Here is a 72,089-nt window from a genome sequence, read left to right as displayed (position 1 = left end):
ACATCCTCATCCTTGAAGAGTCTTCCCGTTCGGTGAGGTCGCCATTTTTTAAGTGCATGTAGTATTGCCAACATTTCCTTCTCATAAATAGCTTGCTTGAGATGTAGCAGTAAAAATACCCAAACACCTACATCAAAACATTTTTCACTACAATGTTGATCTACCTGTTGTTTTGTTTGATTTTTCATCGAATTGGCGTTATCATTTAAAAGTTGAAGAACTTGTTGTTGATGCTCGATGTGATCTTTCACTGCTTGAACCTTTTTCTTCTTGATATGTCCTTCTATCTCTAGAGTTTGAGGAGTGGTAATTTCTTCCAATCCTTTAAAAGATATGGTCGGATTCATTTCTTGATGCTCGATGTGATCTTTCACTTCTGGAAATTTTTTCTTCTTGATATGTCCTTCTATCTTGATAGTTTGAGGAGTGGTAATTTCGACCAATGAATTACAAGATATGGTTGGATTCATTTCTTCTTTCTTTGGGGTGGGGTCCTGGCGTATATCTTCTTCTTTTGATGTTTCTCGATCCTTTTCTTCCTCCTCTTCATATTCTATGTAAAATAATTTCTTCTCAGCACACTTATGACCTTTAGTGCATTTGCTATCACAATTGTAACAAAGCCCTTTTTTTCCTTTTTCTTCCAATTGTTGTGGTGTAACCCTTGTAGGTTGTGGAAGGCTAGGAGAAACAACACTTCCATCTTTATAGTTGTGAGGGGTATACTTCCTGGTTTCCATAATTTTTCTTTCCACTATGTCACAAAGCCCTTTTACTCTTTCCAATTGTTGTGGTGTTGCTCTAAAGAAGGTGTTGCTCTTTGTATCCTCATAATGTGCTATCATTTCCTCTGTGAAAATTGACCACGTAACAAGTTTTTTACAAGAACAAAGCCCTTCATACCATAAAAATTGATCTAGTTCTAAATATGAAGATGCAATACATACCTTTTGTAACAGTGGTACACCATGTAGATCAAAATATTGCTCCATCTGAAGTATCCAATTTACCGGATCCTTGCCATCAAACTTCCTCATCTTGCTTTTTCTTGATTTTAGGAGCTTGATCTTGAAACAACTATAACTCTGTACTTTCGGATCTTTAAGTTCTGAAATTATGACCTGTAGTAGCCCTCTGTGTCCTCTTTCCAATGCCACCAATCTGATCCAAATTGGATTCTTCAAGAAAGGGTATGCACAATCTCCCAAGATGACCTGATTATAGACATTTCCAGAAGAGTGAACTTGTATGAAGTGCCACGTGTCACTGTTTCGACCTTTGGCTCTAAAAACTATATACAAGAAACTATAGCCTATCCTCTTTCTGTACCTTCTTACGAAATTTCAATCTGATGCTCAGAGAGAAAGTTATGATGATTTTCCCCAGGTCACCTGTTTGGAATGCAATTTAGGAGTTTGAAAAAATACCAAGTTCCTCAGATCATATCTCCGCAAATATAGCACAAAAAACTATGAAATTCAGAACCGAGATTCAGCATGAATTCTTCTCAAACGGGTTTCTTTTTCTTTAGCTTCTGAAACATCACAAAAAAAAATTCATAGCAAAAATGCCATGATGACCTGTTTGGAGCAGCGAAACCCTAGAATCCAAAGCTCTGATACCAAATGTTATGGAACCAGCTCAAAAAAAGATAGAAAAGATAGATCAATGCCTTAGAATTCAGCCCCTTCGAGGGGGCAACCTCCTTTACATTACATAAATGAACAATTCTTCGATGATACAAATGAAAAGACCTCCTTTTTGTATATAGGAGTCTAAGGGGTCATAACATAATCAAAGCCGACATAACAATAATAATGTAAGGGCACAATAATAACAATAGCGGGCTTCTATGGGGCACAATAGTAACAATATGGGAACTACATGGGTACATCAATATAATAAGTGGGTTGTACTAATAACAATAAGGGGTTACACTAGTAGTATAGGGGCCTAACAGTCAAAGCTTGAAGTGTAGTATCAGTTAACCCAGTTGACATAGTTAAAGGTTGATTTGAGGGAGAAACGCCTGAATATGTCCCAAAAAGAGATTGATATCTAGGGGGCAATGATGTGCCACCATATAAAGCTAATTTTGGAGGAGTAGAAAACATAGAAGTATCTAACGACATGGATCTAGAAATCATTATAGTCAAAGAATCAAAACCTAGTACAGTAGAATAAGGAGTAGTGTATCATGGAATGCCTTGACCTAAAAAGTTAAAAGACATAAAATACCAAGGGTCAAGTCAAAAAGAGGAAAAGTGAAGTTCCTAAAAATCAGTTTGGTCACTGGTAAAAACTAGCGTATTAGATTATTATTCCTCTTCGTTAGAAGCAAGTTCTTTGATATTAATAAGACCAAGAGGTAGACTATCGGTAATAAGGATTTTTACTCGTGGTGATCGTGTAGGAATAGGGGCTAAAGAAATTGAAGGTGATTTAGTTCCAGAAGCGTCAAAGTTAGGTTCTTCAATATCTGGTTCATTCAATTGAGATTCTGTAGTTTCGCTAGTATCTGATTCTGATTGAATAATTTCAGTAACTATTGGATCAGTTACTTTTGAGTGTGATTTTATTGTTTGAGTTTGATCAAACTCAGATTCTATTACTTTAGGTCCTAGAATAGTAGATGTTTTTGGTTGATTTACTTCAGTTCTTGCTACTTTAGGTCCAAGAATAGTAGATATTTCTGGTTAGTTTACTTCAGTTCCTATTACATCATACTCTATAATAGTATAAGTTTCAGGTTCATCTGTAGTCCCAAATCCCTTTGATTTTGATTTTTCAGTTTTAATCTTTTCTAGCTGACTCGATGTATATTCAGGGGGTTGACCCAAAATTATACATGATTGTCTTGGTAATTCAACCATGATGAATTTTTTGAATTAATAATTGACACAATATCAAAATTACACCTAAAGTCTCTAGAAAGTGAAAAACAAACAAAGTAACACGCGCTAATAAATCTAGGAATTCAAACCATACAAACTCACCTTTCACAGAGATCAATATTTAATAGTTAGTGATGAAATCCAATGTCGTAGAGATCAATGTGAAAAGCTTTATAAATATGAGTGTTTGGAACCAATTACCTTAACAACCTGCTTAATGAAATAGTTTGGTGCAAGTAACTTCACTTATGCCATCTCAAGCAAAGATTACCCTTCAAAAAGTCCAAGTGATTCTAGTCAATGTCTATTCCAGGTACAACAAAACCTTCCCTCTGTCATCACCTTAGGTAGAGCCCTAGGATTATTGTCACTAATTTTACCAACTACAAAAATTTCATCTGGGGGGATAGTCACAAATTGGACATACACGGAAGGGAATAGTAACGAAGCTCAATCCTCTTGAAATATCCTCAATGTGGTTAATGGGAGGTTTGCTTTCAAGTGACCCCAAGTACCTTTCAGCACTGTTGTAATACGTGAAAATTGCTATATCATATCCAATGAAGTGGGTACAATCACTTCACTAGATCCGACATGATCTTGTGCTTAACTCATGTATAAGAAGATCTTCCTAGAGAAAAATGGAAATAATTGGATTTCTCTCCCTAACTCAAGATTCTACTATTTGTTTGTAGCTTTGGAAAGTTTACTTCCTTCCCTATTCCAAATCCCTACACTTAAGATACTGTAGGTGGTAAGATACCTAAAAAAATGTAAAATACTAATTTATTTTATTTAACGTTGTGTTATTATGTTGTTATTTACTCAATAGAAAATGAGAGTGAAACTGATGATATTATGACTCGACTCAAAATTTTAATGAAATCGAACGCAATTTGTAATCTATTGTTCAATGAAATCCTATATATGAAAAAGTGAGAGTTTCTTTGATTTCCGTTTCAAAATAAAAAATACAAAACTCAAAACCTAACTTAAAATTCTTTTTACTAGCAAGCCAACTCCACCTTGAATCCAGACGCAGAAATAAACTAAGATTTCAAATTCACCTAAAGAACAAACAAACTCAAAACGTCCTTTATCACTGATGACTTGAAATTTTCAAAAAACAAAGGAATCAAAAAAGAGTTAGAAAAAATGCAGTTTTCCTAATGAATTCTTTTTAACTAATGGTGCCAAAAGTGCAATTATGGAGTTCAAAACTGAAAAGAAACAAATTCTTTTTATCATTCAGAAATGACAGCCTTTCTTCACAAAACACACTAATTTATGAGAAATCCTAATTTGCAATTAAACAAATAATTTATTCATAAATAAGCAAGATTGATAGTGAATTTGGTATATTTGATAGAAAAATATAGCAATACAGTAATCTTGAATACAACCTACTTCTTTTTGATCAATCAGCAAACAAGCTAGACAAAACCTTAACCAGTTTTGAAAAAGGGACCCATTTCTCAGAAAGACTTAATAAAGCACTCAAACAAGTTCAAAAAAATATTGGACAACTGAAACAAATATGATGACACTTTCAGAAACCAAAATTCAGATTCTAGGTACAATAAAGCTTAATTTTTTAAAAAAATTCTAAGAACTGCGCAGGTAAGTAGTGTAAACCAGTGTGCATGTGCAAGTTGCTTAACACACAAATTGTGCATATCTATCTCTGTGTATGAACATAAATCATGCATGTATGGGAAATCTAAGAAAAATAAAAATAAATCAATAAAACCAAAAGGATATGAAATATCATAAATTTTCTAAGACTTAGGTCCAGCTAGACAAAGAAGACCGGAAAGCAAAACCAAGAAAAGAGAAGAGAAAAATAACATTCCCCAGTATGGTCACCAATTTGTTAGGTAGATAAATCCCTCTTGCTGACAAGAGCGATCTCCCTAGATCCTAAAGGAAACTAGAAACAAATAGACAATTGAATAGCTATTTCCCTAAGCTTACTTCATTTGAATTATGAGTATAAAAGATGGTGAATAAGCCTCTCACTTATTTATGAAATGTTTGATGAAGTGTGGTGCAGGTAAATTCTCAGTGCAAACACAAAAAATTCCTCTAGCCCGAGACAGCGGGTATAGCCACAAAAAAACAACCTATGGAAAATCTTTTTAAGCTAGAATCAAATAAGAGGGCCTACCTCTTAGAACACTATTTTTCTTGGTGATGATCCTGCATCCTCAATCCAGCTACCTTTCGTTTCCTTCGAATACCTGAAACAAGCAAACAACAACAACAACAAACATGATAGCATACAATATTGTATTCATCCTACTTAATAGGTCAATGAACATCAAGTCATAAAGGTGTAAGATAACACTTCATGTAGGAAATAAATCAATAGTTGTATTCATATAAATTCAAAAAGAGATTACAACCAATGCCTTGATGTTGCTGGTCTCCTCTGACGTATCTGGGTTCCCACACTTCTACTAGCATCTCATGGATAGCCCCAAAAATGGAAGTTTTAAGGCATCTTCCCTTTATTCTCAAACCAAACCAAACACATTATTCTCCCTCAAACATACACAAGAAAGCTTCAAGCTATAGATGTCTTGTTGATCATTCAAAATCACTCCAAAAACTAGTTTAGCTTGGGAAAAGAGAGGTTTATATAGCTTGGATGGAGGGGAGATGGTTCCTCTCATCATGGGAGAAGGTCGTATCTCTTGGGTTTGTTCCATCGTGATAGGGGAAAGGAGCCCAAACCAACTTCCTTGGCTCCATCCAGCCCAACAATCTACTAGACTTCCATTACGAAGCTTCTAGACCAGGAAGCTTCGATTCCATATTTAAAAACCTTGCCAAAAGAGGATCGATGCGACTGGTAAAAGGGCTCAGTCGCTCTGTACGACACTAGTGCTAGTTTTAATCTCTGTAAATCGGTGTGAGGAGGAAACTGGTTAGTAGCGTCGGTCTTGTAAACTGGGGTAAAAGGAAGATTCTTGGGAAATGATGCAAAGGGGAATTATTCTACTCATGAAGAGGGACATACTGGGAGTTTCTTCATGATGGGAAAGCATGTAGGGTTCATTGTAGAGGTCCTCTAGGATCGTGGATGGGGAGTACAGGGACAGTGACAAAATGTTGTGTAACAGATGCCCCCTAAAGCATGAAGGTCGAACTAGAGTGAGGGGTGAAATGCTTTACAAGTGAATGTGGGGAACTTGAGTCTGTCGTCGGAAAACCTACAAGAAAGCATAGATACATATACATCTCGGATTTAAAGTTTCTGCGATCCTCATCTTTGTGTAAATCATTTTCAAGATTCATATCGCATTAGGTTTGTTGTTGTGATCGATGTTTCGAGCTAGCAATGGTGGTTCATCATTAGGATGAGAAAGATTTATGAAAGACTGGTCTACTATTTAGTTCAATAAATAGATGTTCAAGATGAAGAGCTGACAGTAATATAAAGGAGTAATTATTTAATTATTAAATTAAAGTTTACTTTTTGCAACAAAATTCATTAAATTAATTATAAATTTAATTATTGAGTTTATTAAATTGAAATTTTTATTAAAATAAAGTTTAAATTATTAAAAGAAAAAATCCTTAAAGTTAATTAATCACAAATTAAATTAATATTTTTTAGAGGGGTAGTTTAAAGTTTAACATTATATCGGTATAATTATTAAATTAATTTTTTTAATAAATTAAAGTTTGATTTAAAATTCACTAAAATTAATTATAAATCTAATTATTCAATTAAAACTTTTATTATTAAATTAAGGTTCATTAAAATAATTTTAATTTTAATTAATTCTTATTATTAATTAGAAATATAATTATTAAATTAGAACTTTTATTATTAAATTACAATTCATTAAAATTATAATTAATTTTTATTATTATTTTAAAATTGATTAAAATTAATTATAAATATAATTATTAAATTAAATTAAATTAAAATTCATTAAAATTAATTATGAAATTAGTTCTTAAAGTTTAACATTATATAAATTTGATTATTAAATTAAAATTTTATTATTAAATTAATGTTTGATTATTACATTGAGATTCATTCAAATTAATTAGAAATATAGTTATTAAGTTCAAATTCATTAAAACTAATTATAAATATACTTATTAAATTAAGAAATTTGGGGGGAATTATAAAAAATTTATATAAAATTTACATCACTAAAAAAACTCTAACAAATGATACATGAATCATGGTATGGATGCATCCATCTAGAGAATGATCATGTAAATGGATACAAGGCATGGGTGCAGCTATCAAATAGAGAGGATCATAATGAAACCAAGGTATGGTCACAACCATCCAGTAATAAGAAGGATCACATATAACAACTCATGGTATGGTCACAACCATCCATCTAAAAGAGACATGTATATTAACATGATCATGTCACATCGCCTTGCAACCTGGACTAGTGTAATCTGAGCCCAGGGTGTTGCGCTCCAAATGACCAGATCAAAGTACAAATCCTAACATGTGAATGAATGTGTTGAAGTCGAACATGCTATAAAGTCACTTGATTACCAATCAATGACATGAACCATTAACAAGCATGAGAGAAACCACCAATAATTACAATGGCTCTCAAGGTACTAGCAGCATAGTTCACATAATTTGAATAAAGGAACTGATTTCGAACACCTGTGAAATCACTCAATCGGAAGCCAACGTTGTAAACTTGTCGTCAAGTGTGAATAACTTGCCATTAGGGCATGCAAGCTCTAAGGTACTGGAAGGGAGTCTCTCGGCCACCTTCATAGATAATGAGCTGAAGTCGACAGGAAGCGACCATGACAAAGGAGGGCCATGATGTATCCCACATCATCGACACGAGACAAAGGGATGAAAATAATTTCAAATGATAAAGAGAATCAGAAGTAAATGTAACTGCAGAGGGACTAACTCTTGAACAAATCGACGACACAACTTTGGAGTTTGGCAGCTTTTGGATCCATAGGATTAGTGGTCATGATGATGTGGCAGAGATCAAATGGAAGGAAAAAATGAACGGCCCAACCTAGGAAGGTCAATGATGAAAAGGAGGATATCCCAACCCGACACGAAGTAAAAAGTGTCATGTTCAAGAGCGAGCTGCCGACACAACTGATAAAATTTCCAATTTTCCCCTACATTTCTGGCAGGCACCCCGATTTTTTTTTATCGTAAGCTTGAAGGGGATAGCATGCACTTTCACTGTAAGTTCATCCTTCAGATGAATCCGACCTAGTAAGTTTAATGAGCCCCAGGAAGGAGAAGCTCATGTCCACCATGGTGACGAATCCAATGTCTTTTAATGTTTTAACGAGTCTGGAAAAGGTGTAACTCAATATCATTTTCATGTTTAGAGAGTTTGAAAAAGACATGGAAAAGAAAACTTCACATGGTCCTTTTTCATACATTTGTGTCTCTCCAGCCCGAAAAGGTAGAAAATGATAATTGAGAGAACCGCTTGACCATTTCATTCGAGTACCTTTTTCATAAATAGTTTATCCCAACCCGAAAAAGGGGTAAACATATACTGGGTAAACAATGTTTCGTAGCCTTTAACGAGTTCAAAATGAAAAGAGCTCGACAATTTTTTCATGTTTAAAGAGTTGGAAAAGAGCTTGAAAGAAGATCCCCCATTTTTATTCTCTTTTATGAGTCAAAAAGGGACAAATACTTCACGATCTTTTCATTTGAGTTTTACGGGTCGAGAAAAGAGCTTAGCTATGACTCCAGTACCATCATCAGTAATTTTTCACCTGTCACTACACAAAAGGTAAATTCTTTATCCAGTTTTTGAGGCAAAAATAGGTCAAAAAATACTTTAAAAACCCTAATATTTCATGAAAAATGAATAAAAGGTGGAAAAAGTAATTATTTTTTACCATATTACGATTTTACCTTGTGTGGAGAACTTTTCACCCATTTGTGCCCTAGTTTTTTAGGAGAAGATTGTGGGAGATCTAGGAGGCCATTCGATGATTTGTTAGTTACAAGTAAGAGCCAAGACCTTTAGCTCCATTTTCATGCTTGTTTTACCTGTTTTTAACCATTTTTTGGATTTCTTGAGGGGGTTTTAGCAAAAAACATTCGCCCTCGGTCGGTGCGATTTCCAAGCACTGAATCACGTGGATTGGGGGTTATGAACACTGTCAAACACGTCCTCACTGCAAACATAAAATTTCCAAGTTTTTGCTTAATTTCTCCAATTGGATCCAAATTTTTCTAGCCAAGGATGTTTATTGACTTGATTGTATGGTTTTTTCAAGGAAAACATCGCGAAAAATGGTGGATTGGAAGGAATGTGAGCATGAGGACATTGACACACAAGCAATGGCAGACCCAAATTGCTTGAATGCTCTGAGGAACTGTGGGCTCCTCAAATTCTTCCTCACACTAGGTCTACAGGCTCAACTCGAATTGCTATGGTACCTTATCAGTCTCTAGGATGTAAATCAAGAAGTTTTTATGAACCGTGACCAAGAACTGGAGTTGGAAACATCCAACATTTATTTCATCACAGGACTATCCTGAAGAGGGGAGTCGGTCAATCTATATGGGTCTAGGCCTATTGGGGCAAGTGTGATAATGTTACTTGCAGAACATTGTCCCAAAGCACTAAAATCAAAGAGTGGCAAGATAGAGATCATGACTATTCAGGATCTTATGCTGAGAGTGCTGTTGTTGACCATAAATAGAGCGGTTAGGGCTCAAGCACAGCATGAAACCAACAAGTCGAATTTTCGGTATGCTATCGATTGTACAGTGCTGACTATATTCGACTGGGCAGAAGCCATGAAGGTAAACATGTAGTGCCAACTATCTAAAGCCAAGGCGGGAAACCTGAAGCAGTTCCGCTATGGGTCCATTCTAGTGACCTTCTTTTTGGAGCGGGTCCTGGTATTTCACTACCAGCTTGCCGAGGTGGAACTGCCATTGCCATGAGACCCACGGATGGTCTGTTGGAGTGCATTGGTGCCTAGAATTACTGGGGGCCAACATATTTCCTATAAGCCCGCCTTCTTCTCGTGGCTATGACAACAGCTGATCCTAGTAGAGGATTGGCCCTATAGCAATACCGACTTTCGCGGTGATCCGGATATGCCACTCCCAGAGGGAGAGGATTATGACAATGGAGGTAAAAACAAACAATTTTAATTTTTGATTTTTTATTGTTTTTTAGATATATGCATTCATGACATTTTGATTTTATAAATGTAGATGTTGAACCAGAGTGTCTTGTCGGGATGTCCCCAATTGTCAGGCGCATTGCTCGGTAGTTCAGTGTCACTCCTTATCCGGAAGGAAGTGATAATGAGGAGGAGATTGCGTGAAACCTCGAGGGATTGACCCACAGTATCCCAGAGTATGCCCGAGTGGGTGACATCCCATGCCAATATCAGAGGCACACAGTGGGGGTATCAGATCGGATCCGCCAACTGCTGACTCGTGTAGTACGAGCAGTTACATGCTACCATGAGCATCATGTTGATTAGTTCATAGGTTTAACATTACACATTTTTTAGGCCTACGAGCCACGGATGTATTTGAACACACATATTATTTTTTGGGGTTTTGATGTACGACAAATATTATTGCCATATATATATATATATATATATATATATTTCTTTGCTTACTATGGTACATATGTTTTATTTTTTATTTTTTACATGTTTCGCAAATGTCTATCCAAAAAATAATTAGCTAATGCATCTGTCAATGTATTCATGTGCCTAGGAATATGATGATATGTCATGTAATCAAAATTTCTCTCCAATAGGGGAATACGTAGATACATTCTCAATATTTGAGGGTTTTTGACAGAATATTTCCCGTTGTGTTGAATAACAATAAGTTATGAATTGAGGCTGACAACCAATTCTAGATGTCAAGAGTGATAGCTTCTAACAACAATTTGATAACTGTACTATACTCAACGATGTTATTAGTTGTTCGACCTAAATGGCCCACGCCGTGGATGATAGATTCTGAGTACTACGGCAAGCACCATCAGCAAAACCGCAGATGATAGATTCCAGGTACTACGGCAAGCACCATCAGCAAAACCAATGTGAGGGGACACCGACATCTGCAAAACAGGTAGAAACATAATAAGTAGGAAAGCTACTTGCAAAACAACACACCAAACCACACTGCACAAAAATGAATAACACTATTATACAAAAGTAACCATCCAAGGTGACCCAAGCATAATACTTTTTGAGATAAAGCCCATTATGGGGCTTGTCTAATGGATTTCCCTCATAATCAATTAACTCATAGGCCCCCTTCTATAACACACGTTTAACAATGTAGGGCCCATGCCACATAGGTTTGAACTTGCCTGCCCCTAGCTTATCATTAGCATGATCATATATAAGAACCAAATCGCCTTCGGAAAAAGCTTAAGACAGACCTATCAAAATGGGACTTGACCCAATTTTTTGTGCTTAGATGACCAAAGAAGCAAGATGATGAGTCTCATCTAGTCATTTTAAATACAAGAGGCATTCTTCTGAAGGTGAGGTCTCAGGGAGAAGTTCAATAGCCAACTTGAGGGATGGAATTTCACAACAGGATCGAACAAAGGATTAGGGGGATAAACAACCAGTCCAAGCTAACCTTTAGAAGTTGGTGGACTCTCAGGAGTCTGGATAGGATTATTCGGAGATTCACGGTCAATGTCAGAAAGTGACCCAATATCTGAGGGAGGAGGAGGATGAGATGGCAAAGGTTGAATGCTCAGAAAAATTCCAAGTTCAACACCTTGGTCCTCAAGTGACTGTGGCAACTCAAGAAAAGGCTCCTAAGACAAACTTTCAGATGGAGGAGAGGAAGAGGAACTAGGCGAACCTAATGGTTCAGCCATAATGATTTTGTCTCAATTAACCAAAAGAGAGAGATTTATTCTAAGGCTTTAAAATGTATTTACAGGTATACTTACTATGTGGTCTAGAAAAAGACTAACAGGAATGTTATATGACCGTGGGCAACAATTTTTTAAGACGCAAAAACAAACTGGTGCTCTTTCATGTTTTAAGAGTTGAGAAAGAAGAAAAGGTGACTATCACTTTTAGTTTAAAATGAGCTCAAAAGGACAAGTGCTTGAGTGATATTTTATATTTAGGGAGTCAAAAAGATCAAAATGACTACTCTGGATGATCTACACAAAAAGGATTACCATGTAACAGTGAACTGCAGAAGACCTCCAGGTGAACTGAGAAGTACAGGCAAGCAAAATCCCCTAATGCTATCTTCGGTGTATCACGTTTACAAGGCGGCGGACTCGACTTCCTATGGATAAAGGATTGTAACCTAGTGGGGTCTCCCTTTACATACACGATGGTACGGGGAGCACAAGTTCATACTAGCACTGTCTAGTGTCGAAGAAAATGACAACTGCTAGGTTTAAAGACACCAGAACACGTCTCTATCATAGACCTTCTAAATGTGATCGTTAGGTTTCAAATGTGCCTTAGGTTAATTGAATACATTTTAGAGTTTATCTTGAAATTATGTCTTGGTTTTCAGGTCTTACCGATGTGAATTGAAAAACTCCTATATGCAGCTAAATGAGACAAGACCCTTTCAATTCGATGAATTGTTTACACTAATGAGAGTAGAAAACAAACTCAATGCAACAAACAAGCAATTGAAAGAAAAATGACCTTTTCACTATTTCGCCTTTTGAAAACAAAATGATGAAAAACATTTTCCAATTCCTATCTTTCCTATCAAACGCAGTTCAAGTAGTCCTTTCACTAGTAAAGAGAATTCATTTATTTTCCAATGCAAATGACGATGCAACTCTAATCTTAAATGATGCTAAGTAATGTAAAATATTAATTCAACAAAATAGAATCATGTATTTTTCAATGAAATGATGGAATGAATCTTTCACAAACACTTCAATGAAACATTTCCAATATAATCAACCTCAAGCAAATGCAAAGCACAAAAGAGAATTCCTTTCAAATTAATGATGCAAACATTCAACCAAAAACAAGATGAGAAATGTGATCTATGCCTAAAAGGAGACGCTCAATCAAAAAACGAAACTTTTTAAACTTGTTAAATGGAAATCAAAGAAACAAAAGGACTAACAAATGAAATGCAAGGAGCAACTTGACTATCAACTTGACTTGATGAGTACACAAACAGGTGAATGGATGATGACCTAGATGCCCTAGGGTTACAAACCATCCAAGAATTCAAGAAACTAAGTGAAGAAAATGCAAACCAAGCAAGCATACAAACCAAGCTAATAGAGCTTTCCAGTCAGGGAGAACACAGTCAAAACAAGCTAAGAGATAGAAATCAGAAGGGAAAGAGACACTGGTTATGATCTAGGGGAAACCCTCATCTTCACCTATAGGAATCGACACAACCGCCTAACTGAAAACAAGTGCTAAAAGAGGGTTTGCATGATTGTTTTTGAGAAACTCACTTTGATCGGCAAGACTATCAGAAAAATAAACGCACTGACCGAGGATTCAAGGAAAAAAATAAAAAATTTCAACAGCTAAAACCAGACTTTCCATTGTGAATTTCAGGCTCAGAGTAGTAAACTAGGCAAAGTAGAGAACACTAAAGGGAAATGGTGATACTAGAAAAGTTCACAGAAAACCATAAAATGACAATCAATCAAACAGAAGGATTGGCTCCCCAGTGGAGTCACCAATTTGTGGTGCAGGTAAATTCTTAGTGCAAACACAAACAATTCCTCTATCCTGAGAGAGTGGTTCTAGCCACAAACAAACAACTTATGGGAAATCTCCTTAACCTAGAATCAAATAAGAGGGCCTACCTCTTAGAACACTATTATGCTTGGTGATGATCTTGCTTCCTCACTCCAGCTACCTTTCGTTTCCTTCGAATACCTGAAACAAGAAAATAACAACAAAAACCAACGTGATAGCATACAATATTGTATTCATCCTACTTAATAGGTCAATGAACATTAAGCCATAAATATTTAATATAACACTTCATGTAGGAAATCAATCAATAGTTGTATTCATATAAATTCAAAAAGAGATTACAACTAATGCCTTGATGTTGATGGTCTCCTCCGATGTATCCAGGTTCCCACACTTCTCCTAGCATCTCATGGATAGCCCCAAAAATGGAAGTTTTAAGGATTCTTCCCTTTAGTCTCGAACCAAACCAATCACACTATTCTCCCTCAACACATACACTAGAAAGCTTCAATCTATAGATTTCTTGTTGATCATTCAAATTCACTCCAAAAACTAGTTTACCTTGGGAAAAGAGAGGTTTATATAGCTTGGGTGGAGAGGAAATGGTTCCTCTCGTCATGGAGAAGTTCTTATATCTAGGGTTTGTTCCATCCTAATAGGGGAAAGGAGCCCAAACTGACTTCCTCAGCTCCATCTAGCCAACCATCTACCAGACTTTCGTTATAAAGCTTCTAGTCCTAGAAGCATCGACTTCATATTTAAAAAAAATTCCAAAAGAGGATCGGTGCAACTAAAAAGGTGCTCAATCACTCCGTACGGTGCTATTGCTAGTTTTAATCTCTGCAAATCGATGCGAGGAGGAAACTGGTTAGTAGAGTCGGTTTTGCAAACTGGGGTAAAACGAAGATTCTTGGGAAATGATCCAAAGGGGAATTATTCTGCTCATGAAGAGGGACATACTAGGAGTTTCTTCATGATGGGAAAGCATGTAGGGTTCACTGTAGAGGTCCTCCAAGATCGTGGACGAGGAGTACAGGGTCAATGACAAAATGTTGTGTAACATGAAGATCCCCGCTTGTCTTGATGTAGCTTCTCAATGCTTGAAAATCCTACAACCACAAACATAATAAAGATCAAAGGCATATGCAACATAACAATTCAAACAAGCTTAATCTAATGACCAAGAATATTAGAAATTGAAATTGCCTTAATGAATATCTAAAGAACTATAAACGATTCATCATTTTAGTAAGAGAATACAATGGAAAAAATGATTCATTTTTATTAATTCAAGGATAAATAAGAGCCTTGCAACCTTTTCCTTGATGTCATGAGGTTCCTCCCAAATGTCTCCAACCCTTTCCTTAGATGATAAGCCTTCAAATCTCAATTAAACAACATAAGTCTATCTGTTTTCTTACCTCCTCAATCCCCCTACCCTCTAGTCAATTTATAGGCCAAAAGGAAGAAGTTTCAGATCCAAAAGAGGAGGATGAGATTCCTTAATTGGGGGATTAGGGCTCCTTGAAGAAAGGGAATAAGGTCCATCACCTGAGGGGTTTAGCTCCAATATATATGACCTGGGAGATTTTAGTTGGGATATATTCACCCAATAATGCTTTTAGATCTCACTTTTTATTTTTTATTTTCTTTGATTCACCTACGCGGTCTACAGTTGTAGAGAGAGCATTGTTTTGCATTTTTCTTATGGATAACTATAGTGAATGTGCATAAAATTCTAGGAAAAGTGCACAGGTCATACTCAACAAGGTATACAAGGCATTTTTCCCAAAATTCTCATCTTCTTCAAGGTATTTTTGATTTTTGACCTCTAACAAAGTTCAATGGAACATGTTCACGGATGGTGAGAAATCCATTTATATCGATCAAGTTTCATGGTGACAAAATGATGTGTAACAAAATATCAGTACAAAAATACCTTCACGACCCCATGGGGTACTTTCACCACATTCCAATGGGACATGAACTATATATTTCATGATCTAACTCATCTCATCTTAGCCTATTTGGATGACCTCATGGTCCAATCCAAAAAATGCTATGATCATCTAGAGGATCTTTGCTTGGTCTTTCAGAGATGTCAAAAATACAACCTACGCTTGAACCCTCTCAAGAGCGTATTTTACATCAACGCTAGGAAACCGTTGGGATTCATAGTCTCCTAGAAAAGTATCCATGTAGACCCCCCTAAGGGTCGAAGCCATATGGGAGATCCTGCCACCAAAATTTTTAAAGGAATTACAAATGTTGCAAGGAAAGGCCAATTTCTTGTGTCGCTTTATCTTCGATCACGCTGGTGAGCTACAGTATTGTAGCAATAATGCTACAACTCCTGGGGCTTCCTTCTCTAATTTTATCAACCCGGTAGTTCGTAACAAACTTGGAAGCGACGGTGCTATATGCACAAGTACTAGCTCTTGTCGCAGCTGTCACTTGGTCAGCTGGCACAAGTCCGCTAGGGCTCAAGCCAACTTCTATATGTTCTCAGAAGAAGCTTTCTAAATGATGAACGAAGGCTATCTCAAAGGAAATTAACCTACTTTGCAAGAATGAACTGAAAGCCAACCAAACATGGAAACCCTAGTAAACCCTAATCTGACTAGCTTAATCTTTATGATGCAATGGTGGGAATGCAACTTCTAGAAATGATGCCATTACTTCTAGTGAGATGAAATGCATGAATTTAAACTACTTCCATTGAAGAGAAAACGTTTTTGTATTTTTTCTCAGGTGGGTGGAGTTATTGTGATTGTGCTTCTTACTGGGTCTTGACTGTGCAGGGGTAGTTCAAGGGGAGGAAGGCTTGGGAACGGTCAGGAGGACTCTGAGAGGTTCCAGGGGATCCCTCACATCATTCCATAGAAGTCCACAACGTTCAGATTCTTGGCAACCGTGTTTGCAGGCTTCTACAGGATGTCTGCAGGGGATCCTATAGGAAACTCGGGATTTCTACAAGAAGTCTGCTAACTTCTACAGGATGTCCTATAGTCGGAGTTTTGGGTGATGGAGGAGTGAAGGAGCTGTGTGGGTGTGTAGGTAAGATGAAAGAGGAGCTTGTGATGACCTATGGACAGAAAGATGAGATGGGAAGGCGTGTGGATAGAGCTGGTTGGTCGAGAGAAGGGTAGAGTAGTGGAAGGTCAAAAAGATTGAGCAACGTGGACAGTAGAAGGGTTGGAAGGCAAATGAGCTGAACAGAGGATGAGTAGATGGCTTAGGCACGGTTTGGAAGGATAAGAACACGATGAAGTGGCGCTGCGCAGTATAAATGAAACAAATCACCCCTATCTTGCATGTAAACGAAAGTTCACCAACCTATTCTAACTGTTTTATTAGGAATCAAAGAACAGCAATGTAAGTTGAAGGAAATTCGTGCATGATGCTGAACCAAAGAGTCATTACTCAAGATATAATCGCATGGACAATTCTTCAATTGAAAACATTACATCAATACTTGCATGCATATGTTAAAACAGTGTTTTTGGCAGTTGGCACGGTCTACACTTCCGGTCCCCAAACAGAGGTGAAAGTGAGCATGCATTCAACCTTTTTGAACTCAACGTAACTTCAATCTCCCTACGCTAATTCTGAACTACTGAAACAACTGCATTCATGAAACTAACCTACATAACCAAACCGAAACAGTCAACTCAGCAAACTGTATTTTTCAAGTGCATGTAAAGGAAAGAAATGCAATGATAAAAGAAAGACAAGTAACAATACAAAAAGAAGGAGGTCTATTGCTCTCAGGTTGGGCCCTAACCTGAGAGCTATAGCTCCCCTAAGAACTCAGAATCGAATCCAAATATGACTGCCTTTATTAAAAGATCATCATCATGAGTCTAACAACATGCCAAAATTGGCTTACAAAGAGCAAAAACAGAGCTATAGCTCGTAATCCAAAATCTATAACAAAAGTTCAAGAGTCTCATCGAAGGCTACAGCCTCAATATTTATACATGATGAGGGCCAAGCTGGCCTCCTCAATTAGTGGGGCTTGGCTGTCCAACTAAAAGTAAACTGTTGTTCCTGTAGAATCCGTTGGCTGCCTTCTAGCTCGGTGGTGATAGCTGTTGGAGATCAGAGTTGGGGTGGAGATCACGAGGAAGGTCATTCAAGGCTGTGGACAACCTCCCTATAAACCCGCAATGCCACCTTGGCTATCTCCTTGTCTTCATTTGCGTGGTCTTTGCTCCATTTAATGTCAAAAAACCTGAAATCATCATGTATTAGCCACATAGGCATAATGACTGCCCTTCTTCCTACAAATAACACGAATATACTAAGAAATGATGCATAAGTGATAAAAAATGAAGGGTTGAGCAAGGTAAGTAGGCCAAATGAGCCCAAATTGTTACCAAAATTTGGGGCTCATCATCACCCCCCAGCTAAAATATTTGCTCATCCTTGAGCAATTTTGCTCCAGCTCCTTGTCCTTGGCCGAGAACTAGGCTCCGGAATACGCTCTTTCTTTCCTACTCTTGGTGGCTCTGCCTGTTCTGCCCTTGGTGGTGATGAGGGTGTCGCTCCTTCCCTCTTCTCTGTTTCCTTGACCTTGATCCAGGCTTTTGAAGCCGATTGGTCTAATCTTCCTTTCCAAGTAGTTGTTTTTGGGCTCCCCCTCTCATAGGTGGCCGATATATTCGAGGGGGACCTCTCACTGGGTGAAGTAGGGGCATCCCCTGTAGTGGTTTGGCTACTGGATGGAGGCTGTGGCTTGCCCGTCTTTATCCTCACACTTCTTCGAGCTTTAAAGTATAGAGGGGTCTCCCTCTTTCTCTTCTCCTTTGGCTTAGGAGGTGTGCTGAGGGCAGCCAGCACAGCTGCTACCTCCCTTTCACGAATGTCAGCTTTCTTCTCCTTGGGTTTCACTTTTTCAGGGCTTCCTGTAGAAGATCCTGTTTTAGTCAATTTCGGGCTTCCTGTAGAAGACCCTTTTTCAATAATTTTCGGGCTTCCTGTAGAAGACCCTTTTTCAATAATTTTCGGGCTCCCTGTAGAAGCCGGTTTCGGCTTTCCTGTAGAAACAGGTGTCGCCGCCTTGGTTTGCTTTGCTGCATGGGTTTTTCTTTTTGACTTAGTTGCGGTCGTTGTCGAGGAACTCTTGCTGATGTGGACCTTCTCAGCCTTGTCCACTCTGCCTTGCAACCTTTTCTCTCTTGCTGTCAAGATGGGTGTGTCATCTTTCTTCGTGTCACCCTTTTTCTCTTGTTTCTTCTCTTGATTTTTCTTCTGCTCTGTGGTTGGGGTCTTTTGGCCTTTTTCTTTCTTTACTGCGGCCACTGACTCTTTCTCCTCACTGCTAGAAGAACCGAGCTCTTCGGTTAGCATCTTTATATCCCCATCCTTTGTCAAATTCCTGAAGGCTTCCCATGAGAGAGGAACCTTGTATGTGTGGAGCGCATCCTCCACGAGGAGTTTGATCAGTCCATGGTGGGCTACCTGGTCTGGTATGCCTTCTTTCAGCTTGGTTGCACACTCAATCAGAGACTGTAGTAGAAAGTAAGGGAGACTAAGCTTGTTTTCTACAGGTAGATCCATCTGGTGCCGTAATTCAGTGAGTAGCCGAAAGTGGTACCCGTATACAATGTTAAAACGACCTTCACAGGTGATGTACTTCATAATTTGCAGGCTCACTTCATTCCATGGTGGCAGTAAACTGGTTCTACGAACCCCATTTTTGTCTTCTGAGAATTCCTCCTCTGGTGGAAAGAATTATTTCTTAGCTTGTTGGCTCAATTTCCTTTCTTCTTTATCCCATGGTAATCCCATTCGGAGCTCCGTAACTCGGCTGATGAATTGTGGGGTGAGTTTGAGGCTCGGACCCCTGAAGGTAACGGTGGCCAACGTTTTAGATTTCGGCCTCAGAGCTTGCAAAAACTCTTCTGCCACTTCGTCGTCATAGCCCTGCAATTTGTCACAGAAGGATATCCATTGTGCTCGTGTGAAGAGCTCCACCACCTCAGGATTTTCTCTTAACTTCGCTGAATCAGTGGGCTCCCTTCTGATGAACCCACCCGGCATGGTGAAAAACTGCTGCGTTAGCTAGGGGTGGCAAATGCGGAAGAAATTTGGTCTACTGGGACAGAGCGTAGGATTACGCCTCTGTCATGCACATAAGTCACAAAGCTTACCCCCTGAGAACCTTTAACACAGCCAACTACACTGACATCCTGTAGGACAACAGTTCATGCACGACAGACAACAATTGCAACAATTTTCTACGACCAGACTGTAGACGACGATTCTGCCACCTTCAAAAACCAATTGCATGGAGAGTTTAGGCTTACCTTTTTAATCCGCCACCTTTTGACGTGAGGAACCTGACTTCCTATAGAAACAACTTTCCTGTAGGAGCAGCTTTCCAGTAGGAGCAGTGCGCGATTTCCGGGGGATATTGCAATGGGTCTGCGCTCTAGGTGTTGCTTTACAGGCGTTCTGATGGCCAAAGACTCGGAGTATCGAACTGCAGAGGGATCCGGATGATCACTCGAGTCTCAAACGGTGAATGATAAATGCATGGGGGTGATAATCTAGCCGATTAGATTTGAATCGGTGGAATCCGTGGCGCGGGGGTGAGCTGTCCCCGCCGGACCGTTGGGCGACGTCACACCATCATTCTTCTGCAAGTTCCCTTACTTCCGCATCATTCCCCGCAGATCTGCCGCCGCCATTCTCGTTAGAACTCGTTTCTCCCCGAGTGGACGGTTCTCACGTGTCCACTGCCCGTTTTTTCCACGGCCACCATTCACACATCCGGCTCGACCAGCTGACTGGTCAACGTGGCCAATCGATTGACCATACAACCGCTCAACCCATCCATTTCACACTTTGCAAACATTTTCAAAGTAAAATTCATGCAATTCGTCGGAAGAAAGGGTCTAGACACTTACCTGTGCGGCCGCAACACGATTGTTCAGGCTCTTGGATGACGATGAGTGGATTTATTTGCTGCTGGTGGATCTGCACAGGCCCGGAGGTTCGTATTCACAGGTCGCTGACGATGGATTTGAGGCTTCAGCTGCATGCGCCCACGTTTTCCTTGTATATGTTGTGCACTCTAGCGGGCTTAACTGTTACGGGACTCCTGCAGGATGTCCTGTAACAATTTCTTCCTCCTCAGGTGCATGCTGCACGACGAAGGCAATGGCCCCACGATCATGCTCACAGAGCTCATGGATGGCTGGGATGGATATGGTATGACATCTCAGCGTTTTTTTTCATCTCAAAAATTGCTTTTCTCTTGAGAACTCAATGATCTGCTTTGATGGTGCAGGTAACTTCCTTGCATGTCGACAGGGATGGTAGAAGGAGGTGACAGCAATGTATAAGGGTGACAACAGTAGCTTGCATGCATCCAAACTGCTCCTTGGTCGTTAGATCTCCTCATAAAATGAATTCTGGGCCGTCCCGAACTTCTACAGGAAGTTTCCTGTAGAAATACAAAACTTCCTGTAGAAAGGTTGCGTTTCCTGTAGAAAGTCTGCACCTTCCTGTATAAAGTCTGCATCTTCCTGTAGAAGACTCAAGCCATGATGAAATTGTGCACATACCTTGGAGGAAATGAGTATTCTTGGAGGAGGTGCTGGTGAGGTCTCCTGGCAGCATGATAAGGATCTTTGGCTTTGCATTAAAAGACCTCCTCTCCTTCATAGAACACCTGCAACCTGCATGCATTTTCACATTATAAACTTGTTGTCCCTATCTTTTTTCTTATTGTTTTTTCTTTTTTTTTCTTTTTTCCTTTTTTTTTGAAAGATAACAGGGGCGCCTCAATGAGGTTTTCACCCTTGCCATCCGCCTTAAGCGCCTCAGAGAGGTTTTCACTCAAGGATCTTTTTTAAATCTCTCTTTTTTTTTTTTTTTTGAAAGACAATAGGGGCGCCTCAATGAGGTTTTCACCCCTACCACCTGCCTTGGGAGCCTCAGAAAGGTTTTCACCCAAGGATCTTTATTATTTTATCTATATATATATATATATATATATATATATATATATATATATATATATTAGATCTTTCAGGGTATGCCCAAAGCAGAGGCAGAACCCTTCTCTATGACCAACACTGATTTCTCCATAGTTTTGATGAACTCTTGTCTTGAGAGAGGTTTCATGTAGATCTTCAATCGATGCCCATTGACAAGCATGGGGATGGCTTCCTCATCAATGGTTCGAATAAGAACAGATCCATTGTCATGGCATTTTTCCACTGCATATGGTCCTAGCCATCTGGTTCTCAGCTTCCCCTTGAAATCTTTGTACCTGGAGTCATACAACAAGGCCCAATCTCCCGACTGGAATTGCTTGTCATGGAGGTGTTGGTCATGCCACACCTTTCTCTGAAGTTGAACCACTTCTGAGTGAAGGAGGGCCTGCATCCGGTGCTCGTCTAGTCCATTCAGCTGCAATAACCTTTCTTGTTGTGCATGGCTGAGATCTAGATCTAGCTGAGCTGCCATCCTCAAAGTGTTGTACTCAAACTCAATGGACAGCAAAGCTTTCTTCCCATAGACCAGCTCATAAGGTGTGAAGCCGGTGGTGGTCTTCCAGGTGGTGTTGTAAGCCCATGTGGCCTCAACCAGGCGATCTGCCCATTCTTCCTACTGCTGCTCACCACCTTAGTCAAAATCTCTTCCAATGCTCTGTTGGTGACTTCCACTTGCCCATTTGCCTGTGGATGATAGGGGGTGGAAGTCCTATGCTTGATCTTGTGGTGAGCTAGTAGGTCTTCAACCAAGTTGGATGTGAACTGGCTCCCTTGATCGGTGACCAGTTCTCTTGGGTAGCCAAATTTGTAGAAGATGTTTTCTCTTAAGAACTTGGCCACCTTCTCTTCTGTTGCTGCCTTGATTGCTTTAGTCTCTGCCCACTTTGTCAGGTAGTCAGTGCACACAATGATGTAAGACCTTTGCCTCGAAGGAGGGTTGATTGGACCCACAAAATCCATACCCCACTTCTCGAATGGCTCAAGAGTCACTTGAGGTTGGAGAGGCATCTCATCCCTTGGAGTCGGTTTCCCCATTCTTTGCCATCGGTCACATTGGCTGATATATCTTCTAACATCTTGATGAAGTGTGGGCCAATAGTAGCCTGCCTGCAGGATTTTGAAGGCAGTCCTCTTTGCTGCAAAATGTCCTCCACAAGGCCCATCATGACAGGTGAGGAGGATATCAAAGACTTCCTCCTCCCTTACACAACGCCTTAAGATCTGATCATGGCCAAGCTTGAACAGATTGCCCCCGATCCAAGTAAATGAGGCACTTTTTCTGATGATTCTGCTCTTCTCTCTTGAAGATAGGTGCGAAGGGAACTGTGCTGAAACAAGGTAGTTTGCTATATCAGCAAACCATGGAGAGAGTACTGAGATAGCAAACAGATGTTCATCGAGCATCTGGTCATCCACTGTTCCATCCTCATCTGCAGACAAATCCAATCTAGATAAAAAGTCAGCAACAACATTTTCTTTACCTGGTTTGTCAACAATGGTCAAATCAAACTGCTGCAACAAAAGTAACCATCTAATAATACGAGCATTCACATCTGGTTTATTCATTAAATATCTAATTGCAGCATGATCCGTATGTACAAAGGTTTGATAGCCAGTAATATAATGTCGGAACTTGTTCAATGCATGGACCACAGCCAAGAATTCTTTCTCGATTACAGTCTAATTCAGCTCGGCTTTGGACAAGTTTTTGTTAACAAAGTAAATGGCATATGGAAGTTTTTGTTTAACTTGTCCTAAAGCTACCCCTATGGCTTTGTTTGAGGCATCAGTGTGGATGTGGAAAGGTAGGGCCCAGTTTGGGCCTCTCAAGATTGGGGCTGACACCAACTTGTCCTGTAATTCATTCAAAGCCCTCTGACAATCGTCAGTCCATTTAAACTCCACATCTTTTGCCAACAGACCAAACAATGGCGAGGCTAACTTGCTGAAGTCTTTAATGAATCTCCGGTAATACCCTGCTAATCCTAAGAAACTCCGGACATCCCTTACCTTTTGGGGAGGTGGAACCTTCTTGATGAGAGCAATTTTGTTAGGATCCACTTGTAACCCTTGGCAAGAAATGGTATGGCCTAGCACAGTCCCTTCAGTCATCAGGAATTCACATTTTTTAGGACTAAGGGACAGGTTCATCTCAATGCATTTGGTTAGGACCTTTCCCAGATTGGACAATGCTTCCTGGAAGTTGGACCCATAAGGGGTGAAGTCATCCATATAGATTTCCACCGCATCATGGACCAACTCCGAGAAGATGCTCAAGACAGCTCTCTGGAAGGTAGCAGGAGCATTGCATAGCCCAAAGCGAAGAAATCGGTAGGAAAAGGTACCCCAAGGACAAGTGAAGGTGGTCTTATCTTGGTCTTCCGGGCTGATTTGGATTTGGTTTTACCCACTAAACCCATCCAGGAAAGAGAAAAACTTCTTTCCTGCCAGTCCATCCAACACTTGATCTATGAAAGGTAGAGGGAAATGGTCTTTCTTGGCAGCTTTGTTCAGTTCTCGGTAGTCCACACAGATTCTCCACTCCCCATTTTTCTTGGGAACCAACACCAGAGGGGACACCCATTCACTATCTGAGATGGGGTAAATGAATCCGGCATCCAACAGTTTTTGCAATTCTTCCTTGACAATGTCCTTAAGGGCTGGATTCATTCTCCTCTGAGGTTGCCTAACCAGCTTACAATCCTCTTTGATGTATATGTGATGGGTACAGACCGAGGGATGGACTCCTTTCATCTCCTTATAGCTCCAAGCAAAAGCATCTAGGTGACTGGCCAACAGGCTACACAACTCCTTTTCCTAGGAAGGAGATAGGGAGGAGCTGAGCTTTAACGTTCTCTCAGGGCCGAACTCCACATTCTTAACTCTGGGAGTGACAGGGTTGGTGGCACAAAGGTCCACTAAGGTGCTGGCTTGGGCGTCCTCCACCAATTTCTCTAAGGATAGTGCACTGGAAGGTGGATTCTGGATCAAAGTCTCAATCAAGTCATCCTCGGTTGGGGGGTCTCTTCTAGTGGTATCTAGGGTGCACAAAGGTGCTGAGTACACCTCATCCTCTTCTCCTTCCTCCAGCCACAGTGGTAAGTCATGTTCTAAGGAGGGTTGGGCAGGAGGATATAGGACTAGCTGCTTGGACATAGGACCATTTTTGATGGTCATGTTTCCTGCACGGCAACTGATGTAAGCATCTGCAGTGGCTAACCAAGGCCTTCCCAAAATAAGAGGATATCCAGTAAGCTTTGCCTTGGGTTGCAGAACCAAGAAATCTGCAGGGTATTCCCAAGAGTCGACAAAGACCAAGACATCCTCCATAATCCCTTTGGGAGTCACAGTGGAGCGATCTGCTAGTTGCAGTACTGTCGAGGTCTTCCTCAAGGAACCTTGAAGATTGAGTTTGAGCATGGTATCCCTGGTCATCACATTAATGGCAGCCCCCAGATCAATCAAGGTATGAGGTATGATGGTGCCATTGATGTGGACATCTACTACAGGACTCCCAGGATCTAGGTACTTTGGGCAAATGACTTGTCCTAACATAAGGTTAGACAGTTTTCCTAAGACATTGATGGTTGAAGCATCTCTCTTTCGCCTACCTGGGTGTTTAAAACACTTTTCCTTAACCAATTTGTTGTATATTGGCACATCCTTGATGGCTTGGAGAAGTGGTATTTTCACACACAACTGCTTGAGTTCTCCCAGAAGCTCATCCTCCTCTGGGTTGGGTTGTGTGGTGGCTGTTAGTCTCTCAGGAAAAGGTGGAATAGCCTTTGGTTCACTTTCCTGTTTGTCCTCCTCGTCCTCTGGGGGAGGAGGTTGGCGATCCGGAAGAGTCTTTCCAGATCGAAGATTGATCTCCTGGATCTCCACAACATAGGTAGGACATGATGTTTCCCCAGTGTATACCTGCTGGGCCTGTCTATTGTTGGGGTTCGGGTTCGGTTGAGCAGGCATTTAGGTTGCCTTGGAGGAGCCGGAGGTAATGGTTGAGGTTGAACTGGTGGTGGAGGAAAAATGGTGGGAGGAGTGTTATACTGGGGCCTCCACCCTGACTGAGGTGCATTCCACTGAGGCTGTGGCTGGGCATGTGAATGATATGAATGAGTAGTGGGTTGAGTAGGGTACTGAGGTGGATAAGACCATGAAGGAGGCATAGACCAGGAAGGATGAGCAGGGGGACCCCAGGACGGCATAGGAGTCGACTGGTTGGGGCTGTAATAAGCTTGAGGTGCCCCTTGCATCCCCTGCTGGTAAGGTCTAGGTCCTTGTGGCCTCCTTTGGTTGAGGAAATAGAGAGGTTCAGTGGGAGCTTCTGTCCCTTGGTACATAGCTTTAAACCCATGTAAGGTTGGACATTGATTTGTGGGATGGTCCTCCTCACAAATGAAGCACACTTCAACCGAATGCAATGGGCATTAGTTCTTAGGGTGTCTCCTTGTACATCTAGGGCAGAAGATAGCGAAGGCCCTCTCAGCTTCTTCCTTCTTCTGCTGGATCCTGAATGTGTCCAGTTGCATGGCGATGGTCTGTCTCACCTCACTCTTAAGATCTTCTAATTGATTTGCAAACTCATGCTTGGAGAAAGGAATACCAGCTGAGAGAGGGTTTCCTCTACCTCGTTTCCGGGCTGCCCTAGCGTGGTTTCTGAACACAGTCTTGATGTCCTCATAAGGCAGCTGGTAAATATCTCCCCCAGCTAACATGTGAAGGGTATCTAAAAGGTCTTCAAGGACTCCTCGGAGCAGGACCAACTTGAGGGATTCAGGGTCAAGTGTGCACCTGGCCCGCTTATAGCTAAGTTAGAACCTCTCCTCATAATCCTCTAAGGACTCATCGTTTCCCATGGTCATCCGAAAGATCTCTCCCTTGGTTTCCTTGGACCTACAGTAGTCCCGGTACTTGGTATTGAAAGCTTGCTGCATCTGAGCCCAAGTGGTGATACTATTCCCGGGTAAGCCCATGAACCAGCGTAATGCTGCATCCTTAAGAGTGGAAGGGAAGAGTTTCAACTTCTGCTCATCTTCAGTATAGTCATAAGTTCTACAAAGGACAGCAAACTCAAACAGGAAGGTATCAGGATCTTCAGTAGTCATTCCATGGAAGTGAGGTAGAGTGGAGGGACTAATGTTTTTCATTTTCATGTCTCCATTGGTTTCTCGGATGGGGAAGGCACCTTCTATTCTCTCATCTTCTCTTCTATTGTCAGCCATAGCTTCAGATGGGATGGTTTCTAATTCTTCTTCTGCTATAGGATCTTCGTATATCTCAGGAGGTTCACCTATAGGTTCTTCTGGATCACTGTCACCGAAGAAGAGAGAGGGGTGACTCAGTGATGTGGTGGGGGTGTTGGGTAGGAATTTGCCTGTTTTATCTCGATTCCTACGAGGCATGAAATGGAAAGACTTTTTGATTGCTTTTGTTTTTTTTTTCTTGTTACCTGCAAAACTGAAACATATTGATCTACAACTAACTATCTTGCTGGAATAAAAATGCGGAATTGAAATGAAAGCAGGAAAGGACTAATCTACTTTGCTCAAATGGAATTGCAGGAATGGAAATGCTAGTCTACGCTTGCAGAATTGAAAGGCTAATCTATGCTTGCAAAATTGAAATTGCGGAATTGAAATGCTAATCTATGAAAGCAGGAAATGTCTATGCTACTTTTGGAGAATGGAAATGAAATAAACTACTTGGCAGAAGGCAAGAGTAAGAAAATAGAAGAAAAGCAACAATTACTAATACTCTGACGCTTCCCCGGCAACGGCGCCAAAAAGATGGTGAGCTCCAGTATTGTAGCAATAATGCTACAACTCCTGGGGCTTCCTTCTCTAATTTTATCAACCCGGTAGTTCGTAACAAACTTGGAAGCGACAGTGCTGTATGCACAAGTACTAGCTCTTGTCGCAGCTGTCACTTGGTCAGCTGGCACAAGTCCGCTAGGGCTCAAGCCAAATTCTGTATGTTCAAAAAATAAGCTTTCTAAATGATGAACGAAGGCTATCTCAAAGGAAATTAACCTACTTTGCAAGAATGAACTGAAAGCCAACCAAACATGGAAACCCTAGTAAACCCTAATCTGACTAGCTTAATCTTTATGATGCAATGGTGGGAATGCAACTTCTAGAAATGATTCCATTACTTCTAGTGAGATGAAATTCATGAATTTAAACTACTTCCATTGAAGAGAACACGTTTTTGTATTTTTGCTCAGGTGGGTGGAGTTATTGTGATTGTGCTTCTTACTGGGTCTTGACTGTGCAGGGGTAGTTCAAGGGGAGGAAGGCTTGGGAACGGTCAGGAGGACTCTAAGAGGTTCCAGGGGATCCCTCGCATCATTCCACAGAAGTCCACAACATTCAGATGCTTGGCAACCGTGTTTGCAGGCTTCTACAGGATGTCTACAGGGGATCCTACAGGAAACTCGGGATTTCTACAGGAAGTCTGCTAACTTCTACAGGATGTCCTATAGTCGGAGTTTTGGGTGATGGAGGAGTGAAGGAGCTGTGTGGGTGGGTAGGTAAGATGAAAGAGGAGCTTGTGATGACCTATGGACAGAAAGATGAGATGGGAAGGCGTGTGGATAGAGCTGGTTGGTCGAGAGAAGGGTAGAGTAGTGGAAGGTTAAAAAGATTGAGCAACGTGGACAGTAGAAGGGTTGGAAGGCAAATGAGCTGAACAGAGGATGAGTAGATGGCTTAGGCATGGTTCGGAAGGATAAGAACACGATGAAGTGGTTCTGTGTAGTGTAAATGAAACAAATCACCCCTATCTTGCATGTAAACGAAAGTTCACCAACCTATTCTAACTGTTTTATTAGGAATCAAAGAACAGCAATGTAAGTTGAAGGCAATTCGTGCATGATGCTGAACCAAAGAGTCATTACTCAAGATATAATCGCATGGACAATTCTTCAATTGAAAACATTACATCAATACTTGCATGCATATGTTAAAATAGTGTTTTTGGCAGTTGGCACGGTCTACACTTCCGGTCCCCAAACAGAGGTGAAAGTGAGCATGCATTCAACCTTTTTGAACTCAACGTAACTTCAATCTCCCTACGCTAATTCTGAACTACTGAAACAACTGCATTCATGAAGCTAACCTACATAACCAAACCGAAACAGTCAACTCAGCAAACTGTATTTTTCAAGTGCATGTAAAGGAAAGAAATGCAATGATAAAAGAAAGACAAGTAACAATACAAAAAGAAGGAGGTCTATTGCTCTCAGGTTGGGCCCTAACCTGAGAGCTATAGCTCCCCTAAGAACTCAGAATCGAATCCAAATCTGACTGCCTTTATTAAAATATCATCATCATGAGTCTAACAACATGCTAAAATTGGCTTACAAAGAGCAAAAACAGAGCTACAGATCGTAATCCAAAATCTATAACAAAAGTTCAAGAGTCTCATCGAAGGCTACAGCCTCAATATTTATACATGATGAGGGCCAAGCTGGCCTCCTCAATTAGTGGGGTTTGGCTGTCCAACTAAAAGTAAACTGTTGTTCCTGTAGAATCCGTTGGCTGCCTTCTAGCTCGGTGGTGATAGCTGTTGGAGCTCGGAGTTGGGGTGGAGATCACGAGGAAGGTCATTCAAGGCTATGGACAACCTCCCTATAAACCCGCAATGCCACCTTGGTTGTCTCCTTGTCTTCATTTGCGTGGTCTTTGCTCCATTTAATGTCAAAAAACCTGAAATCATCATGTATTAGCCACATAGGCATAATGACTGCCCTTCTTCCTACAAATAACACGAATATACTAAGAAATGATGCATAAGTGATAAAAAATGAAGGGTTGAGCAAGGTAAGTAGGCCAAATGAGCCCAAATTGTTACCAAAATTTGGGGCTCATCACATGCCACATGTGATCATGGTTTTTTACACCTCCTTCATTAGGACATTCCCTTCCACTGGGATGATGAAGCCCTAAAATCAATCAAGGCCCTGAAAGAAACACTATCATAAGTACCCCTAATTAGCCCCCCTGACTACACCAAGGACTATACCCTATATTTGTCATCCTCAAAAATAGCCATCACAGGGGTATTGGTCCAAGAAGGATATGAGAATCATTAACATGTCATTTAATACATAATCAAGAACCTCTCTAGGCCTATGTTAAAATATGATCTAGTAGAGAAAACCGCCTTAGCACTCGTACATTTAGTCCAAAAGCTTCAACACTACATCATCCTATGGACAAATACCACAGTTGTAAACATTAATCCCATGCGCTACTTGCTTACCTTCCATGTGGTGAACCACAAATAAGGCCGATGTGTGGTTATTTTACAAGAATTTTACTTACAATTTTCTTCCCCTAAAATAAAGAAAGCCTTGATCCTTGTTGAGTTCATCACAAACCTTCCCACAGAGTCCCAAGGGTCTCTGGTCAATGATTCTTTTCCATACAAACACTTGTTCGTCATATGTGTAGATGATCCTTGGCATGGTGATACTCTACTCTTCCTCTGAACCCAAAAGTACAGCCCTCAGCTCACTTGCAACGACCGCAAGCACATTCACCACCAAGCCCCCCATTACCTCCTTATAGGGTACTTGTTATACCAAAATGGAATTGACACCATCCTTTGACGATGCCTTACCCTTGAGGAAGATGAACAAGTCTTAAATGACTATGATAGTGGAGTCTACAGTGGTCACCTATCCAAGAGGGACACCACCCAAAAAATCATTTTCACATGTTACTTTTGGCCCACTTTGTTTCATGATTGTATCCAAGCAGTCAAATGATATGAATGTTGCCAATGATATGCTCACAAAGCATGAGCCCCACCATCTCCCCTGCACCCAATCATTTTCACTGACCCCTTTTGCAAATGGGGCATCAATTTTATGACTTGCCACCCCAATCCGTAAGGCGGTCATAAGTACATTACGGTTGAGTTGATTACTTTACCAAATGTGTTGAATCCATCCCCACATATAATAACACCACAAAAACTATTGCGAGGTTATTCTTTAACCATGTCATCACATGGTTTTGTGTTCCTATGGAGTTAGTCTCAGACCATGGAAAACATTTCGAGAATGAAATTTCGCAAGAATTATCCCAGGTCATGGGATTTTTGCATGAATTTTCATCCCCATACTACCTCCAATCCAATGGGTAGGTATAAGTTGTCAAAAAATCCTCAAGTCAATGTTACAACTTATGGTGAACAAACATAAAATCAACTAGCACTATGTGTTATTCTTTGACCCGTGGGCATACTGCACTTCAGTCAAAACATCTTCAAGGTTTACACTTTTCGAGCTAGTATATGGCATTGAGGTCATACTCCCTATAGAGTGCGAGATATCGGCCTTACATTTAGTCATCGAACTTCTTTGAGACACCCCACCTTTAGAACAATGACTAGAACAACTAGAACATATCAACCAAAAAGAGGACCAAATCCCTCCAACATAATGAAGCCCACAAAAAGAGGACCAAATCCTCCTTTGATCATAATCTAACCCCTCAATCATTCATAGAGGGGGATTTAGTCCTATGTTATGATGTTGCCCAAGAAGCCTTAGTACTAGGAAAGTTCAAAACCTTATGGAAAGATCCATATATCAAGAAAAAAATCTCTTCAAAGGAGTATACATGCTAGCAGAGACTGATCAGACTTACCTCAAAGACCCCGTCAATGGGCTCTACCTCAAAAATTATATCCATAAACACTCAACTCAACCCTAGAATATAAATGTATGTACCATGACTTATTTTTATGAGGATCACCTCATCATGTGTCGCAGATGGAACACCTGCCAGCTTATGATTATGGGTTTGTTGATGGTGATTCTCAATGGTCACAAAATCTCATTGTAGTGGCCTAGGCGATGTACTATCCTGACCTAAAACCCTTCCACCAGAATGGGCTTTGCATCAAGTCAGCCACAAATAATCAAGCTAAATATGATGTCATCATACGCCTCTTGGTTGATGCTTTCCATTTAGGTATCAATCACTTGGATGTGTTCGTTCACTCCTAACTTATTGTATCATAGTTGAGTAGAACCTTTAGGGTATATGACCCTTGCCCTTTTCAGAAATACCTGCATGCAGAAAGGTTAGGTTGTGGTTTTGATCATATCATATTTACACATATACCAAGAAATCAAAATCATGTATTCGGCCACATAGCTAATCAAATCATAGGCTAGCATGTATCACATATATACCATCAATAGGACACAAGGATAATTTTAGGGGCGAATGTTCGCCCTTTGGCGAAATTAAGGGGTTTTAAATTTTTAGTGGGCGAATATTTTGTATCATAGTACATTTTTACAAATCACCTCAAATAGCCCACCTTATTTTAAGGGAGAGGGTAAAAAAGGTAAATTTAGCCCTTGAAATTAGGACTTACAACCTTCCTTTCGCCCATTTTCAAGAATAGGTTTTATTTAAGTGAATCCATTCGCCCATTTTCAAGAACATGCTTTATTTAAGTGAATCCTATGGGCCAAGTACCATATTTATAAAAGAGGTATGGTAAATTAATAAAAATATAAATAAATGAGAGGTATGGTAAATAAATAAAACATTTTGTATATTTACTCCATAAGTCACCTTATATACATGTAAGGGTGTAAACAAATAAAAATATAAGTAAAGTGGAGGTATGGTAAATAAATAAAACGTTTTTTATATTTACTCCATAAGTCACCTTATATACATGTAAGGGTGTAAACAAATAAAAATATAAGTAAAGTGGAGGTATGGTAAATAAATAAAATGTCTTTTTATACTTACTCAAAAGGTATGGTAAATAAATAAAAATATAAATAAACTAGACGTATCGTAAATAAATAAAACCTCTTTTTATATTTAGTCCATAACCCTCGTTCTATTTATGAAGGCTCAAGAAAAAGGTTTTATTTAAGTGAATCCTATGGGCCAAATACCATATTTGTAAAAGAGGTATGGTAAATTAATAAAAATATAAATAAACGAGAGGTATGGTAAACAAATAAAACTTTTTTTATATTTACTCCATAAGTCACCTTATATTTACGAACACTAAAAAAATGGGTTATATTTAGGTGAAACCTATGGCCAAAATACTATGGGACAAATACCATGGACTAGATTGTTATTAATACCATGCAAAAAACCATTATTAACCCTAATATTAGAATTAATAAAAACAAAAATGGCACATGGTATTGACCCATGTTATTCACCAAAATGGCACATGGTATTGACCCATGGTATTCACCTGGAATGTAGCCTATTTAAATGGGGGAATTAAACCAGCATATAGCCTATGCTAAGATTCACTAGGACTTTACAAAGTTTTATTATTTAGTGAAAGACTCGCCAAGATCTTACAAGATTTTATAATTGAGTAAAATATTCGCCATGCCTGGTGAGAGATTCGCCAAAAAATTATATATACATATTATATTATTGATAAAATCGCCTTCCATTTTTCCTATATACCATGGAGATTCGCCCATTTATTATATTTATAAATTTAGGGGGGTTCTTAAAATTTTCCCTGATAGGACACATAAAGCATATAGAACATATCCATCAATAAATTTGAAAAGTACATCACTTGTATGAAAATCATATCACCATAGACACATCATGAGAGCCCCAAAAAGCATCTCATATATATATATATATATATACCATTGTCAAAAATTGTATATACATCTGCTCGCCCAAGCTAGAAAAAATAAGTCATAAAAAAAGGGAGCATCCTCATAATGGGTGCTTCCCCTAGTACATACTGAAATACATCTTGGGATAGGATCCAAGACCCCCATCACCACTTTCCCTCCCTGTAAGAGGTCCTCCTGCCTCATCTGGTGTAGGAGCCAATATCGATCACACAATAGACACTACCACTCCAAGTTGTTAGAGGACATGGTGTCTCTCTCTATCCCGGGCCATCGTCCTCTCCATCGTAATCTCATACATCATAACCCACCCAGTAGTAGGCATACCCTAGAGTAGGATGGTCATGCGAACCCATTCATCCTCCGTAACCTTTGGGCACACCTCTACCACCTCATCATGTGCCTGTAGTCTCTCCACCTATGCACGAAGAGATGAAATATCCCCCTTTGCAAAGGGGCCACCAATCTCTGGCCATCGATTTCAAGTCGGCCACTCAGGGTCCTCGTCCACCATGTCTTCTCTCTGTTGCCATGACCCACTAGCCACACTAGCTCCACTCGGACGATGAAGATAGTTTCCCACCAATCTGGCCAATGATCACCCGATAGGTCCAACATATGCAATCAAACAAAGCATGGTATCAGCATGGAGATATATCATAAACTAAAATGCATATAAATCCACAAAATGAAGAAACAATAAATCGCATACCTTCTCGGCCCCAAGCATCACCTAGGGGTAACATCTCTAGATCTCCATGAAAATCCACACCAATGTATGGAAACTCAAGACTCACCTGTGGGTTGGACAAAAAACAACCCTCGATTGTGGGCATCTAGTGCCGCCAAACCTCGCCACCACCTACTCAAGTCATCATCTGTGCTCATTGTCATATCCACAAATCTCTCTAACACCCTAGTGGAATTTCCAAAACAAGATGCAACATCACGACCCTCTTGTACAAGATACTGCAGATCACACTACCATAATAATAACTCCTCAACTCACCTCTATAAACTTGGGTCCACTGATCCATCATCCTCCTATGTATGAATTCTTCCCAATCATAAAAAAACCCCATCCTAAATCCACTCAAGAACAACCAATTGTGGCCTTGAGATCTGATGTGGGTAAGTTATCCCTAATAGTCATACAATCATAGCTGACACCACCTACGCAGCTATGTCCAAGATAGTATCAATTTGAATACACCCCTCCTAGAATGGGAATGAGATCGCAGTGCAACCTAGCCCATGTTGTCAAGTCCATAGAACTAGTTAGGAATGGTATTGGAAGTACCTCACCTCAAGGCACTAGACCAGTAAAAAAATAAACACCACCTTGACGGTGAATGATACAACCCAACCCTGGATATTAAATACCTCTCCGTCCAACTGCCATCACTGAATCACAAAATGCAGGATGTCCTCTTGCAATCTCAATAAGGGGTTATGAGCAAACTTCAGTAACCCCCATTTGGACAATAATGTTCTTGCTAGAGCATCACAAGCCATGGAAGTGCAAATATGATCCCAATCTTTCTCATGCCTTGTCACATGCATCTTTCCCAAAGTAAGAAGAAATAAAAAAATTAGCCCCAAAGCTAAAAATATCCACCTTCATCAACGCCATGCACCTATGTTTCAAATAGATGCATGATCGCTCGGATGTTCCTCTAACATATGTGTGAACACGCATTGAATTTCTCTACACAGTCATGCACACTGCACGAGTGTCATCCCATAACCCATGAGGGGCTCAGCCTAAAAAATGTGCATTTATTCTATACACAGATGTATGTTACGCGAAACTATTCCATAAATATTCATGCACTCTGTGTAAATCACACCCACTGAGATGCAAGGTCCTCAACCTAAGACCCTTGTGGATTTCTCACTAATAGTTGTGCACATCATGCAACTGTATTAGCTTTTCCTGCATATACCCATGTGACTTCCATCGAATCACCCATGTGTTTTGTCAAAAATACACTAAAAAGTCTAGTAAAAACCATACTTTTATGATCTACCTAACGTAGACTATTGAAATAAAAAAGGTGGGATCATCACCTCTTACCTAGCTCTCCTTGCGCACTTCCCAAGTGCTCAGGTTGACCTCTACAAGAGAAAATATCTTGGACTCAACTCTATAGTCCAAGTCAACAAGTACAAATGAGGTGGCATAAGGCCCATTCCCCTCTATATGTTGGCCTCTTTTTCATTTTCCAGTGGCCCGTTCAGGAGCTCACGACCTCCATTCATAAAATTGTAAGTGACATTTGGATCAGGATGTCATCATCCACATAATTTTCCCCTCTATTTCTTTTCAACAACATACTCGTTTTTGGGCTAGTTTCGCTTTTCAGAGTATCATCCAGGTGTGCATTTACATGTTGTTCATTCATCTTGGCTAGTAACTTTCAATTTACATATGGCTCTATCAAGATTCTTTCATGTGGGGAATTGATTATCAAAATTGCAGGTTCCCCATGGTTTCTCAACAACATCAATATCCCAATGACAATCAATAGTTAAGGTATCATTCTCCACTCATCATGATAGGCTTCCATGAAAGCTTTGCATAACTTGACATCATTTCTCTGAAATAAACCATAGGGTCCATCATCTCAACCACGTTTACCACCACCTTCCACCTGCACATGGTAAACGTCCACAGCAGTCGATAGCACCTACCTCATGGATCACCTCATTTTATAATTCACCTTACACTGTTGGTATCCATGACTATTCCCCCAACCTCGAAAGCCATTTTGTGCACATGCCTCGAAGATCAACCTCATACTTCTCTTCTTTGAATTTGTCTTACCTACCCCACTCCCAAGTTGCCAATTTTGTTCACAAATGGATTAAACTTCATGCTACACTTGGCCTACCATTCACCCATATCGTAGTAGGCCATCTATGTCATTTCAACTACCTCACCAAATCCACATCGAGACTAGCCAAAGGGTCCCCTACCCACAACATAAAACCCACCTGCATCATCATGCAAACCACCATTTTCTTGGGGCACCTGTCTCCGTGTTTGCACATCCTAAACAACTTTTACATTCTCTTGGAAAGTGTACAATTTTTTTTTAAGGAATATAATGCCCACCCATTTTTTGTGTCAGTTACCCCATGGTATTCCTGAGTTGCCCTTGGTTGGAGAACTATTTTCATCATTTCATACTCACTTCTGTGATCACCATTGGCTCACACCATATTATGACAGTTATAATGGTCATTTATCCAACCCCACCCTTGGAGACCCTACCAGCTCTCACCGCTTGCATTAATGCTCCAACCTCGGGCCAACTTTCTATATCCCTTGCATACTGTCAATTCTCTCCATCATGCATATGGACCCATCTCATCACAAATATCTGCACCAAATATTTCTCAGAACCAGGTCCCTGACAGTTAACGCTTCATTCTATCAACACCAACACTCATCTCCAGAGTTGAAGCAGTACCTTGGTTACTCCAATCCTATGGGGATTATCTCAGTGGTAGTGTGGGAACCATCATTTTTCCCATTGATGTCATTGATCTCCCTAACATTAGATATCAACATAAGTTTTCATGTCATGGTAGTATCATACATTTGATTATTGCACCATATTTGATTTAGTCGAGCACTCATATATCTGGGGCACACCCCATTTCAGTAATACTTTACCTCTAGTGCATGGGGTCATCCACAACATCCTCTTTGTTAGAAATCCCCCCGCGGGTGAAAGAATTTATCTTCATCATTTATCATCATGTCATCTACCACATCACTGACTTGACAAGATTCTTTCTTGTATATTTATAATATTATAGTCCAGTCATCCTAACGAGCATGGGAAGTTCCCACATCGTACATACACTTTTGTATCATTATTTATTCAGATAATTGGTTATCTATTAGTTCTTAGTTAAGAACACCTCCTCAGTCATCTCTTCAATGATCTACTCTCTCTCAAAAATCACGTCAGACACACCATCAGAACAACAAAAAAAATGATGTATTTTGGCTATACGCTTATTCCTAACCTCACATATAAGGGGAGAACTGTTAATATGGAAAAATAGTACACAAATTCATACTACTCAGATGAAACTAAGAGTCAGAAAATAGCATGTGAAAGTGAATCTCTTCGAGGAAGACATCATGAAAATAAAAAATCAAAGGTTTTCCAAGGTCCAATTTAAAAAATCAAAATTGCATGAGCACTCCAAAGGAAGAAATTAGCAACCACGTGGTTGTTTCTTCAATAGCTATGTGGGTCAACCAAAGTTCAAGTCAGAAATCTGGGACCACTTCACACAAGTTTGGAGTGGGATTCCCTAACATGTACCATCCTAGGATAGTCGATTTCAAGTCGACTTGGAGATATTCAACCCCCAAGGGATCCTCTTGTCCTTCTCTCAAGTCATTTTCTCATTAATGAGATAAGGGAGGGAAGGAGGAGTTCAAAATTATATATAAATAGGCCATTGGAGGAAAAAAAACAAGAGGAAAAGTTATGCAGGAAAAATTTCTCCCTAAGCAATCTTGCATTTCATCATGGAAAGAGTTCTACCATCATTGAGAATTTTCTTAGCTTCTTTGAGAGAGGATTTTGCATAGGAGATTGAAGAAAGAAGTTCCTTGCTAAGATATCTTGAGCACGTTTTCTCAAATAACTCTCTCTTCAAGTGTTTGCATATCTCATATTGTAGCTCTTCTACCAACAATTAATAAAAGAAATTTTGTTCCTATGTCTTTTTGTTTATGTGTTTATGCTTCATTAAGAAATTTTATGTTTTATGTTGTGCAGTTTAAGTTTATGTATGTTTATGCGTTGTTTACTTTTCTTACAGTGCTTTTTTTACATATGTTTGTTCACTAACAACATCCAATAGTTTTGTATGCTCTTTGTAGGTACAACCAAACTACAAAGAAAGGTGTTTTAGGACTCATGCTCAACAAAACACCAATTGCATTCTCCATAGACTGGAATGGTGACATATAACATATCCATTTGTAAACTTCCTCCAACCTTAGCACAACAGGATCTTGATAACAACATACCAAATTTGGGAGGGATATATGTGACTATTATATCCATTACCACACTTTTTACAAGGATTTGGGCTAAAGTCACTACCAAATCTTTGATTAGTCCCAAACATTGCACCTTCTTAGAATCAAAAGTATACAAATCATGATAAGGCCTTGTCACTTGTAACTGAAGTTGATCCATAATGATTTTTGGCATTAGATTATAAGATGAACCAAAATCTAACATACAATTATAGAGGAGAAAATCATGGACCTTTAGAGTTACATAAAAAGGAGGAACACTCTCATCTTGAATATCAAGACTTGGACCAAAAATAACAAAAGGTTTTTCATCTTGCAAACTAATCACATCACCTTCAACATCCACACTTGAATATTGCATCCATTTAGACATGTGTTTCTTATAACCATGATTTCTTGTCAGTGTAGATAAAGAAATGTGAATTTTAGCTTTTTCTAATTATTTTTCTACGTTAAAAACATAAAAAACCAACTTTTCTACTTTTGACTGATCTTGTGACTAGGTTTGTTGCTATGAGAATGAAACTTCAACAATCTAATCTTGTTATACATCAAAAGTAACTTTATTTATTGGTCTAACTGGATTTTGTCTTGGCATTAAATCATATATTTTATTAAGTTAAACAATTAGAAATTCTAAAAAATCTTGATATTTGGAAATATAAGAAGATTCCACATTCTTAACTAAAGATTGATTTTCATTTACTATAAAAATAGCACTTTCAAGAGGTTAGACAACAATATAATTTATATCATCTACAACTGGTGTTATTTCCTCAATATCTTGATCATCAATCATTAATGGAGGTTGAATTTGTTGGTCAGTATTTTGTCTTTCTCTCTGTAGAATATGTGGTTGGAAAGGCCTTCTATAGGGTCCCAAAGTTCTGTTTACATTTTGTTGTGCTTGTCTAGGCTGAGTTTCCATTCTTGAGATTCTGTTAGACAAGTTTCTTAACATTGAAGTAATTTCATATATTTTATGATCTTCTTCTTTAATTTTTTTATGATGCATCAACTTCTATTTTTTCTTTTAACATTCTCTCTCCTTTCTATACTTTGGCTCTCAACCCCCATGATGTTTATCTATTAGCCTCAACTTCTATTGCATCAATTTGCATATCTACCAAAGTTCTAGATTTCCTTTCTCTCAACATTAATGCAAAATCATCATCAAAGGCCTTAGAAAACCTAAATTTTGCTGCAGCAGTTGGGGGTTTACAATCTACAGGCGCCTTGTTATAAATTTTATTAAACCTTTCAATAAAATATGATATAGTTTCATTAGGATTTGTTTTGATATCATCAAACTCAGTGAGATAATAAACAATATCCTTCATGATTCCCCACTAATTTATAAAAATATTGGTTAACTCTACCCATGAACGAAAAGAATTTGCCTAGAACTGTCTAAACCAAACTCTAAAATTTCCTTCTAATGATTGGACAAATAACCACATGTATACATCTTCATGTTCTATATTCAGATTATCTACAAAATAAGAAAAGGCAGATAAATTGTTTTCTGCATTTAATCATGTTTCCCTATTGTATCTAGGTAAGTGCTTTAGATATCCATCAGGGAAATCATGAAGTTGATCTGCTCATAGAAATATTAATGTTGCATATTTATAAGCCACAATTAGTCCCACACCAACCATAATTGACTGTGAACTTGGCTATTTATGAGATGAAGGTTTCTTAGGGGATGTTTTTTTTTAGATTATAGGATTTTTTGGAAATTGAGGATGGAGAATTAACTTTTTTACTTTGGGAACAACTGTCTCTTGATCTTTAGATGATAGGGGATTTTTATAAACTTTGAATTCCTCTTCAAGTTTGTCAGAAGTAAAAGGATGGGTATGAAAAATAGAGGATATAAAATCTCCTGATTCGAGTCTAGGTAGTTGTAATTCAAGTTCTACTTCTATATCAGAAGATTCTGTAAGGGACACAAGAAGTTAAAAAAACTCAAGTTGATGAACCAATAGAGCAATTTGTAGATATTTTCCTTTATAAATAAGTTCTAAGACTTTAGGAGGTAGATCAGACATATCAGAAGGTATTGGGATTTGTTCTTATTGTTTAGGTTGTGAAATTGATTCTGGTAGAAATGAAGAAGAAGAAGCTTCAAGTCTGTGTCTGAGGGAAGTAATATGCACAAGTCTCTCTGGATTTGATAATGGTGCAAGTAATTTTGGATAAGAATGAGATCTAGTATGCCTATGTGAATCCATATTTTAAACTTATGAATTCGCCAGATCAAATATTTCATCCTTGTATCCCCTTATTCACCATGAAGAGGAAAGTTGAGTCGTTATCCTAGGAAACATTGCTTCAAATTCATTCCGACAATGATGCCTATTTGATGTTGTATCTTTGTAGACAGTCCTTGGCCAAAGAACTATGCCAAAGCATCAATTGTGAGGGGATTTTATGAAATGGATGACCCAAAGATGAAAATACTTGTCTATGCCTATAATTCTTATTCCTTTAGATCAATCAAAGTGTCGGTGTTCCATTATGACAACATACAATCTTTATAAGTTCTTTGAAGGAAGAATGAAGAAGAACTTAGAAGACTAAATATCCTTCCTGAACATCTAATCATCTGAGCTGAGAGGAAATATATAGATGTATCTCTATAGTGAAAAAAAATGTTGAAGTATGGCACAAAAGAAATAATATATTAATTTATGAGTATTCAATTAAATGTATTGTTTAATTATTACACAATATAGAAAATAACCTTGCTAGGGATGTCGAGGAGACTGATATTCAACCCTGCCCTTCCCAATGTCCTACACTAACTAAAAAAATGTACAAATAGATTATGAAAATCACCATAAAACACTCACAAGTACACAAATGTTGCATAAATGGAAACCACAATATTTTTATTATCCTGAAAGTATTACAGTAGTATCACCCAAAAAAATGCTCCAGGTATCAACCCTTCTTACTTCAAATTATCAAGTATATATAGAGTTTTTACAAAATATACAATTTATTACAGATTTTACAGGAAAATACAAATATTTGTCTAATATTATTTGGATAATCCTAATCAAAATGACTCAAAATAGAGATCCTCGAACTTATTTATAGAAACTACACACTATTTAAGGATTTAGTTTCCGAATTCTAGCTCGAAATTAGCATCCTTCTAATTATGCTCTTGAAATCTTTGTCTACTACTGAAATTCTCCCACACAAACATGTCTCATCTGATAAATCCAACAAACTTATCCCATTTCTCTTCATCTAGACATGAAACTTGATTACTCTTCTATAGGCCTCATCAATCGTAGTATATCTTTTTAATGTTGGTTCACTGATGAAAAGGTGGTGAACTTCATGAGAGATAAAATGGTCATCGGCTATATCTTGAAGAAAACTTTGACCACTGATAGTTCCTTTAACCTTAGCAAACTTGGATCTGTCTATTGCTATATCATGTAATAATCTATGATAATATTCATCTTGAATTAATCCACCCTAAGAATCTTTCAAAGAAGGCATTCCTTTTTGTTCAAGAACAAAAAACTTCTTATGAAACTTTCTGATTTGTATCTCCAAATTTCACATTTGGTTTCTAACTGCAACATGAGATTTTTCTTGGTCAATACCTTTCTTACTTGAATAACTGCATTTGTCTTGTCTTCAATGCCCATTTCCTCCAGTTCTTCTCTTGTTTTTGAATTCAAGACTTTAATAATTTTACTAACGTCTCCAGATCTAATTTCTAGCTCTCCTTTAATGTCTTCAATAACCCATTTAGCTTTCTTTATTAACTTCTTCTGCTCAAAATTGATTTCTATTGATGGCAATAAGTCATAAGTTGCAAAAATTATATCAATCCATATTTGTTGTTTTTTTTCTACTAAACATCGTGCATTAATAGATTCCTCTTAGTTTTGCCAACAACGTTATAAGCTTGAAATTATTTTGTAGCTCTAACATGTATGCATTATCTGCTTTGATCTTGTTTTCCTCTGCTCTTTGCAGAGATTTCTTAAGCTTATCTATTTCATCATTCTTCAAATATAACTCAAACATTGCCTTTGTTATTTTCTTTGTTGAATCATTACCCACTAACTTTGTCTCTACTGCCACCATTATAGTGCTAAAAATATTCTCTTTCTCTATTACTATTTTTCCATTTCTAGCTCCATCTTCAGTATTTGTAGATTTTTTTCAACAATCATGCACAACATGGTTTCTTTTTCTTTTACAAGCTCTCCCACCTCTTGAGCTTGAGGATGCTCTATTGTTGGTAACTTTAGTCTCCTACGCAAAGCTTGAATGTCATCAATTCTACTTTTTATAATTTCTTTTGTGGCATCAACATCATTAGGATCTAATCCTAACTTAATGATGATATCCTCTAAAGATTTAAGCCTTGTTTCTTTGGAGAGAGATGACATCCTTTCCATCTTGAGCTGAATATGCATATTGCTCAAAGAACTTTGTAATTTTGAAATAATCATGGTAGAATTTATTAACGAAGAATAAATTAATTCACCCACTTGTTTATGTAAATCTATTTGGTCTATAGGGTGAATTTGTTTTGTATCAAAAGAGAATAGATAAGTCTTATAATCATCAACCATATTTGGAACTATAACTTTTGGCTCTAAGAAGGACAACTAAAATTTCTTGTTATTAGGATCTAATGCAGAAAATAATTTATTTTGAGGAGAAGAGGTATGCTTCCAAAATTGTGAATAAGTAGTAGACTTCAGAGACTCATTCTTATTATTTATCTATATGAATCTAGTAAATATATTATGACTACTAGAAGAAGGGGGAGAAACATATGAATCAGATACCATTGATTCCATTTGTTTTAAAGTAAATACAGGTTCACTTCACACCAACACTATTGTTGTTGACATTTCTATAATTCTGGTCTCAGATGACTCTTCCTCTTGTTCCCCGTTTTTCCTTCTCTTGAAAAGTTTGAATTCTATTGATTTGGATCCTAAAGTAGTAGGAGAAACACCTTAAAATTTTATTTTGAGCTTTTTTATTTTGGGTGAGGTGTTTCAACTGTCTGAGTTGGTGCCTGTTCTTCTAAAATATCTTGTAGAGTATTATCTTCCCAAATTTCCTTGTTGGTAAATTGCTCAATTTCTAGCTTTGAAGTATGAATATAAGGGTCATACTTTTGTTCAAATCTAATGGTTTAAAATTTTCCCATATTATAATAATGTCAACTGATACTGAATTTAAACTTAAATTGGGCCAATAAACTTTCCACTTCATTATCAAAAGCCTTAGTATTGACGATGAAAGGAGAAACTGAAGCCTTCAATTTAAATTGAGATTTTTGTTTCCTTGACATGAAATGAACTTCATCCACATTTAAATTTTTTCTTTTGAATTCAAGAGAAAAAATTTGCAAATGAACTTCATCCACATTTAAATTTTTTCTTTTGAATTCAAGAGAAAAAATTTGCAAAGGAAGAAACATTGGTAGTTTATATGGTCGTAACTCAAACCATAAACTCTGATCTCTGTGAAATTATTTTACATATACCAATCCTTAATTTTTGTTTGTACACTTAGTTGTCTAGTCATTTTAATTTTAGTTGAAATCCTTGCTACTGCATTGCTACCGAGGAGACAAAGTGATATGTACAAATATTGATCTATAAAATCACTGAAGGAAAATGCTTCTGAGTTTTTCTTACTAATGAATTTTAGTGGATAATAGAATTTGGTTTTCCTTGTCAATCTTTCTTATCTAGTGGCATCCTAAACCTTTTAGATTGTTGGTATATGAATAGGTAGACTAATACAGAAGTCTGTTTAAAATCTCTTTCAACACCAAACTTCAAAAACTACTCATGGACGTTATTAGAAATAAACTAGCTGAAGTTAAATAAAATAGAGGGTTTCTTTCCAGGTGCAAAAACTGACAAGGATTCTAAAATAATGTCATTCACTCTTTCATCACTCTGATAACCTAACAAACATTAAAACATTGAAATAGTTTTTCTATACATTTCAGGGAGCACAGTTGAGGGGTAAGGTGGATTTTGATGAGGAAATTCAGAGACTCCTGGTAAGAAACACTTGGAAATAAAGGCTCTCTGCTGGAAAGTGATTTTTTGTTAAATTTCCACTAAGGACTCAGTTGAGAAGACATAGAGGGAATTGGGAACACTTATTTTCAATGCTTGAAGCATATAATCTAGGGTTATGTAAAGCAGGGGGTCACCATTCCAAGCTACAACTGCTCTTGATTTGGTAAGTATCGACTTTCTCACCAAGAGACAAATTCAGGAAAATTATGAGTTTGGAAAAAAATAAATTGTGGTAGCATGGATTCCCAAAAATTAAATTCGTCACTAGAATCTTAAAAAATTTGGAAAGCCCAATTATGTATTTCATAATGGTCGAACTCACACTTAGTTTCTACGATTGTGAAATCTAAGTCCACTAATGGTAATTCATCTATATTTGGGATCACAGGAGACATATGGTTTTTAGTTTGCAATTTTCCTTTCCCTTTTTGATTTCTCATTTTGAAAATTTAACAAATAGTAAAGGAACTGGAATACCAGGGAAAGCTGAAGATGTTGAGTGGACCACTTTTGAAAATTTGAGATTCCTTTGTCGACTAGTTTTATGAAAATACTACAAACTCTGACAATATTTGGTTGCACAAATAAGATCAAATTTTGTTTTTAGGAGAGAATTTACTATCCCTTTGTAGTTTAAATAATCGGGTCTCAAATGGGTATTTGAACATTGGGAGAAATTTAATGCAAGGATTTGGCAGTTAGATAATTGACAATTAGCGAATGGGATAGTTATGGATAATTTGGAAGGATAAGAGTGGAATAATAACAGAGGAATAGTGAAGACTTATTTTGGTGGAACAAGAGATATATGGGAAAGGAGGTTTGCGAGGAGGGGGTGGGCGGTAATTTGTTTCAAGCTGGGGGGTGAGCAATTGACAAAGGCATGCCACATCATAGTCACCCTCCCACCTTCTTCAAATGTCAAGAGTGTGGTGGAGTCCAATTGCATATTTCCTGTTGATTAGAGTGGATACGATACCCACCGTTGAAAAGTACACGACTTTTTTTGTAGCACATTGGACCATTTATTTACATTGATATAAAAAATAAATAAATAAAGGCACATAGTGGAATTGGTGCATTTTATTACAAAGTACATAAATTAAAATATTTTTTACCTTTTAAATAAAAAAATTTGAAATTTTGATTATAACAAGAAATTGGTACAACAATATCCAACAAGTTTTTCTCCTATTGAATTCATGTTGGGGATGTCGAAGTAATATTAAAACTCTAAGATTACTTATGGCTAGACTTCTTAATTGAATTTGATAAGATAATTGACAAATCAACCTTAACATGTTGTAGGTACAAGGAAACCTCTCTTTCCTCTTCCTTTTTCTGCTTCAGAAAGTGGGGCAATGATATCTCCAGATGGTTGGCTAACACTGTAAGATATTGGAATTAAAGAGTTGGACTATTGACATAATACTTCAAATATTTACTTGACTGTTGGATGATATGATAGCTCTTGAGGGTCTACCTCTATAGTGATTTTGTACCATACTTTAGTTACATCAAGGCATAGTTGTATGTGTGAAGTGGGTGGAATGCCCATCAGATATGCTATGGAACCCTCCATTTATTCAATATTGCATTGATGTTTGAAAGCCAATTTATAAATAATTCATTCAAACCCAAAGATTAGGTTTTCCCCGATGATACATGAAAAAAAATTTAAAATTTCTCATTAGGGGGCCATTTTAATTAGTGAAATTAGTCTCCCTACTAGTGTACTAAACTTCATATCTAGCCAAATGAGTATGGAGGGAAAACAAATGTATTTACCAATGTCTTTTCACTCTTGAAAGTCTGACTTGACTAGGTCGACAACATGTTTTTACCAATTGTATGTTTTCCCTGAATTTTATATTTATATGATAGCTTCAATAATCATAAGCTTCACATCTATTTCTCTTCCAACTGGTGTGAGACACAAGGCTACAGTGATGAAAACCCACTTAACTGGTGGATATTTAAATTGTCAAATTACTATTACTTTTCAATTCTTGTGGGACAACACTCTTGTGAATTCAGTAACCCACTTGTTGAAGTCTACTATCTTTGGAAATTTCTCACCCTTATAAGGAATTCTGATAATAATATGAATGGAAGTTTCATAAATCGACACAAGTTTTGAAAGCCACAATTTCCCATTATGATAACGACTAACCAAAAAATTTGTAGCTTCCTCTATCATGCATTCCATGTTTGCGTCCAATGAGTCACTCAAGATGTCGTGGATTCTATCTTTTTATAGTAGCTTCGACTGCGGACTCCCTTGATTGTTAGGTTTTTCCCATTTGATAAATGGCTCATTATGCTTCTCTAAGGGACGCTCATCCATTTTCTTCTCCTTAATATTATGCATTCTAAATTCGATATTTGTTTTTTCAGATAGGTAAAAGATGCCCTTTGTTCTGGGTTTGATTGTAATATCTTCATCCTCAAAATGGACGTTTCTCTTTCGCACTTTGAAATATCCTTCAAATTCTTATTCTCTGAGGTAGTCTAGCATCTCCGAGCTAGAAATTACAGGATTTGGAATGTCTGGTATTTCATCAAGGTTAGAATTTGAACTTAACAAAAATCTGGAAGAACGTTGAGAAAGTTTTGTAGTTCACTTATTTTTAAAGAATTTGAATTAGATGCACCATATTTTTGGCTCATAGCCACCTTCGTCACATGTCTCATTGAATACTGATTGAATTTTTCAATTTAATCTAGCTCATGCATCCCACATGTCTACCACCTTCTTTGCATGATGTTAAATGATTTCGTTATAATTAGAGGTGATGAATGATGTGTTTATGATTATTTAACTCGATGTGTATGTGGTGTGTGATGAGTAGATTGCAGCATTTGATTGCCTAGATTTTTAAATTTTAAATTTTATTTTCTATGAGTTGTCATGTCAAATTCGTGATTATGATATTTATATTTAGCTTATTTTTTGATGCTACTTTTTGACGTGTGGTCGATGCTCTTATCCCAATCTCCTACCCTATCAAAGTGTTTATTATGTCCATGTTCCATTGAGTGGGTTTTTCCTTCTTCAAATCAACTTCTACCTCATTCTTTGAATCTGCCTCTTGTGTCAGTTTTTTTTATTTTAACGACATCTAAATATTTCTCATCATTCTTGTCTTCCTTCATTTTGATATTAGTGTTGATCTGTATTCTTTTGAGCTCTTTATTTAAGTGATTTCACATATTTGTTATTTGTTTCTTGCTCCATGACATATCTGCATGATTGATCCATGCTTTCTCTTTTTAATGGTTCTCCAACTTTTATTTTAGTTACTTGCTACTATTTGCTAACTTCTATTGTAACAAACTTTATAAATTCCGATTAGAAAGAAAAAATTAATTACTAATTTACAAGAAATTTGGTCAGTTAGCCTACCACAAAGTGGTTTTCAAGCTAACCCATGTCGTGGTGCCTCCTTGTTTCTTGGTAGTTGACCTCCTACCTTCCATTTTGCTATTTATGATTTTCTTTTATATTTCTCCAATTTACTTCTTCTCTTTTTCTTTTTCTTCTTTATTTCACACGAGTCATTACCCCCCCATGCTATCTAGGCCTACTATTAGGGTGATGAGGGAGTACCCAACATCCATGTTTATTTACCTAGAAAATAGTCCGAAGATTCTTTTGTATCCTTACATTATGCATTAAGAAACTTTTTCTAATCGATCTGCCTTTGTTGGTAGTCAGTGTTTATTAGACTTTGCAAAGGTGGTCAGTATTTGACAATATGTCCAACACCCTTGTCGAGAAGGAACTAATGCAAAAGGGCAGGGATTATGTAGAAAAAAATATCATGAAGGTCACCAAAGAGCCTTGCTTTCATATGCACAATGAAGATTCTTTATTCATTTGCTCGTTCCTCATATAATTCATCCATAATAATCTTGAGCCACTTCTACAAGTTACTTCGACCTCCGTTTGACAATTTTAATAATAATGGCGAATTAGCTTCTGGTTTTCTCATGAGCAACCTGAACGACAAATTTTTTGATTTCCATTATATCTCCTTCAATAAAATGTTTGTGTTCTTTTATGAAAACATTAGCCCTTTCTTCAGTTAATAAAAATATATTTCTTCTCGCATAGTTCTTTAGGTAATTTTTAACTTTTGTCTCCCACCATTGTTCTATCTCTTCCAATGTTAACAATTTTTCTTACATACTATTTAAGGCTATAGTCCAATACTACTGACAATGAAACCAATGTTTTAATCTAGAGAAAAGTACACTTAGTTACTAGTAGTAAGGACATTAATCAAATACATAGCAAAGAATGTATGTAATTAGAGAAGAGAAAAGACACAAGTAGTGGAGAACACGCATAAGCACACTTTTATTATACATCTCTTAAATCTTAATGGAACAAATACATTGATACATTCATGGATATATATATATATCATGTCAGGATAATTACAATAGTTTAACTATCTGATCTGACTTAACTTAACCCAACTAGTCGTCATCTCAACAAAGTTGTCAATAAGCTTACACTATGCTTTCCCAACTTGACTGGGCTAGTTAATCAACTAGCCCCTCCAACATGGATAGTCCAATACATGCTAGGTATGTGGAGATACAGATTGGATGCAAATTATATACAACTAAGAGATAATGATTAAAATAAAGGAGTGTCTATCTATATTGACAAAAGGAAAAAAGCATCGGGAAATATTCCAAGGCTTATAAATAGTACACAACCTGGGACAACAAATAAGCAACCCAATTACATATTTTAGGCACATGAAGGAAACCATGTATTCATATGCATAATAAGATAAATAGTTGTAGGAGAAGAGTTGTTGATCGATTACATCTTGAATCAAATAGATGCAAACATAGCCATTAAGACAGAGATCACAATGCACAAGAAATCAGAGACAAAAGACACCAGAAATTAGGCAAGAGGTCAAGGAAAAGCCCAACAATCCTTTACTTATAGAATCTTCATCAACAAGAGAAATCAAAGTCATATATACACTAAAGTGTATGAGCATGCCAATTAATTCCTCCAATTCCAAGTAACCCCTCAACCAATAGCCCAAACAAGTTTTCCATTGTAAACACCCTTATCCTTAGCCCTGGTGCAAAGTGTTCACTTCCTAATCTGATCTCCCTTATATAGTTAGAGATATGGGATGATTAAATTTTGATTATTTTTTAACTTCAAACCTTGAAATGAATATAACCATTGTATTTATCTTGGTGGGACGATTATGACGATATAATTTTTTTCTCCAATCTGATCTTTGGATCAAGAGTTATGACATTTTGAGTTTCTAGTTATTCCAATGATGACATGTCACCATCTCATCATGTGGCACCCACATGGCTCTCCTAGCCAGCATCATCATGCTACTTGGTAGTATTATATCAGCTACCAACATGTTGTAGCAGCTACAACCACCCTCCAAAATTTTTGCCTGCACCTAATTTTGGAGCCTCCCTTCGGAGTTTCGCTTGATGAATGCACACCCTCAAGTTCACTCCGTGAGCCCTTGGGAATCTTTACATCCGCCTTGCTTGTTCATTTCGCCCAATTTTCTGCATGTTGGTGTCTCAGTCATGCTTGCGACCATGTTCTGGTTATGCTCAAAGTCTTCACTTCATGTGTACTTGTGTTTGCTATGAAGTCATTTGTCACACTCACACACAGAGTCACATTCATTTTCGCGTAAGCATCGTCACAATCGATTAACGATCAGTCATGAGTGTTGTGCTTATCGCTTTTTCCATTGGTCAGTCATGTTGAACATGTGTGTCTTGATGTTTTGAGTCGCTTCATCATCGAGTCATATGAGTATGTGTTTACATGATCACATATGCATCTTTTGATCATTCACACACTTAGTCATTTTGTTGAAAATCTGATGACCAGACTCCCCTATGACAGTCAAACCATCATCTCATCATCGACTCGATCGAATGTCAACCAGAACATCATAGAAGCACCAAGAAAACCTTTCCAAGTTTCACTGATTGCAAGCAATCCAATCAACTTTCATGCTGACCACTCGGACAGTCAAACCCGATAGCTACCTCGGGACTGACTCCCCTCAAAAATTGTGGACAGGCTACTGATCTTGCCCACTTTGCTGACTAAGGAAATTGCGCAGAAAGGTCGGATAGACACTAGGTGCCCGTCCCTATCTCCCGAGAAAATTGCGCAGTTTTCCCAGCCAGTCCTCCTAACAGCTGGCCGACTGCTCATCCAGGAAACTGTACAGTTTTCATGAGAAGGAATTCTGCTAGACAACAGTCCGTTCAACTCATAAACTACGTGGAGATGATCAGTGTGCCAGCCTATCAGCCTTAGTGCAGTTTTCTTCACTAGCATCTCCAAGCAGGAGACTGCCAGTTCCCTCCTGGAATTGCATAGTTTCTAGTGCCAAGTACCCAGCAACTGACTTCCAGTTCCTCTTGGGAATTGTGCAGTTTCTGCTACCAGTGACCTAGTAGCCAACTGCTAGTTCCCTCTGGGAATTGCGTAGTTTTGACTGTCAGGCTCTCGACCATCTCCCCCAAAAAACTATGCAATTTCTACCTGCTGATCCTCCTTGCAGCCCAGCGTGTTCCTCCAAAACATTGCACAAATTTTTCCTTCAAGTCCTTGCTGCCTACTCATTCCGAAAACTACATAGATTCTACCTACCTTGCCATCCTGCAGCCCAGATTGTCCCTCCAAAAATTTGCACAATTTTTCCTTCCAGTTGAGCCGGACCTCGCAGATAGTCATTGTCAACTTGGATTGCCCGTCTTCATCACTCAGTGACTCTTGCGCAATTTTCATCAGTAATTCTTGGAGCCACCATCCCACCTTGCAACCTTGCTACCTCTCCCGGTCACCTGCATCCGAAATGATCATGTGTCATGGTAGGCTTGGAGGTTTTTGGATTTTATGTCATCTCGTCATGAGTGACCACAGGCATAGGTATGCTAACAAACATGGCGCGAAAATGAATGGGATGAACGAAGGGAGCACATGAAGAAAGACAGGTTCACTAACAGATGAACAAACGATGCATGTAAAGATATGTGCTCATGAATGGATGATCATGCAAAATGTTCGTGGAAAAATGGACAAGAAAACATGCAAGATATGCTCACGGACAGACGAATGGACAAACATGCACCTTTCGCGAACAAACAAACTTGTCAAGCCTTCCAACATAAAAGCAAGGATAAATGTGCCAAAATAGCATCAAGCGAACCAATGACCATCGAAGACTCCACGCACCTTGCCATGTGGAGGTGAAGCTATCACACACCACGAAAACATCCATCACCCAATAGCACTGCAACTCGACATGCACTCCAGCAGCAACATGAATGTACTAGCACTGTCATTTCAAGTCAGGTCATGAGTCATGTCGCCCACATCTCTACTATGGGCTATGTTGTCAATCAATGTAATGTAAGGTGGAAGTCCAAGAGACCCACTTATTGTACAAAGAGTCATGCAAAGTCGAAAAGTCATGAAAGTCAAATGATCATGAGGATAGTCAAATAGGCACAAGGGTCAGTTTCACCCTTGTCTATAAAGACCCCCTCATTTGTACATGAAAGAAATTTTCACCTTAGCTCCTCCCACATAGCCAAGAGATTCTGTAATCTTTTTTTTGAGGAGTAAGTAGTGGCTCCAATGCCCCACTCACGGGGTTAGTGGTGTATGGTGTAACGATGTGTCTTGGAACTTTTGATTAATTCAGAAGCCTACTAACATGCCAACATGTTTTCACACATGTATTGTAACTGTTGTAAGAATAATCTTGAACACTTGTAATGCATGTTGCTTTAACCTGTGTTGAACACTTGAACTATTTCACTTGTTGTAATACATAATATGTTAATGGAAATGTGTTGTATATTTTGTTAACATTGTCTCGCCCATGGTGGCTATCTCCCTGAACATCAGACATACCTTTCACATAAATCTTGTTGTAATAACCGTTGCAGTCATTCAGAATCATATGTTGAGTGTTGTACGTGTTATATTACCTTATGTGTGTTGTGATTGCTGCATCCGTGTGCACTGATCCTCCAAAATCTATGCACGTCCTGTTGTGTTGTGTGTTCCTAGTCAAGTTGGGACTTCATCCCAACCAACTTAGGACTCACTCTCACCCTCTCCCTTTATGGTGAAAGAACCATTGACACAAGTACACTAGCATTCATTAGGCATGCGAACCTCACTTCTCGAAGGCAAAGCAAACCACTCTCCCATGCTAACAAGTAAGAGTTGAGGCAAATCCTTAAGAGAATGGAAACTGGGCCATCATACCTGGTGGTACTCCCACACAAAACAGTGTGAGGTCTAGTTGGGACTTCATACTAGGGTGATCCCCTGAATGTTGGTGGGTCCAGCACCATCAACATTTATGGCGCTAGAAGGAGGGTCGCCAGTTGTATATAGCGAACGTCCCCTCACACTCATTCATCAAACATCTTGTCAAGGTAGTAACTTGCAATCCCTCTCTCCTACACATGACACTACAATTGGTTACTCCCCACTTCACAGGATTGAACACGAGATTCCATATCATCAACTTCGCTTTGTTCATCCCATCACTCATTAGTTCGCGAAAGTAGTCGGACTGATCCCAGGCATATAGAATATTCCATACCCATCAAGGAAGTCAAAAGCTACTCCCACGGGAGTTGTTGTATCATCAGTGGAAGAAGAAGTCCTTGCCACACTTAAAGGTTTGGCAAAAGTTATTGAAGACAGAGAGGAACCTCCAATATTCCCGCAAGGTGAACAAGACACTGTTGTGATCTTGGGATCAGACTCCAATACAAGAGGTGGGGAGGAAGGCAGTGGAGGAGGCGGAGGCAGAGACAAACCAACAGACTCAGTGTCGAACCATCAAACTCTGAAAGAGAGGAAGAGGGTGAAGAAGAAGAAGAGATGGCTAACCCAAATCTTGAATGGATGACTTGAGGACCATTGGCTCTCCTAGTTGTTCTGTACAAGATGTCGAAGCGAGCGAAGAGGATGAACATCAAGTTCAACCCTGATAGTATGGTGAAGGTGGAAGGCCACTTAGACAACTTCGACCTATAGCTACAGACCCTTGAGGTACATTTTGATGACATAGCATGTAGATTGTTCCCATGTACCTTGGATGGTCCCACAACTACATGGTATCACAACCTTCCACCAAACTCGATACAGTACTGGGGTGCATTCAAACGCATGTTTCTTGAGAACTTCGTTGACGACAAAACCCAATCCATGATACTCAAAGAGTTTGGAAGCCTCAATATGGAGGGAAAAGAAAAACTAAAAGACTTCAATCAGAGGTTTACACGTATTTTGAACAAGTTTGCAACGGAAACTGAACCTCGTGACTCCATCATTGTTGATTACTACACGTCTGCACTGCCAACCAACATTGCACAGTTCGTCAACTGAGATGCGAAACCAACACTCTTGGAAATTTGTGAAGAGGTTATTGTTGTTGAGAAAGACCTGCAAGTGATCAGATTCATCAAGGATGACGAATCCATGAAGGACTCCAAGGATGCGAGTAGGAAGCCCCAAGAAATGGCGAGCAAGGCCAGAGACAAGGAAGCAACCAATATTGAGACCCTCACTCACCTTGTCAAGAACTTGACCACAAAAGTGTCCGAGCTCAAGCAATGGAAAACATACACATTTGCAAATAGCCATCCACCTAGACAGAGATAGGAAAACATATCATCGAGCAGCTCATCAAGAAGAAACCGGTTTGTTTCAAAAACTGCACATAAGCCTATGTTCCAACTTGAACACTGTGCGGATTCTAAGTTTTGTCCCTTCCATGAAGAACATCACCCCGAGAACTCTTGTTCGGATTGGAAGCAAGTCGTTAGATCTGTATGCAGTCATACACTCGATGTGGAAAGAAATATGCAGGAGAAGTCGGAAGACACTGACAATGATGATGAGGTTGCACCTGATGAAACATCAAGTTTTGGACATGTGGTGAACGCGTACCAATGCTTGCAGGTAATGTCAAAGATGAATACTGAGAAGTAGCCCCAAAAACAAAATGATTGTTACAATCTTAGGAGTAAAGGGGCTCCCCCTACACTTGGGGAAATGCAAGAGAAGGTGAGACTGCTGATGAAGAAGGCCGATCCATCGACCATCCCAAAGCAAAAAACACAAAGCAATTTTGGGAAGACAGCGAAAGATAAGAGTACATCCATGAGCAGCAAGTTGTAAAACACTTCGACGGACAACACGAACATCCGTTCCACCCTAGACACGTCGGTAATTCTACCACTTATGGACTACAACATTGTTGAAGACATGAAGTAAACTCGAGCGAGCATTAGTTTTTTCGATTTAGCTAAGGTCTAGAGTCAGCAATATATCCTATTGCACGCAATGGGACAGAAAACAACGGACAACACAACCTCCACTAGCAAAGGGGAAAGCACACCTCCCAGATCACTTTCCACTGTGCTCAACACACTCCAAATGGAAGAAGCAAACTCAAGTTGCCCTCCATTCCTACTTTCTTTCAAATGTTTTAACTATAATGTTCACAACTGCTTGGTTGATTCTGGCGCGACATCCAACGTCATGTCGCTCTCCATTACTAAGAAGATCAATGTGCAATGGAGCGAGACATCCACGCGAATCATCCAACTTGATCGAACATCAATACTATCCATTGGTGAACTGCGAGACGTGATCATCTGACTATCTAATGACAAGCGAGTACACCAATGCATCAACATAGTCGTTGTGGACATAACAGAAGCATATAGTCTATTGCACAGCAGAGTCTCGTCCAGCAAGCTAAATGGATATTTTACTACAAACTGGTCTTACATGTGGCTTTCGTACAAGAGAAAATGCAACCAAATCCGAGTGTTATCCGAGAGGTATATGAAACACAATGTCACTCCCCTTAACAGTGAGAACGAACCATTGGCCTTCATAGAACTCATGTTTGGCAACTACCTCATTGAAACAACACTAGAGTGTTATCCTGCATGGCCAGCTCTAATCTCATCAAACACATAGTTGGGACTCCTTCCTTGCCCAACTGATGGTACTGAAACATGTATAGTTCATTGTACCAATAGTTGCAGTAGTAGCAGCAGTGGTAGTAGTAGCATCAGTATAATAAGCATGCCAAACGGTCGTGTATAAAAAAGTTGTGGGCCATGGATTTTGACGAATCAAAGACACATGATAGTTCAAGGACTAGGTATATCTCAGTCACCCAAAACAATAGAAAATGCATGATTTCAAGATGCTTGAAGTTAAAATGCACAAACAACATCGTTGAGCATGAAGCACTCATGTTGGGATCACCAAGGACCTTCAACCTCAACATGCTCGCACTCAAACTAGTACTACACTCTGCCAACAATGTTGATACTTTCAAGAACATAAGAATTGATGAAGGTAAGCCCAAGAAATCTCTAAAAACTACAACTGAGGGAAAGAAAGGTGACCCCATCCCCGAGGGGTTGGGTTATATCAACAAGATCTATGATTTGTAGAACTTTGGTCAAGCACCAAGAAACAGTAGAACCCACAAGCCCACTACTATGAATGAACAAAGCAATGTGGGGAACAATCACAATCTAAAGATGGGCTGTCTTGGTACAAACTGTGTGCCATAGTAGTGGTCAACTTTTGACTTCCCAATCAAACAATACCAGGATGTGTCCACGAGGGTAGATGGCAACCTGAGTACATACAGCACACAAGTTACCCAACATGGGATTCCAGGTAAAGGAGGAGCCAAAACATTACAGCAAAAGTCAAGTAAATCACATATATCGTTTGAACTCATTATACAAAAAGAATTTACTAAATTGTTGGATGTTTGGGTTACTTGCAAATTTCGTTGTCATACGTGGGTTTCTAATTTAAATTCCGCACATAAGAAATCCAGGAAAATCTGCTTATGCATTGATTTTAGGAACTTGAACCATTCTCAGAATAAAAAAACTACCTTGTGCCTTCATCTAACCTTATATTGCACGTGATACTTGAAGCAATGGTGTTGTCTTCACTTAAAGGTTTTTTAAAATACTGCCAGGTTCCAATAGCGGAGCCCGTTGGACCTACGCTAGTCCACAACAGCCTTGGCCCACACATGTATCATCTATAAACACTTGATGGGAGGGTTGAAAACCTTCTTGTTAGCGGCCAAGATCTCAAGCATTACTTTTAGTAGGTTGGGCCACGCTCATGCCTTGTACATAGTTTGCTTGTTGCTTGTTGTTTTTGCTTATTATCTTGGTTTTTACTTTGTTTGATTTTGCTTACTATTTTTGTTTACTTTTTTTTCCTTTGCTTGGTATATTACTATTTTTGTTTCCGGAAATAAGTGCTACCAACTACTAAGTTCTAGCTTTTGAATGGAGTATGTGGCTGAAATTTGAAGAGACTTCTGACACTGCAACACTTGTCCAGTCTTGTATCTGTCTTCTCTGTGCTTGGTTATAAACTTCGTCCAATGAAGTCTTGACGGAACATACGAGATGTCTGCAAGGGAATTTTTGGTCCGACCATGAACCTATGTCCACACTAGGAAGCCCTATGCCTGTACTCACCCTTCTTCCGTGTGTGTAAGCTCATCCAACTAGTAGAAACGGAGAAGGGGAAATCCAAATGAGAAAACCTATGTCAGAGGTCTTACATGCTTCTCTGAAGGAAAAACCTCTTCTTCTCTCAATAAGTTGGGATCCCTCTTCTGCCCCAAAAATAAATAAGTGCATATGCGCAGTCCTCTTGAAAAATGCAAAGGCGAAAGAAGAGAAAGGCTTCCTATGTAGAGAGGTGAAGCATGCAACTTAGCTGGGGTACTAACCAGGCTCGCTTGCAGTGGAGCAATGTTCATGTTCTTGCATGACTCCACTAGGGTACTGTCCAGGCCTACTGGTAGCAGAGCAACACTAGAGATGAAAACTTATACTCCAAAAATCTTCAACTCGAGAACTAAACTACCCTTCCTGGATTCACAACACTGAGATCTAATTTGAAATTTTGATTGTGTTTGACTGAGTTGGAAAAGGGTGAACCATGTATGTCCATGGGGTAAGGGGGAAGCAAAGTAACCCATGCAAGGATTTAGTACTCCCCAAAATACCAAGGCCCTGTGCTAGCAATGAACCAAAACAGAGAAGCTGGAGTTCTACCAGTATGTCGCCAAGTGTTTTCGCGGCTACAACCACCCTCCAAAATTTTGGCCTGCACCTAGTTTTGGAGCCTCCCTTAGGAGTTTCACTTGATGACTGCACACCCTCAGGTTCACTCCACGAGCCCTTGGAAGTATTTGCATCTGCCTTGCTTGTTCATTTCACCCAAGTTTCTGCATGTTGGTGTATAAGTCATAAATGAAACCATGTTTTGGTTATGCTAAAAGTATTTGTTTCATGTGTACTTGTTGTGTTCTATATGAAAGCATTTGTCGCACTCACACACGGAGTCACATTCACTATCGTGTAAGCGGCGTCACGATCGATTAACGATCAATCATGAATGTCGCGCTTGTTGCTTGCACCATCAGTCATGTTGAACATGTGTGTCTGAATCTTTTGAGTCACTTCATCGTTGAGCCATATGAGTTTGAGTTTGCATGATCACCTATGCATCTTTTGATCATTCACACACTTAGTCATTTTGATAAAGTTCTGACGACTGGACTCCCCTCTGACAGCCAGACCATCACCCCATCATCGAATCTATCGACTGTCACCCAGAACAATGCAGAAACACCAAGCAAGTCTTTCCAAGCTGTGTTGATCACAAGCAATCCAATCAACTGTCATGTTGACCACCCGGACAGTCGGACTTGACAGCTACCTTGAGACTGACTCCCCTAAAAAATTGCGTAGAGGCTACTGACCTTGCTCGCTTTGTTGACTAAGGAAATTGCACAGACAGGCTGGACAGACACCAAGTGCCCGTCCCTATCTCCCCAGAAAATTGCGCAGTTTTTCCAACCAGTCCTCCCAACAGCTGACCGGATGCTCATCCAAGAAACTGTGTAGTTTTCATGAGCAGATCGTCTTCTAGACAGCAATCCCCTCACCTCAAAAATTGCGTAGAGATGATCAACAGGCCAACTTGTCAGCCTCAGTATAGTTTTATTCACTAGTAGCTCCAAGCAGCAAATTTCCAGTTCCCTCTAAGAATTACGAAGTTTCTACTGCCAAGCACCCAGCAATTGATTGCCAATTCCCCTTGGGAATTGCACAGTTTCTACTACTAGTGATCCAATAGCCAACTGTTAGTTTCCTTTGGGAATTGCGTAGTTTTGAATGTCAGGCTCCCAACGAGTTCCCCCCAAAAGTTGCACAATTTCTACTTGTTGATCTTCCTTGCAGCCCGGCCTGTTCCTCCATAAAATTGCGCAAATTTTGCCTTCCATCCCCTGCTACCCACTCTTTCCGGAAACTGCATAGATTATGCCTACCTTTCCTTCTTGTAGCCCAGACTATCCCTCCCAAATTTGTGCAATTTTTCCTTCCAGCCAAGCTGGACCTCATGGACAGTCACTGTCGACATGGATTGCCCGTCTTCATCACTCAGTGAATCTTGCGCAGTTTTCATCAACACTACCTGGGGCCATTATCTCACCTCACAACCTTGCTACCTCTCCCGGTCACCTGCATCCGAAATGATCATGTGTCATGGTAGACAAGGGGGTTTTTCTATTTGATGTCATCTCATCATGAGTGACTATAGGAACAAGTACACTAACAAACATGGCGCGACGATGAATGGGATGAATGAAGGGAGCACATGCAAAAAGACAGGCTCACCAATAGACGAACGAACGATGCATGCGAAGAGATGTGCTTGTGAATGGATGATCATGCAAAGATATGTTCATAGAAGAATGGACATGCAAACATGTAAGATATGCTCATGAATGGACGAATGGACAAACATGCACCTTTCACGAACAAACAAACTTGTCAAGCCTTCCAACATACAAGTAAGGAGCAATGTGCCAAAATAACATCAAGCAAACAAACAACCATTGAATACTCCGTGCACCTTGCCATGCGGAGGTGAAGCTGTCACACACCACGAAAACATCCATCACCCAACAACACTGCAACTCGACATGCACTCCAGTAGTAGCACAAATGTACCAACATTGTCATGTCGAGTCATGTCACCCACATCTCTACTATGGGCTATGTTTTCAATCAATGTAATGTAAAGTGGAAGTCCAAGAGACCCACTTGTTGTACAAAGAGTCATGCAAAGTCAAAAATTCATGGAAGTCAACGGTCATGAGGGTAGTCGAACAACCACGAGGGTCAGTTTCACCCTTGCCTATAAATACCGCCTCATTTATACATGAAATAGCTTTTTCACCTCAACTCCTCCCACATAGCCAAGAGAGTCTGTAATATTTTCTTTGAGAAGTAAGTAGTGGCTCCAATGCCCCACTCACGGGGTTAGTGATGTGTGGTGTAACAATGTGTCTTGGAACTTTTTCTTAATTCAGAAGCCTGCTAACAAGCCAACACATTTTCACACATGTATTGTAACTGTTGTAAGACTACTATTGAACACTTGTAATGCATGTTGCTTTAACCTTTGTTGAACACTTGAGCTATTTCACTTGTTGTAATACATAATATGTTAATGCAAATGTGTTGTATATGTTGTTAACATTTTCTCGCTCATGGTGGTTATCTCCCCAGACATCAAGAAGACCTTTCACATAAATCTTTCTATAAAAACCATTGCACTCATTCGGAATCATCTGTTGAGTTTTGTACGTGTTATCTTACTTTGTGTGTGTTGTGACTACCGCATCCATGTGGATTGCTCCTCCAAAAGTTGTGCACGTCCTGTTATGTTGTGTGTTCCTAGCCAAGTTGGGACTTCATTCCAACCAACTTGGGGCTCACTCTCACCCTCTCCCTTTACAATGAAAGAACCATTGACACAAGTACACTAGAATTCACCAGGCATGCGAACCTCACTTCTCGAAGGCAAAACAGACCACTCTCCTGTGCCGACAAGCAAGATTTTGGGAAAATCCTTAAGACAATGGCAACGGTCCATCATACCGGATGGGACTTCCACACCAAATAGTGTGAGATCTAGTTGGGACTTCATACCGAGATGATCCCCTGAATGTTGGTGGGTCCAGCACCGTCAACACAACCCATACATTGGTGGGCTTCACAACCTCACACTATACACTAATTCATAGTCATATATATATATCTATATATATATATATATATATATATATATATATATATATATATATATATATATATATATATATATAGATTTCACCTCTCCTATTGAAAAAATTAAATAGGAAAATATCAATTTACGAGCCAAATCCATAGTTGTAGTCGGAGGTCAACTTTTTTAGGTCCCTAAATTACTAGTATATTACCCTTTCTTTATTTTTTGTGTAGCCCCCTATTGTTATTGTTGTGCCCTTACATTATTATTGTTATGTAGGCTCTAATTATATTGTGACCCCTTAGACTCCTATATATACCAAGGAGGTTTTATCATTTGTATCATCCAATAGTTTTTCATTTATGTAAAGGAGGTTTCCCCCTTGAAGAGGGTAATTTCTATGTCTTTGCATAATATACTTGGTACTCTAGTAACAAGTACCACTTCAATGGTGTTATGCTCAACCTCGATGTCATACATGAAGACTCTAAGTCGAAGGTCCGCTCCATCTCAAGTTTGGTTACTATTTCAATGTGTTGGCACATCCTTGACTATCATTTACTCATCAAGTTGGGAAGTCAGCCACTACTCTCAACTCTCTCAAAAGAACCATAGGATCATCCCCAAACCTGCTTTTTCTCATAAGGACTTGGTAATGCGTCTAGTCTCGAGTGCTAGAGTAAGGGAGCTAATAAACCTCGAGGTTTCATATAAATACACCTCTTGCTACATTCCAACTTCCACCAAAGTGGGTTTTATAATGAATAATCAGGTCATCAAATCAACTACTTCAACATTGAGACTATTTCATACTAGCTGGATAAGGTCCACAAATAAAATTTGACGACTAATCCTCATGCTTATCTTTAGAGAGTGACTATTCACAACAACACTTTTTCCAAAGCTTGACTGAGATGGTTCTACCCAGACTTGGGATATGAGAGATACATTCACTCCTGGATTTCAGTGGTTCTCATAGATAAATCCATCGTTTCTAAGCTATGTGCTCTTTACAAAGTAACTCAATCATGGCTCAGTTGCAGTGATTCTACAAATGTCTGGACTTACACCAGAGTCATTCCGTCGCCACTAAGACTTTATGAGCACATTTCGGTGCTATCCCTCCTGAGATTTCAATCTGGTTACCCTCTCTGGATCTATAGTGACTGTGATAATAAACATCGAATAGAGAATGGTCCAATTAAGCCAAGGACTTACCGATTCAGGTCCTCAGGGTTTGACAGTCCCTTGTATCTTATGTGCCTTACAAGAAATAGAATGGCCTCAACCTAGATATCCAAAGGTCTCTCTTGAAAAAAAATAAGCACAATGGGATTATAAGAGCCATCAAACAACATATAGTTCCAAAAATGTTGCAAGGAGATCATCTCTCTCCAAATCATTAGTAATCCCTCCTTCTAAGGCCAAACACAGGCATAAACCATGGATATAAATACATGAGTGATAATATTAAGAGCCTCTTTTCCTTTCATTCTTGTGGATAGGAATTCCAAGCATGGGTTACGTAGATGGTTGTCACACATCCATGTCTACAGGCTTAGTGACCCCTAAAGACCTCCAATACTCACATTGCTCACCATAGTGCTACCAATGCATACTTAAACCACACAAATGTATATATATATATATATATATATATATATATATATATAGATAACAGTCTCATACCAAATTGACAGAGAAGAAACATGCTAATGGTTCCCAGGAAACTTGGCAACATAAGTAACCAACATATGAATACCCAACAGTGAGTACCAATCAGGATGAGAATCATGGCTATAACTATCCATTCAAGCAAGAAATTACCACATCATCTTAGAATTGAGACAATAGAAAGAGTATGGATCCTAGCCTTGAAAGATCCAACATCAATGCATACGTAGTAGAGATGCAACTTTGTAGAAAGTGCATAGTATGAAATCAAATCATTTAAGGTCACAAAGTCATTCCTTACTCAGCACAAGAGTATAGTACTTCATTTAGACAAAAGCATACATTATAATGTATAAATTATGGACCCAAAACCAAGGTATCTACCAATAAGGTCTTGGAGAATCCCTCCTTATAAATAATGAAGACCTAGAGAGGAAGAAGTCCTAAACACTTCCACACAGTCACACAAGAAAATTATAAGGGATTGAGGTCTTCATGGTTACAACAATGTTACGGAAGAACTTCCATAGCAATCGCTATTTCATTCATGACCCATGTCAATATATTTCATTCCAATGCCTTTAAACCAATAGTAGTAGTATGCTAGTCATTCATATAAATAGTAAGAACATAAACCATGTTTAACACATTTATGTGCACCAATTTAGTCCAAAAATGCAAAAATATATTCATTATCATTGCAAATACATAAAAACACTTGGGAACTTTTGGGCAACTCAATCTGGGAAAATGACTCTCCACCCAATCATAGATAGTTGCAGCCAATTCTCAATTGCAACTATCAACCCCAAGCTATATTCTAGAGAATTAGGGGTATTTTTATCAAGGGTTGAAAGACAAACTTCAATTTCTCTAGGTACTCGAGAGATCTCTCCATATTCACTCTCCAATTGAGTTTTCACATAAAATACACAGGGAACCCAAAGACTTGTTGTCTCTACTCTTCGAACTTAGTTGTAAGCAACACAATATATAGGGAATCTAGAGACTTGTTGTCTCTACCCTTCAAAACTCAACATCATGGTTCCACCCAACTTGGGAACTCCAAAACCAAAATAAATCAAACATATAGAAAAAAAAATCATCCATAAATCTTCCAGGAATTTTCCCATTAATAATTCCTCCACCCCAGCCCTTTGGGAATTTCTAAGAATCACCATCACCACCCTTTGGACATTAGGGACTCAAGAAGCAATTTCTTTCCCACATGGAAGTGTTTTCCTCCATGATTTCTTACCAATTGATGTGAGAAGCATTTTTTTCACTAAAGAAATTCCATGAACAAAAAATTATTCATAAATTAGTCAATTGCATGGAACTATTAGACATGTTAATATTGAGATAACTTATTGTTGTAGCGGCTGCAACACCCTCCAAAATTTTGATTCGCACTCAAATTTCGGAGCCTTCCTTGGTCTTTCCCTTGATTGTTGCAAACACTTAATCTCATTTCATGAGCTTTCCTAAAGTCCTTTATTCCCTTTTACTTGGCAGATCAACTGTCATATTTTGGCATGTTTGAATTTTTTGCCATGTTTGCAAATCTTTTCTAGAGGTTTCGAAAGTTGGTATTTGTGTATCATAGTTGTCCTATCTATGTAAACACCTTTCACACTCATACATAAAGTTTTGAGCATGGTTTCACAAGTGTTCTCAAATTCGTCCTAAATTTTAACTCAAGTGTCTCACTTGTCGCTTCTTATTATGAGGCAGTCACATAGAGGGAAATCCTTTCTTGTTACTCCAATGGTCTATGTTGTCATGTTGGTGAGGTATGCTAAGTATATGATCACAAGTTCAAGTTCATCACAAGTCCATATTTCTCCCATGCTTAGCCATTTTCCCGAAAATCTTCCCAAATGGGAAACTCAGCTTCATCGGACCCTTACTGAACTGTGCACTGTGCAGTCTCAGCCCTCAGTAATGTGACCTTGCTGCCTGGAACTGCACAGTGCACAATCACTGTCCTTCAGGGAAGTTGTACTACGAAATTCCAGAGCTCAAAAGCATTCCTTGATCCCTAGAATTCCACAGTAGTTCCTCCCAATCTGAATTGAACTATGCACTTCTCACTTTCAGTCCTCAAACTTTTCCCCTTGCCCATTGGAACCCCACAATTCATAGAGATCCCAACCTCCCTTTGCCTCTAGAACTGCACAAAGGTGTCCCCTAGTGTCCTCCTTCATCTGCAGCTCACTGACGTCAATAATTGTGCAAATTTGTCCTCCAGGTCTGTCTATTGCCCATTCCTCCTTACTTTTGAAAACTCTATAGACCTATCTCCTAGGGTCCCATCTCGCATCAGCCACTGTTTTCCTGAACTACGCAATCTTGACTACCAGTGGCAACTATGCAATTTTTCTCCCCAGTAAGGACTGTGCTCAGAAGTTCCTCAGTCAAGCCTGAGCTGCACTCTACATAGTCTCAATGATCAACTCCTCTCCCTGTCACCTGGAAATGCACAATTCACAGTTACTAGGCCCTCTTTCACATCCTGTCATCAGTCCAGAGCTCAGTCATGGATGACAATGCACCATCTTAGATTATGGAGTTTTTAGATTGATGTCATCACGTCATGAGTGAAGTGGAGGAACAGGTACACTATCCAATCATTAAGAGATGATGAAGGAGGAGAAGAATCAGGAAGCATTCCAAAAGACTCACTTGTATCTGAATGGATGAATGAACCTGAAAAGATAAAGAAAAAAGAACACAAGTGTGCAATCATCTCCCAAGATCTAAGATCATTGAAGACCCTGCATCATCAAGTTATGCGGGGGAGAAGAGAAAGCACATGCAAGAACACATCTATCACTCAACACCACTAGCAGCTTGACATTGCCACATCATCAAGCCAGTCCATCTTAGAAGTGTCATGTCAAGTCAAGTCATGAGTTGTCATATGCCACATCACCATTGTGGGCCATGTTTATTGTAAATCAAATGTATTGTAAAGTGGAAGTCCAATGGAAACACTTGAATATGAAGAGTCATGTAAGTTGAAAATTCAAAGGAAGTTGAACAATCATGAGGATAGTAAAAGAGTCACAAGGGGTAAGCATCATCCCTTGGTTATATATACCCCCTCATTGTATCAGCAAAGGACTTTTCACCTTATCTCCTCCCACAAATCTTTAGAGAGATCAATTAGTTCTTTGAGGAGAAAGGAGTGGCTCCAATGTCCCACTACTAGGGCTAGTGATGTACAATGTAAATATGTGTCTTGGAACATTTTCTTAGTTATATAAGCCTTTTCAAGCCAACAAGTTTTCATGCATGACTTATGGATGTTTTTAAAACCATTCTGTGAACGTTTTTATTTCATGTTTTCTTTCACATGTATTATGACAATTGAACTATTTTGATTATTTTAGTGATTATCTTGTTGGGAATGTGTTTAAATGGTTGTCACTATTGTCTCATCCTTGTGGACTATTTCATGGGATACTGGACAAACCTTTCCTTACTTATTAGTTATAATGACCATCACATCCACTATGGACTATTTTGCTGGATGGTAGACAAATCTTCTCTTGTTCATTGGTTTTAACAACTATCACGTCTATTGTGGACTATTCCACTAGATGTTGGGTAGGTGTTCTTAGTTCATGTGTGTCTCTTCCTGGGTAGTATTATTACCTCTTGTTTTAGGGAAAACTAGTGTTGATTCGAACTACTAGTCCCACTAAGATGGGTAGCTATCTTAGAAACAAACAATCAAAGCAATTCGAGATTTCCTTTAGGTGTAATAGATAAGAGGGAAGAAAAGAGGACCAACCTAGATCTTCCGCTTTGATCCTTGCTTGATTTCTCTTTCCCTTGATAGAATTTGCCATTCTTCTCCTACTTGTCCCGCTTCAAAGAGTACCTGTAGAGTCAAAGTAACAGAAAACCATCAAAGCATCTCTATCTAAAACATCATAAATAATGTAGAATCAGAAACACATTGACCATACAATTGCATTCATAAACAATAAGATTCACAAATACACGATTATATAGAGGAAAACTCAAAGAACTTTATTAATAGTAGAAGAGAGGATTACAACCTAGCTGTCTGATCTAGCATCATCCTCCCAGCATAGAAGCCCTCTTCACCTCATTAAAAGCAAGATCACCCAACAATACAATGTCTCTTCTCACAGATAAACCAACAACACTTCCTTACAAATTACAAAATTCTAGCCTCCAGATCTCTCAAATGAGGAATCCATTTATAGATGTCTTGCAAGGGTGTGAGTCAGCTCTGGGCTTTTTATTAGTGTCATTCCACTGATAGTTATTGGTTCCACTTGGAGATTTCATTGATCTCTTACTCATCCCTGGGCAAATTCAGAGAGGCAAGTATCACAGGAGAAGTTTCTGGAAGATTCCATGAGCTTCCACTTAGCAAACTATCTCTTCCATTTGTCTATTCTCACTCATCGCACCCCACAGAAGGCCATTTCAGTATGCATTGCACCTGGCTAGTGTGGCAGCCAGTATGCATCACACCTTGACCATGGAGCAGTCAGTATGGTCCAGTTTTGGCCAGTTCTAAGTAGTTTTTCAGGTGGAACTTCTGGGAAATGATGTAATCATTTTACCATGATCCTTTAGGGTATGAAACAACACTTTTAGGGACTAAAGAGACCTTGGTTTATGGACATATGAGTTTGGGTTTGTAGTGCCCAAATATGTCTACAACAGCTGCCCCCTAAAGCATGAGGTTGTAAATCTTCTGATGTCGGGTGAAATGCTTTATCATGAGGATTCGGGGTATTCAAATTGGAAGGTGACCTGTATAAGATACAATATAGTACATCATCGTCATATTATTTTCATGATCTAGCTGAGTCGGGCATTCCCATGCTCAGCTTCATAAATTCATTTTTATGTACATAGGACAGAGTGATTCTTCATATGAAGAGTCATCTTCTTTTTCTTAGATGAATATCTGTGTAGATTCTATACACATTTGATGTCTTTATGTTCCTGAATATATCATAGCCCGGATGGATGAAACTAGATCCAAGGTCTTCAGACTCGTTCAATCTTCGTCCAATTGTACAAGTCGATCCATGTGAAAAATATGTTCTGAAGTCGAACATGGAAGGACGTCAACTGATTACCACCCAATAATGTAAGCTGTTAACAAGCGCAAGAGGAATCACCAATAATGATAATGACCCTCAAGGTACTACAGTACAATTCACATGGTGTGAATATATGAGCTGATGTCGAACACCAGGAAAAATCTTTCGGTCAAAGGTCATTGATGTAAACCTGTCGCTGGAAGTGAGAAACTTGCCGTTAAGGCATGTAAGCTTCAAAGTACTCAAAGGGTTGTTTCTAAGTCAACTTCTTGGATAATGAGTTGATGTCCACAAGAAGTGACCTGTCGTAGGAGGTCCTTGATGTATCCCACATCTATGACATGAAACGAAGCAAATTATTTTTCTGGAGGTGAAAACGATCTGATGATATAAGGTTCAGGAATGGCAGTCATGAAAAATGAAGGGTGGAAGTATTGCAGTGGATGAGGCGTTTGCTGGATGGTTAATTCTCTGAATGTCTTCTCTTGAACATGTTAGTGACACTGATATGGACTGGTAGCCTTAACCCCATGGATGGTTCAGAGGACTAATGGTGATATGGTGAATGGAAAAACGCAACCCAACTCAATCATGGTGATGGAGTGAAAGTGTCATGTTCAAGAGCGACCTACTACCAATAAAATTCTTCAAGTTTTCTTCCCTTTTTCCCTAGTCATTGCTGACCAGTACCTCTTTATTTTTGTCAAGCTTGAGGACAATAACATATGCTTGGTCTATAATTTTCCCTTCAGGTAAACCTGTCGCTCTGTTTTTAGCGAGCCTAGCATCAATGAGACTCGTTCTTGTCTGGGTGGACAAGTTTGTCGCTATTGTTTTAATCAGTTTAATGACAAATATAACTCAGTCCTTTTCTTATTTAGAGAGTTTGAAAAGGGACGAAAAGGAAACTCCCACAGTCCTTTTTCGTGGCATAATCCCTTAAGTCCGAAAAAGTATAAAATAATACGAAAGGGATGACTTTTCGATTGTTTTGATGAGCCGAAAAAGACAAGTTCTCGATATTTTTGTTTGATAATCCCTCAGGTCTAAAAAGATTAAAATATATGGGAGGGATGGCGTTCCCCTTACTTTAACGAGCTGGAAAGGCCAATGGCTCGACAATATTTTTATATTTAATGAGTCTAAAACGAGTTTAAAAGAGACTCATTTTTTAGGAACGAGTGGTATTTTCGGGTAGCAACCGGTTCCAGGTAAGTTTGGAACTTCTCAAAACATGGCAGTGTGAAGAGGGTGGCAATCAGAATCACTCATCGCAATTGTTCCTCAAAAGGGTAAACAATCAAGTGGAAGCATATGGTCAACCAAATGAATGGAGGTGACAGTAGGAACACAACCAAGATTCAAAAAAGGCTGATAGCAAGGCAATCACAAAGGTTATTTACCAAAGGTGGTTTCATTTTTTAATGAGCTTGAACCTTTTTTAATGAGTTTGAACCTTGTGAGAACATTGCTCTTACTAGTCGTTTGAAGATATCTCTTAGTAGATTTATCTTTTAATGAGCTTGAACACTACTATAACATGTTCTCATTGCCTTTTTATGTAGGCTAGAAATGACCAAGCTACGAGGTTAAAGGGTTGAGAACCAAAAAACTAAAAAACCAAAGGTCATTTTTCACTTGCATACAAAGGTTTGCATGCCCCAAGGTCTTTCAGTAAAAGGAGAGTTTCGAGGTCACCATATGGAAGTTCCCGCAGTTAGGTAGGATTGTTTCTATCAGTAGACAAAAACTCTTCCTTGGCTTTGTCCATTGAAATAGACGAAGGTGAATGGTGTGAGCTTCAAATCACATAACATACAAGGAAATATTTGTTTCAGACTGATCACATAACCTACATGGGAATGTTTCTTCAGTCCAATCATTATGACCTTCAAGAAAATCTCTCTTTTCCTCTAGGTTCACCTACCGAAGCAGACCAGGGTGCATGCCCCCTAAACTTCAGAACATTCACTGAACTACCCGTGGTTATTAGGTGGATGGAATGAAGGTTGAAGAGACATTGTTGACACGAAGAGACCATTTAGGGTTGATGGTTGATTCATAGTTGTGTTTGAACCAGGAAATGAAACCTGGTCGACAAATTGCACCAGTTGGCCTTCATGTGGAAAACACATCACTCGAAAGAGTATGGAAGCAATAGCTTCCATGCTATATATATAGTCACGTCCAAGGAGTAGATTGTAATCTAGTGGCCCTCGAACTACACATTCAAATGAACAGTTTTACTTCTCAAAGTTATCGGTAACTTTGGAAGGATCCCTAATGGTCGACTGGTTCCTTTGTTGAAGAATGAAAAATTTTGCTTTTCAGGCAAAAGCGATGGCGAACCAAGTGCTTTCCAAGTAGTTGAGGAAAGGATACTCATTGAAGCCCCTTCATCTATGATAGTGCTAGACATAATCATTTTTTAAACTTGTACTATGATTTGGAATGGTACATTAGATGGAAGGAGGGGTTTTGATAGTTGATTCCAATCAAAGAAAATGACTAGACTACTCGGAGGAGGTACCGGATAAACGACAGGATAAATCTGATGAACTGGGGGGGTTTCTTCTTGTTGTAAAGGAACGGGTGGATTGCCCCCAAGTTCATTAGATTCTGTTTCGAGAAAAAGAATTTGAACAGTGTTGTTCTCATTCTCTTTAGTGATTGTATCATCTAAAGGTGGGCCTTCTGAAGGAAAGACTGGGTCGACTGCCATCTCGAGCAGTTGACTTTGGTCCTGTATGGACTCAGAAGGTTTACTTTCAATGATAAGCGATTCAATCAATAATTGAGTTATGTCAATCGAGTTTTCAACTAGTGATGGACTTGGCAAGAGTTTCCTATATCCAGGTGGAAGTCGCTGCGGTGAAGCAGGACGGTTATCCAAAATGCTTTTGGCTTCGTCCAGAAAAGGACAATGGGGAAGATTATGATTACCTTCACATAACCCACAGGGAAATTTGACATGTCCATTAACTTTTTTTTCACTAGCTGATGGTATGCTGTCAACCTGACTGCTAGAGGTTGATGAGATCGAATGGTGCAAACGAGGAGACCATTCTCTCAAGATCCACGGAATGCAAGGGCAATCTCAATGGTAGTGGTCTCCCTTGCAAATTATGCATAGATATTTTGGTTTGCAAAGCTTAGTGTGTGGTTTTTCACTGAATGATGCATGGTTGCTTCCTCGTTTAGCTGGCTTCTTCTTCTTCTCCTCCCATTTTTTTTTCTTCTTAGTTACTTGGTTTTTAGTGTCACTAGTTTCACCAAGCGAAGAGGAAGAAGGGGAAGGAGAAATAAATGAAGTAGAAGGCGAAGGGGTAACTTCAGTATCATCTGGTTGTTGATTAGATTGTTGAGGAATTATGGTGTTTTGAACGACAGAGGTTGAGAAAAGCCATACTGGAAGGCCGATTGTGATTCCTGGAAGGGACAATGTAGCCATATATGGAGAACCAATATCTCCCAAAGAGGAGAAAGGACTAGGATTCCCTCCAAGAGGGATTCCTTGATTGGTGGACTCCATTATCTCAACCTCAGATCAACGAAGTAATAGGGATGTTATTCCGATTCAAATAAATTTTAAGACACTTTGATGCAACTTGATTTTTCAATTTTTAAGAGTCGAGAAAAAGCTAAAGGTGACTCTCGCCTTCGATTTTTAATGAGCCTGAAGTGACACGTGCTCAGATTGACCTTTTCTTTTAAGGAGTCAAAAAGGAATGAAAGTGACAACTCTGGAAATATAGATAGAGGGATTACCAAACCAATCACAAAACTGCAAAATACACCTTGGTGATAAATGATAGGGAAATTACCAAGGACTTATGTACGGTAGTCAATCTTCCTGAATGTTGTGTTCCGTGCATTGCGATTGATAGGGCGGAAGACACAGCTTCCTAAGGATAAAGGATATCAGCCTATTGTGGTCTCCCAATATATACTTAATGGTATGGGGAGCACAAATATGTACTATCACTTGTCATATCAAAGAGGAGGAATCACCCAACCTTGGATGAAAATGATAGTTACCAAGTTTTAAGACGCCGAACATGTTTCTAGCCTAGAACTCTAGATGTGTTGCGTTATTTTATGTTCATTGAGATTTATTTTAGAGTTGATCTTACTTAGAAGTTTGTCTTTCAAGTTTCACCACATGATGTAGATGTAAAATTCCTAAATATGCAATCTAAAATGATAAACAGTCGTTTATTTTCTTTTAGCAATGAAAATCCTAGCTACAAAGGAAAGAAGATTATGAATTTTCTTTCAGCAGAGAGCATAGAGCACACACTAAATGCACTTTCCTAAATCATATTCCACATGCAGTCAAAATGCAAATGCACATGCATGTATTTTTTTTCCGTTTCCTTAATGTGTGAATGCCAAAAAGGAAAGCTAAGTACAGATCTGAACTATTTTCTTTTAAAGCGACATTTTGACAATTTCTTTTCAAAACGAAAGGAAGACTAAGACGACACTTTTCGATTTCAAATTGAAAACTGTTTTTGACACTTCAAATACTAATAACTCAAATCAAGTACAATGACAAAAGTACAATCAACTATCTAGAAGAGGAAGACTTTACGACACTCTTCTTTTGATTCAAAATGACAATTACGACACTTGCATCAAAAACCAATAGTTCAATTAAGCTACTCTTGACAAAGGAAGACT

Source organism: Pinus tabuliformis, chromosome 9 (genome assembly GCF_031772625.1).
Source record: "Pinus tabuliformis cultivar Carrire ecotype Pingquan chromosome 9, CPIR1, whole genome shotgun sequence".
In the NCBI taxonomy this organism is placed as follows: domain Eukaryota; kingdom Viridiplantae; phylum Streptophyta; class Pinopsida; order Pinales; family Pinaceae; genus Pinus; species Pinus tabuliformis.
Note: the sequence above shows the minus strand (reverse complement) of the source record.